General features: G+C 38.3%; 6 protein-coding genes across 11 annotated transcripts in view; 3 read left to right on the plus strand and 3 right to left on the minus strand.

Annotated features, from left to right (window-relative positions):
• Window positions 1-8,656, plus strand: part of LOC103709874 (mRNA cap guanine-N7 methyltransferase 1) — a 12,967-nt gene extending 4,311 nt beyond the window's left edge. The window contains exons 5-13 of the mRNA XM_039132266.1: window positions 1-77; window positions 796-852; window positions 1,142-1,280; window positions 4,252-4,316; window positions 4,438-4,488; window positions 6,334-6,396; window positions 7,849-7,972; window positions 8,052-8,113; window positions 8,205-8,656. The exon at window positions 1-77 is cut by the window's left edge and continues 25 nt beyond it. Coding sequence (XP_038988194.1) covers window positions 1-77; window positions 796-852; window positions 1,142-1,280; window positions 4,252-4,316; window positions 4,438-4,488; window positions 6,334-6,396; window positions 7,849-7,972; window positions 8,052-8,113; window positions 8,205-8,303 — 737 coding nt within the window. The 3' untranslated portion in view covers window positions 8,304-8,656. The remainder of the gene's footprint in view (window positions 78-795; window positions 853-1,141; window positions 1,281-4,251; window positions 4,317-4,437; window positions 4,489-6,333; window positions 6,397-7,848; window positions 7,973-8,051; window positions 8,114-8,204) is intronic.
• A 4,505-nt stretch (window positions 8,657-13,161) lies between these two features.
• LOC103709875 (xyloglucan endotransglucosylase/hydrolase protein 9-like) lies at window positions 13,162-15,588 on the plus strand. Of its 2 annotated transcripts, none has more exons than XM_026805732.2 (3): window positions 13,162-13,417; window positions 14,137-14,237; window positions 14,554-15,588. In XM_026805732.2, the coding sequence occupies exons 1-3, from the start codon at window positions 13,249-13,251 to the stop codon at window positions 15,166-15,168; spliced, it is 885 nt and encodes a 294-aa protein (XP_026661533.2). In that variant the 5' UTR covers window positions 13,162-13,248; the 3' UTR covers window positions 15,169-15,588. The 2 variants fall into 2 exon arrangements, with proteins under 2 accessions (XP_026661533.2, XP_038988195.1); XM_039132267.1 differs by lacking the exon at window positions 13,162-13,417 and adding an exon at window positions 13,458-13,771 and having other exon boundaries at window positions 13,929-14,237.
• Window positions 15,589-24,042: 8,454 nt separating this feature from the next.
• LOC103709876 lies at window positions 24,043-25,785 on the minus strand. Its single transcript, XM_026805734.2, has 2 exons — window positions 25,242-25,785; window positions 24,043-24,479 (listed from the first exon to the last, which is right to left on the minus strand). The coding sequence occupies exons 1-2, from the start codon at window positions 25,702-25,704 to the stop codon at window positions 24,436-24,438; spliced, it is 507 nt and encodes a 168-aa protein (XP_026661535.2). The 5' UTR covers window positions 25,705-25,785; the 3' UTR covers window positions 24,043-24,435.
• Window positions 24,154-33,274, minus strand: LOC108511406 (multiple organellar RNA editing factor 9, chloroplastic-like). 5 transcript variants are annotated; one of them, XM_017843495.3, is made up of 5 exons: window positions 32,789-33,274; window positions 30,417-30,514; window positions 30,251-30,316; window positions 30,002-30,178; window positions 24,154-24,479 (listed from the first exon to the last, which is right to left on the minus strand). In XM_017843495.3, the coding sequence occupies exons 1-4, from the start codon at window positions 33,178-33,180 to the stop codon at window positions 30,006-30,008; spliced, it is 729 nt and encodes a 242-aa protein (XP_017698984.2). In that variant the 5' UTR covers window positions 33,181-33,274; the 3' UTR covers window positions 24,154-24,479; window positions 30,002-30,005. The 5 variants fall into 5 exon arrangements, with proteins under 5 accessions (XP_017698984.2, XP_026661534.2, XP_017698983.2 ...); XM_026805733.2 differs by lacking the exon at window positions 24,154-24,479 and adding an exon at window positions 28,657-28,914; XM_017843494.3 differs by lacking the exon at window positions 24,154-24,479 and adding an exon at window positions 29,495-29,922.
• A 15,968-nt stretch (window positions 33,275-49,242) lies between these two features.
• LOC103709928 (transcription factor bHLH112) lies at window positions 49,243-51,773 on the plus strand. Its single transcript, XM_017843486.3, has 7 exons — window positions 49,243-49,601; window positions 49,713-50,262; window positions 50,368-50,481; window positions 50,586-50,651; window positions 50,764-50,829; window positions 50,914-50,964; window positions 51,095-51,773. Exons 1-7 carry the CDS (start codon window positions 49,270-49,272, stop codon window positions 51,242-51,244), a joined length of 1,329 nt encoding a protein of 442 aa, XP_017698975.3. The 5' UTR covers window positions 49,243-49,269; the 3' UTR covers window positions 51,245-51,773.
• A 2,737-nt stretch (window positions 51,774-54,510) lies between these two features.
• On the minus strand, window positions 54,511-58,745 carry LOC103709877 (NAD(P)H dehydrogenase (quinone) FQR1-like). The gene is made up of 4 exons (XM_008795402.4): window positions 58,590-58,745; window positions 56,767-56,860; window positions 55,648-55,910; window positions 54,511-55,003 (listed from the first exon to the last, which is right to left on the minus strand). The coding sequence occupies exons 1-4, from the start codon at window positions 58,610-58,612 to the stop codon at window positions 54,772-54,774; spliced, it is 612 nt and encodes a 203-aa protein (XP_008793624.2). The 5' UTR covers window positions 58,613-58,745; the 3' UTR covers window positions 54,511-54,771.
• Window positions 58,746-60,948: the final 2,203 nt, after the last annotated feature.

Here is a 60,948-nt window from a genome sequence, read left to right on the forward strand (position 1 = left end):
ATGGCGACCCAGACCAACAACAACGTAGGAAGAAGTTCAGTTTTCCTGCTCGCCTTATTTGTGCTGATTGTTATGAGGTAATGATGAATCTCTTTCATATTAGTGATCCTTGTGGGACTCAAGCTCTACATTCGTTGCCATATCAGCACTGGCACACTGCCTGAATGTTACTGCCACTTTTATTGTTCAAATCTTTTCCTAAAAATTCAAGAAAGATGTGTGTTTGATACAAAAGGAATGTGTTCTCTTGTTTACCAGGTTTTCTTTACAGTTCATGAGTTAATATATTATTGTCATTTGATTTTTTTTCTTTCACAGATCACAGTTGCTAAATGAAGAAAAAGTTTCAACAGTACATAGCTTAGCACTTAGCTTTATATTATTACTAGAATGTGACATGGTTGATGCATGTGAGAGGCCACACAGTCACACACTTGAGCTCAGTAAGAAAAGGGAGCAGCACTTGTTCTCTGCAAGAAAGAGAAAGGGAGTAGGGGCATTTTGGAAAGGACAAAAAAAGCACAGTTGAACTCAGAGGGTAGAGTAGCACCCCTGGAGTTATTCACAGAGATAATAAAATTGTACCAACCGTTTGAACTCTGATTTGGTAACTAATATTTTGGTATTATTACTCAGTCTATAAAGATCTACATTTTATTAATTTAATAATGCCACTCTGATTTACATAATAGAAACTAAGGCCAATGCATTATTATTTTCTTAGGGCAATGAATTTAATTTTATCCATAGGAAAAGAAAAGTCCATGCTGATTTGTAGTCCATGCTGGATTTCAGGCTCGCTTGGACAAGTATTTGCGTGATGATGCACCATATGATATATGCAGCTGTCAGGTGATCAATTTGTTATATCTAGAAAAATGTGCATCATGTTTATTTGAAAAAACTACTGGTGGGTGCATTAGTTTGTCAAACTCCAGACATGTTATCTCCGCATATTGATAGTTTACGATATCATTTGAAATGAAATTTGCCATCAGCCTCGTGCTATGCCTGATCAACTAATAAAAGGCTGTACTAGCTGTTTAATGGTGTTGTTATATTATGATTAATGGCTCTAGTATATTTGATAGATTATGATAATAATCTCTTTTTGGTTCCATTGGCTTCATAAATTTTGCAGTTTGCCTTACATTACTCATGGTCAACTGAAGCACGCGCAAGGCGAGCCTTGGCTACTGTCTCTGCCTTGCTTCGGCCTGGAGGCACCTTTATAGGGACAATGCCTGATGCAAATGTCATTATCAAAAGGCTTAGGGAAGGTATTCACCTTCTAATGGTTTTTTTGGTATTTTATGGTTACAAGTTTTGCAACTTTTCTGGATCTTTAATGATATATCTCAAATGGAATTATGGAAGAGCTATGTTATTAGGCACAACCTAGTTGATTAATCCATGTTAGTAGTATGATTCTAGTAGAATTGCTTAGTTATTAGCTCATCTCTATCTTTTTTTCCCCAAATGTTATTACGAATTAAAGTAGCATTTGTCATTAGAAAATCAATTCAATGATGTCATCCTTTTCAGACAGAAATCCTGTTACACCTATCTCTCTTGAGCTGAAGGTGCTATCAGGAAATCCTAAAAGACAGTCATGAATGGCATTCTATTGAGCAAATCTAAATGCTTTAATTGACCCTAGATAACAGGATATTCTGTTTAATTTCTTCAATTTTTGATTTGTTGAGGCATTGGAAAACAAAGTTGGTTGGTTTGGTTTATTTTTCTTCTGACTAAATCCTGAAGTCAAGGTATATGCTAAATAATGGTTGAGAAGTATTGATCCCCCATACAAAATATGTGTCAAAATTGAAACTTGCTTCAGGGTGATGAGACATAGGAGATGCATTGTGGGATTGTAAAAACTTTGCCATGCTAGAAACTAGTACTGTAAATAGGTGCAATTTTGTGCTAAGTATTATATTATACAAAGTATTATATATTTAGAAAATAAATTTTGGAACATAACAAATGAGGATTTGGACCTGATCTGACCTGGACTCCACAAGTCAGAATGTGTCAATGATTTAGGGTGTTGGAATCTCAAGCTGTAAAGGCTTATAATATATCATATCGACAAACCTGTAAAAAGTACAAAGTGAATTTCTAAAACATATTTAAAAAGCATTTGAAGAAAAGTATGATCATAATCATTATGTAACCCTTGACCAGATTAATTAGGTTCAGTTTTTGAATAATATAATTTGCTGATTGTTCCTGCAAAGGGGCTAAGGGCAACTTTGATTCTATCGCAAGCTTTTCAAATCTCTGCTTGCAATTTCTAATCATGTTAAATCAAGCTTTCCTCTCCTCTTTGTTGGTCCTTGTGAACATATTGTGGCACCTCGCTTTATTGGTGCCTCTTTGGATTTCCATTATACAGGCACATACCATCTTAATCAGTATCACCTTGTCGTCCTCAAATTGGTGCAACCCTATACCTCCTATATGCGTATTTCTTAATTTAGCATTTCTAGTTTTGCCACTCATCTAACCATGAATAAAATTGTCAAAGAAGTTACCTTTTTTATTCTAAAAGATTTTACTGTTATAACAATAAAATTTTCTATATTATTGATGACCTAAGTTTTGCTTGCCTTTCAAATAGATAGAAAGATGATGATTCCTAGAACCTTGATTTCTTGCTCTTGTCAAGAAACGTTAAGACATGCAGGCTCTCATGTGTATCTATGCAATAGTAGCACTGCACTGACCAAGCTGGTTTGCAGCCATAAAAAAGTTGAAGATATGAAAGAATACAGAGGAGAATTTTACAGCTAATTTATGCGGGAAAATCAACTAACTGGATTTTTTTTTAAGAAAAGGGAGGAGATTTAAGTAAATTTCATACATGAAGTTTCAATGGAAGAAAAATTGGTATGCAATGAAGGAAAACCATTAGAAATTCGTATTGGACAAATGAAGCATATGCATGATGAAACAGTGTCAAATCCATCGACTGCATGCAAAGATTTATAAGCTTTTAGCTTTGGCAGGCCTCCATCAGTATTTGCCTACCCACTTTAAAAGTATTTTGTTATTTTTAGAGGAACCAGATACATCCAGAATTAAACCCGTAGGGTACATTATTTCTGGATACTTCTGTCTATGCAATATGTTCTGTTTTTGTTTTTTTTTGTTTTTTTCTTGCAGGGAATGGAGGGTTTTTTTTTTTTTTTTGGGGGGGGGGGGGGTGGATTTTCTTTGATTGAAATCTTGGATGCTTACTGCCGTATTAAACCCACAAAGCAGCATATAAGGTATATGTTTACTAGAAAGGGGTTTCTAAAATGCACTTCTGCCAGGAGCCTTACTGAAATTTAAGTCCTTAGTCAAAAGAGTGAGCGCATACATACTTCAAAAGAGGATGCCTACGCATGCATCTGTTAGCGATAATTGATAAGATGCTGCTTTAGATAAAGTTAGGAGAGAGTGTGTCTATCTCAAAAAACTGAACTGTATCCATCCAAGGAGGCTAATATTTAAGAATCAATTGAGATACTTTTATCACAGTTACAGCTGAAGTTAGAAGCAACTTAGCAAGGATAGATGTTGTCACAAATGACATGACCTTGGTAGGCTATGAAGGGGATTCTTCAGGGGTGGGGGGGAGGCTTCTTGATTATTGGTAATTCTCAAGGTGCTAGCCATCTGAAGGTTTTAATTAGTTTCACTTCACATTGCTGCATATTAACTTGGAAAAAAAAAATTGCTATTGGATTTTGCTCACTGCCTTGTGGATGGATTTGTGATGCTCTCCATGATGAGAACTTAGAACATCTTGATATAGAGTTGGTCAGTCAGAAATTTTTTATCATAGTCGTAGAACATTGATGTCATAGTCATGAATATTCTTGACCCTGATGATTTTCTAATTTTTGTTTGAAACTATTTTTGGATGCAGATTTATTCTTGTTTGTCTTTACAAGAGTCATTCCCTTTGGCATGACTGTGATGACTCTGCTTGCATTTCTTGTCAAAGAAACTATTGTCTCATTTATTCTATTTGCAAGTACTTTTTATGACTTGACATATGACCAAGCATGTGTACAACTGACACAACATCACAACCTCTCTGAAGAAGACCTTTTACTGGTCTGGCTTTTATTTCTCTTTCTTGCTTTAGTGGTTCTTTTATAAAATGCTCTCTGTTACCTGTCACTAATCTATTATTTATGTCTGCTACCAAAAGTGAAATCTATTGTTTATGTTCTCTTGCTGGCTTTGTTGCAGCTGAAGGACTGGAATTTGGGAATAGTGTTTACTGGATTTGTTTCGATGAAGAATATGCTCAGAAGGTGAACTTTTTTTTTTGAAGTTTGCTGCTGATGGTTTTGCTAATACTACTCTGGTCTTTAATCTTTTATAATGGAGTTCTGATTTAGAATATTTTCCTTTCTTTGTTTTGGTATGGTTCAGAAATTTAAATCATCTAATCCTTTTGGCATCAAGTACAAGTTCCACTTAGAGGTAAAAGAACAGAGCTCTCTCTCTCTCTCTCTCTCTCTCCGCCCCCCTCCTCTGTGTGTAAGTATGCATGCACGTCGTGTGTGCAGGGAGGGGGGCGCAGGTGCATGCATGACAATTTTTTTGTTCATCTGCTTCATTAATCTTTTTCATGATTTATCAAGCTCTCTGAATTTGTGTTCTGTTATGTCTTCTATCATCAATGTTCTATGCCATACAAATGTGCTTTTTTGCATATACTTTGAACTTGTATATATACGAACTAGAGTAGATAAGCAGCTACTTTATTAGGACAGGAACCGACTTAAGAGGTTTAGTAAGTGGGCAAATTTTGTTTTTCAAATTAGCTCTCTTGAGATCTTAGTACGACTAGTTCTTAAACCTCTGGCATATATGTGTTGACATCTTAACTATCGGTACCATTCCTTGACATGACCCCTTCGTTTTTCATTTATTTTGTAATATTCCATGTTGCCTATGATACAGTGAGGAACATAATGTTGAGAGAAAGGAAGCTCATTATTGATATATGTCCTTTATTTGAATAATTTGGGCAGAGTTATTAAAAAAATCAATCTCCAACTCAACTGCCAGATGTTGGAAAAAAGAACCTATATCTACTCTAGTCATTTGTTGCTTCAAGCACATGCTTTAGAGTTTAACATTCAAATTCTTAGAAGTTTGAATTGAAGAGGGGAGAAAGGAAGGTTTGATGTTGGGAAATGCTTTAGTCTTTTATATAGATATGCTGATGGGTTTGCCTGCTGGCAAATTTTGTATTTTCAGTTGGGTAGTCAGCAAATCCCATCAAAAATTTTGGACCTTGACCTAGATATCCCCCTTTTGCATCTCTAATTTGATATAGTGTATACTTATGTTCTCAATTTTTAAATTGCCTAAGCAAATGCAGCAGCCTCAATGATAACTTTCTCAAACATTTGTCATTTTCTTTTAACATCAGTATAGCACATGATATTATATTTTGACTCATGTTTTATTTTACTCGGTAATTGCAATTTGTCACCTTTTGACAAATTGGTATCGCAGTACTATTCCAATTATGTACATTTTCCTTTTCTTCTTTCTTTCTTTTTTTTTTCTGGGGTAGGGGGGCATGCAGTTAAGTAACTTGATTGGACCAACAGCCAACACAGGCATACCTTGTAGAGAAATATTACATGCGACAGAGAATTATATATAAAACTATTTTTTGTCGTTAAAAACTGAACTTCAATAATTAGCTAGAAAGATCTGCAGTTAGTGGTTTCATGCAGATAAATGAAGTTTGTTGCCATATTTTGCCATCTCTTCTCTCTCCCCCCCAACCCCTTAATTCTCTGTTATTCATTTTGCACTATGCTAGAGCTTTTACAATTGCATGTTCTCAAGCTAGAGCATCATATTTTTATTGAAAAGTTTGTCGACCGACTTGGTTGAGTGTAAGTCTTTAGATTTGGTGGGTGTTTTTACATCTCACCTTTCCAGATACTTTGAGACTCTCTCCTATGTGATTAGGGATTGTGTGATATCCAGTGTCCTCGATTTTTCCTGTCTATACATTGCTGGCTTTGTCTACCCTACAAATCATATATGTTGCCTGCTCTGGCAGTTTTGTATTTTTAGCTTGCTTGAACATTGAATTTTCCTCTTAAGAATTTTATTGAACTGCTTTAATCTTGCAATCTGAAGTTTCCAATTTCCCAGTTGTTCATTTCTTTAAAGCAATGCTTGGATTGTACTTAAATTTTACACATTTCCATTTTTTAAATTTATAAGTCAAAATTTCCCCCTTTTTTTTCCAGTTTAACTGCATGGGACCATGATATGTCTAACCGGCTTTTTATGCAGGATGCCGTTGATTGTCCTGAGTGGATCGTCCCGTTCAATGTCTTTAAATCATTAGCAGAGGAGGTATGCATCATCCATATTTCTCAGTTATGATCTGTTGGTCTGTTGTTTATGTGGTGGTTGATAATTTATTCTCGATTGATTACTCTAGTTGATATTCAAATTTATCTGGCATATGCTATCATTTATTTTGCTCAGTGCATATGTTAGTTCCTTATTTGAAGTGTCTTGTGCAATTTATAATCTCTATATTATACAAAAATGGTCAGTAACACAGTCTGCCGTACTCTCACAACGTTGAATCAATTTTCTTGCATGTTGGTTGAAATAGCTTGTGAATTTTAACTTGTAGAAGGCATATCACCATTCACCTCCCACCACCAGCTAATCAGCGTCTTATGATTGCTGAGGTTTAGGCTGACCATATTGTATACCCTTGCCAGAGTTGGATTTTTTTTTTTGTTTTGTTTTTTTGGGGGTGGGGGTGGCAAAGCAGAGAGAGAGAGACAGAGAGGGAGGGTAACCAAGATCAAATAAACTATGATCATAACGGTCAGCCAAAACTATTGAAAACTAGTGCAGAAAAATGTTGAGGAAGATTTCCCTCAGAAAAAAAAATCATGATTTTCCAGGGACCCTGAGTTCAACAACCAGTTGGCTAGCTGGATTCCTTTGAAAAAAGATGTGTTGCTTTAAAAGTATCTAGGAAATTCTGGATCTTCCAAATGTCCTGCAAGAAAGGATTGTTTGATGGACAATTCAAACTTGGGCCTCTGATCCTGTTAGGGAGTCGCCTTCCAACCATGTCTCGCTAGCATGATGCACGAAGTAAACAGTTTGCAGTACCTCCCATGCCACCTGCATTTCAGCTGAAGGGATGGAGGAATTATCCAACAGATGAGAACCAGTAGATGCTAGCTGCCCATATTCTTCTCTTAGAATAAATCCAGTATCACCTTTTGTTCCTTTATTAAACTATGATTAGAAGAATGAATATAAAATATTTGCACGGTACTTGTTTCTATTGTTGATTGGTTTTGCATTTTTTTCGTCTGGAACTGCCAACTTCCTTCTCTGATTTCCCGCTTATTTATAGTTCTAATACTTGGAAACATGTCAGACAGAAGACGTTTTGCCAACCTTTTTTTTCCAATCTTGCATCAAAGTGCAGTGGGCCAACATAGAGAATATGTAGTAATGTGGTATGTATGGTATGTAGATAGTTATTCTGTGAAATTATGTTTAGATTTAGCACTTCAAATCTATGTGTTCTTAGCTTCAATATGCACAGGATCAGGGATTCATATTGTTATATTCATAGCATATAACACAATATCAAGTATCAACATATTTTATCATTTGTGGATCAGATCGCACATTTATTATCTTCAGTCATTTTAATCACCCACCTATGTTGCAAACATGTATTCCCACACAATCTGTTGAGTGAGTGATGTGGGTTCACCATGATAGATCCAGAAAGGTCGCTCAGTTTTCCATCTTTATGCTTTGCAGTATGATTTGGAGCTTGTTTTTGTGAAGAACTCCCATGAATTTGTAAACGAATACTTGAAAAAGCCTGAGTTTGCTGAGCTCATGCGTAGGCTTGGTGCATTGGGTGATGGAAACCAGGATCAAAGTGAGTTTTTTTCTGCACTTGACTGCAACATTAACTCAATTTCCTTCGGTTAGCTTGAACTAGGCATTGAATCGTGCAGGCACTCTATCACAAGATGAGTGGGATGTAGCATACCTGTATTTGGCATTCGTGTTGAGGAAGGTAACTCAACAAAGTTGTGTCCATTATATCACCTAACTAATTCAATCCATGGAACACGAAAATGATCTTTTAATGGTTTTTTTTAACTCAGCGAGGCCAACCACCTACTAGTAGGAGGAACAGCAGCATAAATAAAGGAAAGATGTACATATCAGACGATGACATTGAGTTCATCAGAAATGGTTCCTGAACCTGTTTTTCCTTATTTTCCAATCTGTTGGGGTCGCATGCAGTATAATGATTGCTGTATCCTCCATTCACATACTACAGAGAGTTGGAGCCTACAACACAGTACTTAAAAGGAGCTTCCTGACAGCTAATAATGCAAGCTAGCCAGAAACTTCACTGAACCTAACCTGGTTTAACAGCATTGTATTTTGTAATTCAACTTTTCCTCCTGAGATAAATTGATGATAAAGTTTCCTTGTTCTTAATGCATGGCTCATAATTAGATTTTATGTACCACAAGGGAAAATCAGAACATAATGATGAAGCTTTGAACTGGTAGTGTTGGCCAGTTCCTGTTTTTTTGTCCTTTTCATATTTCCTTTCCTCAGCAGTGATTAGAAAGTGTAGTTGAAATTTAATATTTGTTTCTCTTTGAATTTTTTCGAGTCTTTATGGGCTCTTTGAAATCAAGGACATGGGAATGAAGATAAGGTCACAAGCAAATCCTGAACTGTCGTGCCATATCATTTTTCTCAGTAGTTTTTGTTTTGTCTTTTTTTTTCCCCTCCTGTTTTGGCTAACAATTATTCTTCTAAATATTTAAGTCTGACTTGATTAAAACTTGTCCCAAATCTAGATTATGCGTAATTTTTAAGTCCTCAAGCTAGATTTTGTTTTCTAGAGGGAATGGATGTTGTTGTTACAGCCCGGATGGTACGGGTGTGAGAAAAGTCGGGCTCTTTTTATTGTAATATTAAACCAAAGCTCCTGCTTGGTCATTTCATATCTCTAGAAATCAGGTTTTGCTTCGAGAGATGAAGAAAAGTAAACCTTTTGCTAGTGAAAGTGTTATCATCATTATAAAAAAATGAGTGGTTCAATTAAATTGGAGAGTCATATTCCATGATACTTTTCACATACAATTGTCATCAGACCTTTGCCATCCATGATACTGTTCGTATGTGCTGCATATGTTAGACTTAATTAAAAGTTGTTACTTATTTCTACCTAGCCAAAGAAAGACAGATCTTAGAGTTAATTTTGTAGTAATGATTTGTGTGACGCTCTTTTCGTATGCAATTTATATGTAATGTGTGACTTTGGTTAAAGGTATATCGGTTGAAGTAGATGTTTTTTTTTTCTCGATAAAAGCTAAATGCCAAAAAAAGTAGCCATTCCTTTAAGTTTTTAAGGATTATCAAATATCAGCCTGTACTCTTACATTGCTGGCAATGGCTGATGGCTCCAAATAATATACAGGAGAAGATGTGATAGAGACTGGCAGCATCCAAAGAAAGAATAATTGGTGTCATCCAAAGAAAGGATAATTGGTGTCGTTTGATCTTGTTCAAGTTTTTTTTTTTTTTTTTTTAATATAGCAGCAACTCATATCATATATGAGTACATCCAAAAGAATCTAAAAAAAAAAAAGCCGAGGAAAAGATGAGAGAGAGCACACTCTGGACTCTTTCAGCAAAATTTTTCTATGTGGTGTGCTGCATGGAAGACAATTCAGTCAGCCGTACTGGATAGTTTTTTTTTTTTTAATTGAATGTGAATATGTTATGGATGAGATAAGAAGTCATTCAGTGAGATTAGTGGGTGACAGCTCCGGCTCCATAAATTTCTAGCATTCAAGCATCTCTTGTCCTAATGTCTCAACCTCGGAGACCGTAGGTTTCATCTAGGTCAATGTTTTTCTTGTTTATTTTTTCCCATCTCCCAAGAAAAGGTGCGTGTAGTTCAATTTTGACGTGCCTTTTTTAAAGAGTATCGATAAAGACATAACTAGTACTCCATGATTGAGGTCTCAGGGATTAAAAAATAATTATTCATCATCTGGTTTTGTGTGCATTGCCCGGTAAAGCAATCCCATTCTATTGCGTGTGGTCCCTTGTCTTAGGGAATGGCTTGATCAATATATTATAAACTAATATGCCAAATTTTCATGGGCAGGCGTTTTGGATCTTTAGGCCATATCAGGAGGGGACGGTTTGCTTCTGGCTAAACTTTTGAAAGAAGAAGGCCAAAGTTCACAAAATTCATTGAAGTTAAGAATTGCCATTAAGGTGAGAAAGTGATGGAACATTTTAATGCAATTGGGCCGATGCAACCCATTCGGCTAGTATGGACCCCAATTGACTAGAAAATTTCATGCTATTGATCCCTATGTCGGCACTTATTTTCGATACATCTCTTAATGTATAAAAGCTTTCTAATTATCGTTTTCTTGATCATAGAATACATACATAGAAAATCAAGGTTGAAATAGGGTAAAATGGGCATCGGCCATTAAGATTAGCAATATGATTCTGCTACTTCAAATGTACCTTAACCTTAGCAAAACAGGATAAAATGGGCATCATTGATCCTCTCATTCATGAATCCTAGTTGCTCATGAATGCAATACTCAAAATTATATGCCCCTGAAACTCATAGGATCATAATTATCGTATGATGCATGATTAGCTGAGAGGAGCCCAACTTATACAAAGGCCTTCAAAACATCGTGTCAATCATATACCTTAACTAGAAAAATAAGAAAATATAAAAAATATCTCATATTGCTGCTACTTTAGAAGTATTGAAAATTGATAGAAATTATTTTATGATCTTATAAAACGTTTATGCCAACTTTTTTTTTTCCCCTCCTAACGTAGATGATTCATACAGTCTTAGTATAAATATATTTAAAAAAATCGATCTATAGAATATTTTTAAAATAGTTGGCCACATATAAGATCATCCAATTAGCAGCTTCGTTGATTTTTTTTTCCGCCCAAAAGGCCACCTTGCCACGTATCATAATTTGAATGCCTCAAGGCGGGAGGGTCGCACTGTCTACGCCGTTACAGCGAATCCATTCAATGACGGCAGCCGCATCACCTTCGAGGACTCTTTTAGGAATCCGCCTCACGTGCACTCCAAGGCGTCGCGTTCCCCAAGCCGCCGCTGTTTCCACCTATTTTTTTATTATTATATCCCGCCTCCTTTTATGGCCTCGTCGTCGCCTGCTCGCTTTCCCCGAGCGCCCGCGCCCTGTCGGAGGGGGCGGACGCCAGGCTGGAATTCTATTCGGCTCAGAGGCTGGGATCAAGTCCGCCCACGAGGCAAGTGGGGTATATTAAAATAATGCACGTTTCCCGTTTGCTTTCTTGCCCCGGCAATCCGCAATCGGGTCGGAAAGCAATGTCCGCCCGTACGACTCATCCGCACCTCTCTCTAATCATCCCTCGCAAGTTTCTTGCAGACGGAAAACCTACCCCTCGTCCCTTTTCTTTTCAGAGCTTGTCTTTTTCCCCCTTGGATTACCCCTCCCTGTCGTTATTTAAAATTAGACGTCCGTTGTCACATTGAGGACCCCACTTTAACGATCCTAAATTTCAAACGGTCTCCTCTCACATTTTCAAATAATTTTTTTTACATGAATAACCTTTTAAACATTAAATTTTTATATAAATATTTTTTTAAATTAATATTTATATATATACTTTTGTAAAATATTTATTTTTTTTACTATCCTTTTGCATATTTACCAAACATTAATAATATTTGAACTGCATTAATCTCATTTACTCATATGGTAACACTGACTTAGCTTTACCTATATAGTAATGTTAGAAAAATAAGCCCATCAATATACAATATCTCGTATTATATATAAAACAAACTTCACTAGAATGATTGTCCAACTTCATATGAGCAGGCGTGATGCTCTACTCCAAGAAAAAATAGCGAAGCCAAAAGAAAAAGAGAAAAAAATAAATCGATAATAATATGTTAAAGGATATATAGAAAGTAATCCACTATAATTCTAAAAAAAACAATCTCTTTATCTACTACTAATAAATCCATCATCTTAACTATCTCTCTTTTAAAATACTACCAATATCAATAATATCAAAATTTTAAGAAACGCAGCAATCCAAAACTTTAATAGTTCCAGTGTAGCTGGAATAACTCACAAATGTTAACAAAATTTACTAAATTTACATCAAAATAGACTTTTTCCTCGATCTCTTAAAAGAATTAAACTTCTAAAATAAGCGAAAATATGAGTAATGTGATACTGTAAAAATGAGTATAGCATTACTGATAATTACTTATAATTTAAAATATCTTCATTCATATTTCTTCAGCTTACAAATCACCAGACAAATGCACAAAGTATAATCCAATATCATTACAGCAACGTTACTGTGGTCCCTGCAGCAAGCGCAAATATCTCACCCAGATGCTCCCACCAACCCAGTCGGTCCGTATCCAGGATATTTTGGATATATCCATGATATCTTCCCATCCAACGGCCACTAATGAACCTTTTCTCCATCTAGCTTCCTGGATAAATTTCTCCACACTCCCAAGGAAAAAAAGAAAAAAAAAACGACACAACTCGACGACGTAGAAAACGACCGCACACTGAAAACCCATCAATAGTTCTGGTGGTCCCCACATACTTAAAACCAGAAACCGGTCCCCATAACGGGTTCCAATTCGGAGCGGGGCCGTATAATTTGGGGCATTTAAGCCAGCTGTCTCGCGACGTCAGCGACTCACGCTTTTACTCTGAGTGCTGCCTCTCGCCAGCTCCCGGCGTCAGAGGGCACAGCTGGACTGGACGCGCGTCCTCCTACCATTGGCTGGACCGTCCGGACTCCTGCTTTGCCAGGGACCGCGACCTGCACGGCCGTACGTTGGTGCCCTCCGGGTCCGGTCCGGTCCAGCTAAGCCGCGGCGGGGAGCAACGGCTACTCGTACTACGTGGCAGGTGACGGGTCAGGGAGCAGGGATTTTTGTCCGACGGGGCAGATGGCGTTTGTCCCCATGGGGCTTCCGGCAGAAGCCAACGAGGGCGGGCTATAAAGGCGGGGCCGCAGGGCTCCGGAGCCCTGAGCGGAAGCAGGAACGGTGTCTCCGAAGAGCTCTCTCACGCTTTTTCCTGTCTTCTCTTTTCTCCTTGCCCTCGAATGGCGGATTTTAGGGGCGTTTTCCTTCTTGGTGTTGTGTTGTTCGTCGCCTGCTCGGTGACCGGAGTGAGGGGGACGAAGTTTGATGACGTGATCCAGGCGAGCTGGGCCTCGGACCATCTCATCTATGATGGAGAGCTTCTCAAGCTTAAGCTTGACAATTTCTCCGGTAACCGGAGTTCCACTGACTGTTTCCTTTTTCTTGTTGTTTTCTTCTGTCCTCCTCCTGTTTTTCTGGTTCTGTATCTCCCTCTTTTGCGTTACGTGGTCCTGTCTTCTGGTATTGGTGATGTGATCTCTTGTCATCGGAATCGTCACTTGTATTCTTATTATGTGAAATTTCTTCTGATTGTAATGGTTTGGCTACAATAATTTTTCCCATTTTGTTCTCTGCTTGTTCCCCCTTTTTTTTGCTGGATTTAGCGATGTATATTCCACTTTGGGTGAATATTTTGATTAATTTTTTGCCGCCCTTTTCTGCACTTTGATTTCGTCTGGTGGTTTCTTCTGTTTCTACTGATCTGCTTCCGCGTTTTCTCCCTTTAATATTGGCGTCGGTTATTCCAACTTTCCTATGATTTTAGCTACTCAAGTTTCCTTCGTTCAGATTCTCTCTATTTTGCTTCAGTTCGTCTCTGATCCTTTTGAACTCGTTCTGCGCGTTTTAACACCAATTATCAGCTAACTTTTGTCCTCTTTCTTCTGTAGTGTTTCAGTTCATGTTTTATTTCAAAAATCTTCTCATCGACCCGGTTCGTTTCCTCTGGGCTCTGTTTCGTCTCTGTCTTCGCTTCTCTCTCTGTTTTAGAATAGAGTACTCTTGCCATCGTTTTTGATCGCTCTCCTTCTCACCTCGTTCAGGATCATAGCTGTTGTTCATGGTTTCAGGTGCTGGATTCGCTTCTAAAAACAAGTATTTATATGGCAAGGCCACTGCCGAGGTCAAGCTGGTCGAAGGAGACTCCGCCGGAACCGTCACTGCCTTCTACGTAAGACTCCCTGGCCACGAACTCTTGAACGGAGACACACCATCTCCGTTTCTTTCTCGCAAAAACAACTTCAAATCTTCCGATCCACCTCGTTCGGAAAAATACCGTGACATGCTCAATTCCCCGTGATAACATCGAATAGTGATGTCGGTTAAAAAATTCTAAGCTCTGATGCAAATTTGAACCTATGATACCATTGTTTTTAAAATAAACCTGGAATACCTTTTCTTGGTTCTCCTCCAATACGAGCATTTATATTAATGGTAGAAATTTATAAATCAATTGATGATGATCATATTTATCTCTTACCGTCCAGATGGCATCAGACGGTGTGAACCACAACGAATTCGACTACGAGTTTCTGGGGAACACCACGGGGGAACCGTACCTGGTCCAGACGAATATATACGTGAACGGGATCGGCAACAAGGAGCAGCGGATGGATTTATGGTTCGACCCCACGGCCGACTTCCACGCGTACTCCATCCTCTGGAACCCCCGCCAGGTGGTCTTCCTCGTCGACGACACCCCGATCCGCGTCTACGCGAATCACGAGGAGAGCGGTGTCGTGTTCCCGCGGGACCAGCCAATGGGGGTCTACAGCTCCATCTGGAACGCCGACGATTGGGCCACCCAGGGGGGCCGGGTCAAGACGGACTGGTCCCACGCGCCGTTCGTGGCGACTTATCGTGAGGTGCGGATCGACGGATGCGGGTGGGGCGCCGGAGAGGAATTGGCGGCGGCGGTCAAGCGATGCAGCGAGAGCGAGTGGGGGAAGGAGGGCAGGTACTGGTGGAAGAAGAAGGACATGGAGGCGCTGAGCGTGCATCAGAGCCACCAGTTGTTGTGGGCCCGGGCCAAGCATCTGGTGTACGACTACTGCGCTGATACGGCCAGGTTCCCTGTACCACCGGCTGAATGCAAGGCATGATGGACGATGGATGATGATGGATGGTGGGTGATGGAGCGGAACTGCTGGTTCTTTTGGTTGGTTTTTTTTTTTGATGTTGTTTGCTGGTTAATTGTTTCATTTCTTAGGTTATTAGAGGGTGGTGGTGGTTTACACTGTTCTAAACCGGAAATAAAGCGGGTCGATGGGTCTGAACGTACGGTCTAATGAAATATCGGCACATCATGAATGTTTTTAAACTCGAATGGACGGTGATGATTTAACAGGTAGACCTTGGGGTGCTTCTTCTTGGCCCAGGTCGTGTACTAAAAGAAGCCCGCCCAACCCATGGGCCGGCCTTCGTTGAAGCTCAACCTGTGGGCTCGTTTGCGTCCACCCATCAACGCCTTCGAGGTCTCCTACGTTGAACCTTTCTCAGTAAAATAATATAGAGAGGGTTTTCCTCCATGATCATATTCTATTGGTTCCTATGTACTTCTTATCTTTCACCCACTCTAGAATTCTGTTAAAAGATAATAAGTACATAGGGAAGGCGAAGAGGAGAGATTGGACAAGCACCAATAAATATCCCGTGCCTCTCCTCCCTTGGTCTTTTGCAGCTTGTAGCTCATGAATTTCCCCTTGTCAATTTTGAGCACTTCATCACCACAATTGCCATGATCGACATTTTGTTTATAGCACAAAGCTGGCAGTGATGATGTCAAGGAGCACGAATGGTTTATGATAATATTTCTCCAAATGATTAAGGAGAAACATAGGAGAAAGCATACTACATATTCAAATATGTATATCTGATGGAGAAAGTATAGTGTGGCACCATAAATGTACCATCAGAGAAATTTCAGAAGGCACATGATTTATGTTTACTTCTTAACTTCTATTTTGAATCACAATAAGATGATTCCAGCAATACTTAAATATCTTTAGACAAGCCTAATCACTTTGGTCGAGAATTGATTAGTACAATTATCTACATATTGGAGGTTTTCAATTGAGATCATTAGCATAGTATAGCAGCAACTTATATGTATCATCAAAGAAGTCTAAAAAGGCACATGGTATGAATTAGTTTACTTCATAATTTTATTTTAAGGCAGAAAAGATGATTCGAGCAATATCCTCGGTATATGTTTAGTCTTAATATTGTCCAGTTTACATTTCAACCATATTTCTCAATAGCAAAGTAGAGTCCATAACCAGTTACATCCACTCTGGAGTGTAATCAACAAGCAACAGATCTACCAAAACCTAACTCGATCTACAGCTCAGGTACATAAATATTTGATGACCAAATCCAGGTGATATTAGCAATTTCTTGCCTTCCTCTCCACTTACAAAACCACTCACTTTTACTTTCTTTCTCATCCTCCACGTACCAAGGCTCTAAACTTTTCATCTATAACATTGTCCCAATTCAGCCACATGATTATTAGCTTTATTATCCTTCGAAAGATTTGGATACTAAATACTTTTCTTGTTCTCAGTCTTCTTTTTAGGTAATTAAACAAGATTTTCTCAATGGACATTAAGAAACATAGAAGGTTTAACCTTATAGACAGGCACAAGATGCACAATAGCTCAGTGGGGTGCAGAGATCTTGCCTCTAGGATCTTGAAAGCCCATGTCACCAGTCCAATAGACATCAGGTTACACATTTTCTGAGCATCATGCACTTGTGTTCATTTTGATTTTATTTTAATTAAAGAACACCTCCTATTGTTCCCTGATTCCATGAATCTTTGGAATAAAATAGCAGACTAGGCTAGCAATAAATACAGCCACATAGATCTTTGATCATCCAATTGCATGAGGCCATGGCTGTTGCTTGAAGTAAGGTGCATACTAGGAAAATTTTAATGTCCTAAAACAGATGGACCAATTGCCAGCAGCTGATAGTACATACACTGTTTCCCATTTGAAGGGCACTGACGAGATGACACATATTGATGATTAGAATAACAAATTTAAGTCATTATTATCATGCCGCTCGATATCTTTGATTTCAATAAAGAATGGGAATTAGGAGCATTATATTCTCTTTGTTGGTGTTTCACTTTAGTGAAGTGTTTTTTTAGGTTTTACATTTGAAATTACAATATTAATTGGTTACGAGTGATCCATTCCGATCATGATGCGCCTCCCATTTGCTTGGAGTGGGATGTATGAGCACTCTCCATTGGGCCACAAGAGCAGTCAGGCTTAAAATATACCCTCATTTTTTTTCGAATGAGATAGGGAGGCAGAAGGAACACATCAGGCATAATCAGGTCGGTCGGATCAAATACAGTTCGGATCGAATATAGGATAGATCAAAAAATTAGTAATTCAAATTTAATTTATTTAATAAATAAATTAAAAAGCTAATTTGAGTTTGATAATTTTATTGACTGGTTAATGTAATCCATCATCAATCAGTTGAATTAAGTTAAACTGATTTAAGGATTGCCGCAGGAAGGAATGCACTATTGTGATTGATTCGATGACACACTTCCTCAACCGTCCAATCAAATCGGACGTCCTCGGTTACATCACAAGGCTACAGGGGACGCGTCGGCGGATCATCGCCACCATCTGACGTTTCACCAACCTTTTGATCCGTTGCGACTGGAAAAACGCGTCCCAACGGTCGACCAACGCGTCGCTCTTGCAGCCCCCAGATGTCTAATTTGTCCTCAAAGGGCACTAGGACTTTCTTGGACTAAATTCTCCTCCTACTTTAACCTCTCCTGCCCACCAGCGTTTTGTTAACCCACTATCCTAAAAACTCATTTTATTTTTATTAATGCATGATTTTTTTTTTTGCTAGAACAGATAATTCATATAGTTCTAGTATGGAAACATGCAATAAGATCGAAAAACAACAAGTTTCAGAGCACTCTAGGCAACTTCCCTTCTTCAACTCATATCGCGTCTTCGGAGTGACTGATCACATACGAAGGTATCGGCTTCATTAATCTCTTTGAACACATGTTTAGCCTGAAAGACCACATCGCCACTAATTATAGTCCGAATGTTCCGAGGTAAAGGATGTTACCCTCTAGCGCCACCGATGCCACCCACAATACATAAATTCAAATAGAGGATGCGGATGCATAAAAGAACCAAATTCTATTGCAAATAAGTAATGTAGGATGTTGGTGTTAAGCACAAACAATTTAAAGAGGACGCTGTGTTTTGAACATTTGAGTATAAAAGTCTCTGAGAATTATAGAGTAGAAATAAATCCGAACCAGATCCGGATCAACTATAGGTTGAGTATGGTCCAAAAATAGCTACATTTAATTATTTAGATTCTGAGTCCAACTAAACTCGACTCATCCCATTGCATGGGATTGATTTTCAAGGACCCTAAGCATTTAGGACTCGAACCTAATTCATTTCCAATGGTTTAACCAACCGAGATTATGCTAATATTGTATAGGTTTGATGAGGATATGAAAGAAATTAAGCTTTCCAAATAATGGTTCATGCTCGACGCATTAGCCCGTTACTGATCGATACTCGATCCAATCTAAATCTAGATCTCACCTAATCTGGATCATATATCTCCATCAGTCCCGATCCGTACCTAATTATACTCAAATCTGATCTAACCTGATTATTAAATCGATATGTTAATTAAATCAAGCATTTGCGCGAAGTTTTCAAATTTCTCCCACCCGGAACCTTCTTTTACTTTCCAATGCGGCTTTCGGCGCTCTTACGTGATCGCACCGCGGGGAGAGTGGAATCCTCTTTATTTCCCCTCGCCAGAGTCCATAAAATTCCAGCAAGAATTTAGTTGTCCTCGCTTGTCGTGTTCTTTAGACAACCAGTACCAGTTGTCACTTCTCCTTTGCATGCCGAAAGATTCCATCACCCTTCCTTCTCGTGTTCACAAACGATGAAACAAATAAAAATAAATAAATACACTGACTCCACCTGCTCCCACTCGAAGCGCTCCCTTGTCCGCAGGAATTGATACCAAAATTAAAAAATCAAGAGAAAAAAAGAGAAAAAAAATCCTCCACTCCTCCAGCTCTATATAAATGGCCATGAAGCTCTTCTCACAGCCCACTTCAGCACGCCAAGCGTATACGTCCTCTTCTCCATCAATGGCTCGTTTGCTTCTCTTCTGCTTGGTTTCTCTTGATCTGGTCGCCAACTTAGTTCTGGCTCGGCTGATGCCTTTGGAGGCCAGAGTCGCTCTGGAGCTCGGCAGGTCCGGCGAGGCCGGTGCACCTTCCGGCGGAGTGACGACTCCAAACGGCGAGTGGAAGATCGCCAGCGGGCCGGAGCAGCACCTGAAGCACCACCGCCGTCCATTCGATAAATCAGTCGCCGGGGCGCATGTCATACTTGGGGGGCTCCTCGTCGCCATCCTCGCAGCAGCCGTCGCCTACATTTGGGTCACTAGAAAGAGAACTTCGTCGAACAAGTCATGACTTTGAATTCTTGGGTGCGACTCGAGGGGGTCGAACAACGGTGTAAAGATTTTCTTATTTATAGAGGAAATAGGATAGATGAAATATAGAGGAAATTAAAACTTTCTTATATGATATTGTTGATGGTGGTGTTCTCTTGTTCTTGATCTGAAGCATCGTCATATGAGATAGAATAGATTTTCTCTTCACTTCTATTGGTGTTTAAGTTGATGGCTATTAGAATTGCTTGAAGCTGCAGAAGCTTCAGCTGGATCGGCTCCCCCAAGTTGATAATTGATAGGACTTTCATCAGAAAGTTCTTTCTTTCTATGAGCAAGAAGCTGAACGAGTGCAAGAAGAGATGCAAAGACCGGTCCCTCTAAAATTTCTAGCATCTGCCAGAAATTTTAGAGCATGAGTTGGTCTAATTGGGTCTTGACTTGGGCTTACTAAAACTTTTTATGAGATTAAAAAGATCTCCAAAGTTTGTGGCACCATTTTGGGAGAAATGGTAGGAGATTAAAAAGGTATTAGCGGACTGACGATAGGGACTTAAATTACCCTTATATCACATGGCGTGTCCAAGCTATGCCCCTAGAGGAGACCTTCCAATTTAATTAGAACTAGTGGCCTCATGATATGTAAGGAGATGGCTCCACATTTAGTAGCTAAGATGAGGCCATCATGTGGTTTAGAAATAAATTATGTGTGATTGTATTGTTTAATGTTGGTCATGTCCCATGCTTAGCTATTACCCCACTTAGACTGGCCATCTTTAAGGTTGATGGACTAGCATGCTCGAAGACTCTTTGTAATGTGATTAAGTGAATCATGAATCATGCCATGGTTGTGATTAAGTGAGATTCCAATCAATCATTGTCATCACGCGATGCATGGACATTGTCATGCCAAGGTGGTAAATGAGCAATGTTGCGTACAATCGTAGTCATGAGACATGGACATTTTGTGATTGAAGACTGAATCTCGCTGGTTCAATTGAAAAGTAGAAAAATCTATTGGTAACTACGCTAATAGAGTCGAACATTTTTGTATTTTTTCTTTTATTTTAAAATAATTTTAAGTGCTACCAATTATTTTATAGGAATAATAGAAGATTTGTTATCCATCTCCAGAATTTGGAGAACCAGCTTGAAACATTTAGACACAAAATCTTCTCCAAGTATAAAATGCGATTGCAACCGATAGATCCTAGCCCTAATTTGGCCGAGCGGAGCTAGCTATCAAAATGAAGAAATAACCAACAGTTGAGCTTGGCTGAATCGAAAAACTACTAGTATGAGCTGTTTGGCCTCTCACAGTTAGTGCTATTACAATGACTAGGTTATAACTCTTCAACTGCGCCGAGATTCTAATTTCAAACCTCAGGGGTACTCTCTCCCATTGCGTTGCTTAGGTATTTTAATGGTGCTTCCACCCTTAATTGTTATAATGCTATCCAAATAATACGATTGTGTTAAACTAGGCCAAGCAATTTGGGGCTAGCTTGACAACATAGGTCTCAGAAGACTTGATTCTTGTAATGGCCTTATTGTGACTCCTTTATGTGTTTTCCCATCCCAATAACAAAGAGGTTTTGGATTGGCTTTTTCCTAGCAAACAATTATATTTGACCCTGGGCTTTGTTCGATGGTTTGCGGGAAGCACAACATCCAAATGACGGTGATTGTGGACTCCTAATTTTTCCTTTTATTTAACTTTTTTATCTCCTTCGCTTGGGATCCGAAAATGGTGTTTAGAAACAGAGTAATACTTAGGGGCTACCGTAAGATGCACATGAAAGGTTCTCCTGCCTTTTTTTTTAATATTCTTTTTTTAAGAGAAAGGAAGGGAGGTGCAGCCAACCTACGCAATGGTTATGTGGATCTCATTATTTGAGGATGAACCGTACCAAGAGTCTTTTAGTCACTCATCAATGAGATGTAAAGGTACTAAAGTCCCATTGAAAAAGCTTTTGGAGGACCAAAAAGTACTTTTTGCCCTTCCAAAAGTATTTTTAAATGAAATATAATTATTTGGTAAAAATTTCGGAAAGCTGTTTTAGCTTTTCCAAAAAGTGAACTTTTCGGAAAAGTACTTTTTTTGGACCAAAATATCTGTAATAAAATATAACAATTACCTAAAATTCCTTTTAATAATTGTTTAACCAATTTTATCACATAGCTAGAAAATTTGTTATATTATGAAAAATTAATTTACGCTAATAATTATAATATTTTGTACCTTTATTATTATATTATACTATAAATATAATATTATATTACATTATATCATAATACATTGATATGTTATGTTAAATAATTTAATATTATATTAAATTATTATGCTATAGTATACAATATTGTATTACTATATTATAATAATATTATATTATATTATAGTAATATAATACTATAATTATATTTATATATTAATACATATTATATTTTATTATGCCATGTTGTATAATACTATGTAATGTTTTTTATGGTCATTTTGTTATACCAAAAGTACTTTCTTAGTTTGTTTATCAAATACATATTAAAAAGAGGCACAACATTTTAAAAATTTAGCTACCAAACAGCAAACAACTTCTTATAAAAGCTCTACTTCGTAGAGCTCTACTTGCAAAAGCTCTACCGCCAACAGCTCTCTTAAATGGGGTTGAATTTTCGTTGTTGTACTAATTTTTTTTTTTTTTTCCTACTGGATAGAGATCCTAGTCCTCATGGTGGCAGCCATAGGTCTTCTACCGGATCAAATAATGCTCGGAATGCTTGTGGGAGCCTTAATAAATACTAAACTTATCAGTTCTCATGAAGGTCCCAGGTCCAAAATTGGTGCAACCGTTATGATACTATTTCTTCTTGAGCCAAGCACAAAGGGCCAGGGAATGCAATCAATTGCAATTTGTTAGCAGCATTGGCTTTGGAGTTCCGGAAATCAGCATCGATAGAGCTCTTACAGTGAGCGTCGTGGAAGGCAGAAGCATTGATGTATCTAGAAAAAGAATACTAGCACTTAGAAATCAAGACGTGATGTGATATGTCTATTTTGGTGTTTGTTCGATTGAAAAATAGAATTAAAAAGAAGAAGAAAAGGATTGCAGGCAGGACCTTACAAGTCACAGCAATACATCTTCCTCGACTCTAATACTACATTTAAATCTTGTTAAGGTAAGGCCGGTAATATTAATTCCTTATACCTTAACTTTATTTTTGAGACATTTTTCTGCTTCTCTGTATTAAAATGTGAATCTATATGGTTATTGTGAAAAGAACAAAATATATCTTGGTGCAGCATATCTTTATGAATGCATTTATTGGGTTCGTGGAAAAAAAAGGAGTAAAAAATATAGTCGCCAGAAAAAAAATAATTTAGTTGAAATTTTTAAAAAAAGAGAGATTAAAAAAAAAAGTAGCTTCCCTATAAAAATAAAATTTTTATATTTTATAAGAAAAAAAACTTATATGGAATGTTGAAAAGTCCAATACCCACTTATTGAAAATTAAGATATATTTTTTTTTAGCTTTCCAAAGTAATTTTAAGCTTTTAGATGGAATGGAGTAAGATTTTTTTTTTTTTTTAAATTGAGGGCATAATAAGTATTTTAACCCAACATGGAATGTGTTACTTTTCTATGGCCAGTCAAATATGCAAAAATTATTTTACTAAGCATCAACTTTTTAAAAACACTATTCTAGTGAGAAAATTTTTTTATGTGAACCAAACGAGTCCTTAGTAATTCTTATATTATTGGCAGAGGAGATCTACTAGGTATCTTGTATTTTTGAGGACTCCATACACTAATATGTTTTGCCCTTTTTTCTTGAGCTCACTCTTTTTCCATTGGGGCATTTGAATACTAGCAAGATTTAGTGATTTATATTAATGTTTCTCCTCACTTTTATACTCTTTCACTTTTGATAAGCTTTATCAGATTGTTTTCCAACCGTGAACATAGGCCATAAAACGATCACATATATCTTTATCTTGTATTCTCAATTTGCTCTGTTAACTCAGGATATAGTTTCTTAGTATCACATGAACTTATATCTCTTGCACCAACACTAAGAGGCTTTAAGCAGGCACCTTAATTAGTTCCATTATTAAAGAGACAAATATTACAATAATCTTAGAGGTTTGGCAACACCCTTTCCTTTCGCTCCTTTTTTTTATAATTTTTTTCTTGGACAAGTAGAAGCCTGCCTAAATACAGTAGTTGGTGACAACATGGAGAAATCAGAGAGAGCGTTCATCGAGAAATGTTGTATAATAGAGAAATAAACATTATCATCCCTAATAATGCACTTATTTATACCAGAAATATTATTGGTTCGTAGCCATGAGACAGATAAGTTCCTTGCAAAACCATATACATAAAGATCTCCTGATGGTTGAACGAAAACCCCCTAAAGAAGATAGCAACAGTAATTAACTGTATCCAGTAAAGAGTTAAATGTTTGTGAAGTAATAATTAAAAAATCTATCAATGTTAGAAAGTTACTCTTTCCATTCCATGCAGTTCAGATGCCAAGATCTTCAAAAATTTTGGCTAAGAAACATAGTCCAAGATAAAGGAAAGAGTTGCAACAAACCTACAAAATTTCAAGTCTAGGATGCTACAACATCTCATTATTTTACCCAACTCTCAAAGTTCTACAAAGGTGAAGAGAAGACCATTCTAGTATCCATATACTGGTAATAAAAGTAGGATCTGCAAGCAGAGGAAACAAGAGGGAGTAACTAAAGCGGCTGCAATGTATCACAATGTCACCAATGCTTCCATAGTAAGGTAGAAGAGAGGAGAAGGGAAGAAAGAAAGCAAGATAAAATGTTTTCTTGATGGAGAAAACAAGATAGAATGTGAAGCATCTCCTTTTCCAGCTTATCTTTCCTCCTCGAGTCCTTTCTCATGCCTGCCACGAAATCCTGCAAAGGAGTCACATGTTTCATTTGGTTAGAATGGAAAGACAAGAATCACTTGGAGAAATACCAAGAAGACATTTTCTTTTCAGCAGTAAGTTAAAAAGTTCCAAGCATAACTAATCAGTAAAAAAAAAGTAACGTGTCACAATGAGACAGCAATTATAACATAGCACCAAGAAATACCCTTAAATTATTTGGAACTAAGTCACTAGTAAACAAAGCACATTAGTACAATGGCTAGAAGTGAAAGGCCAGTGTTTGATATAAAATACTGAAATTAAGGCGAAATAACTCATTCAGCTTGATGCCACTCAAGTGATCCACCTGAGTTACACCTAGAAATCAAGAAAGTAAGGGAACCTTCAATAGAGACGAAACGCACATAAAAAGCAGCTGCAGCAGAGGACTTTAACGTGAAACACATTAAGTTCATTTTAAAGGAGGAATACAGCATAAAAATGAGTACCTACAATCTGAACCAAACAACAGCAAAACCTAAAACGCATCAAGACCAATCCATACCCATAAATATACCCAACCCTAAGTAACTAAGTAAACTAGAAGCTCAACAATTCACACCATTCTCCAACTCTTTAGAACCACACTACTCACAAGTGAAATCCCAATCCAACTAAGGCTTCAAATCATCATAATTCAATGCAAATCAAAGCATACCAGCGAGAAAGATTCAATTTTGATTCATAAAAACCTATCTTTTCCCAAAATCAATAACAGACCCAAAAACAAGATCGCATGCATCATCACCTTCTCCGATGCCGGGAACGAGCTCCCCTTCCGTCCCCGGCTGGCACTGGGGAGGGTACTCGAAGAGGGAGAGAGAGAGCTGCTTGTGGGCGACGCCGATGTCGAAGAAGATGACTCCCGAGGAGGGATCGGCGACGACGATCTCACGGACGGGGAGCCAGAGGAAGAGCTCCTCCTGGGCGACGCCGACGACGCCGTGGAGGCCGCCGTAGCTAAGGTTGCCGCGCACCACCCGGTCGAAGAAGACGAGGCTGTCGAACCGGGCGTAGCAGGGGTAGTCGAGTCGGACCTCCAGAAGACCCGAGGCGGGGTCGAGCGAGAAGGACTCCACCGATCGGGGGAGGAGCCCCGGAGGGAGGCCGTGGGCGCGGAGCAGGTCTTGAACGGAGGCCGCGGAGGCCAAGAAGAGGAAAAGGTGGACGAGGGGGAGAAGGCCTAGAAGAAGAAGGGCTTGGGAAGCCATGGTGAGGAGAGAGCGAAAGAGAGAGAGAAATGGGGGTTGGCTTGCGTGAAAAGGTGGGGTTTTGCGATTTGGACAACCCAGAAAGAGAGAGTGCGTCTTTTTAGCGAGCGGAAAGGACGGATGAGCTGCAGTGGAAGCAGAAGAATTACTTTGGAATAAAACTAAGAGGGAGAGATAGTGTTTTAGGGTAGAAGCAGAATTACTTTGGAATAAAATTAGCAAATAAAGACATGATAAGCAAAAAAAAGTTTAAATTTTAAATGCTCCTAAACCAACCTTTTGACTTCAGTATAAAGCAATGGTGTGGGGTCAGGTTGGGACAAAATAAAAAGAGAAAGGCAAGAATATTTCTATTGCTTATTCCAGTTTACCTTGCAACCAAAGAGACCACAGTGGATGCATGAAAGGACTCATTTGATATAAAAATTTTATTTTCATAGAAAATTACTTCCCTATATCTTTTCTTTAAAAACTCCAATCAAAAATAAAGTATATTTTTATTTTTTTATTTACTAAACTTTTTCTCTTTTCTCTACAAACTAAATGAGTCTGAAGGGAAAGCAAAGCATGGCTAGCTAATTATAAGTAAGTGATTTCTAAATTATGTTTGTTTTAATAGGTGAAATCAAATTATTATGAATTCTATGTATACTAGTGATTCTTATTTCTAAAATGTTAATATACTTTTCTTTTATTTCTTCTAATACTTTAAAAATTTATTTATCTTGCATATTATTGAACAATTAATTTGGAAAATCTTTCTATTTACTAAAAATTGACATTATATATATATATATATATATATATATATATATATATATATAAACACTAATAAGAACTAATGTTTTGATCATGCCCCAGTGAATCAATTATTAAAAAGTTAACGTTTAAGTATGAAATTTAAGCCGAGCGACCAGAGAAGTCAAGATCTTTATAATTCGATTTCTATAACGATAAATCATGTTTGGCTAAATTTTTTATTATATTTGGATTGCAACGCTCATGCTCCCGTTTATAAGGCTGGGCAACGCTTGTACCGGTATTTGCGTATGCCCTTCTGAGTGTTTCATGTGACCCTTCAGCGTCACTGTTTCAGATGATACCGTACGACTAATTAATAGTATGAATGAGAGCCAAAGTCATATTCTCACATGCTGCCAGTTCTGGGCATCAAGGGATGGTAAAAGTGAAGGAGTCGCCAACTTTTCCTTGGTGGGATTTAGAGGATACTTTGCTGTGCGTGAGCTCCAAGGCTTCTCCATTTATGGGCTCCTCATCGTCAAAGTCCAGCTTAGATACATTTAAATTTTGATAGCATAGGAGCTTTCTACAGTAAATATTTAATAAAAAATTTCTGTCACGACCCAGGGCCTCACCCAAAAAGACTAATCGGAAGGTATTATTTGAATTCTTTGATCCTATATAAGTATTCAAGATCTATACAGCAAATAACTGATGCGGAACTAAACATACGTTCTCACACACTCTTAAGCCATGACGTCCTCATCAGGTTAACGATTCAAATGCATTCAAATTTAATCACAAGCAACACGATTGGCCCGTAGTCAGCTTCAATAGATCTGTAGTGCAGTGTCCCCTAATCCACATAGGTTATAGGTTGGGTCTACTCTGATACTATTTGTCATAATTCAGAATTTCGCCCAAAAAGACTAGCCGGAAGATCTTATTTAGATTTCTTGATCCTATATAAATACCCAAAATTTACTTGGTAAATAATCGATCTAGGACTAAACACATGCCCACACGGATCCTCACATGAAGGATATATCCTTCTACATTTGGAATGCGCAAATAATTTATAATATGATGGAATAAAAAAGCAAAAGGACCATCTAAATCCAGTGATCTTGATGAATCACTTTTGTTGTGGGAATAAAGGAGCCTGGACTTAGTCCCGCATCGACTAAATAGTGAAGAGGTATGTTCCTTAAATGGAGGGGGGGCAACTCTTTTCTCTTCAGAGGCGCCTTTTGTGGAGCAAAACCATGCGGAGAATCCCCTTCTTCAAGGAGGTTATTTTTCAGAACGGACAATACCTCTGAGGAGAAGCAGTCACTTCCGCTGTTACAGCTCGGTGGGGACGAGGTCGGATGGCGGAAAATCCCCCCGTGGCGCTGGATGCGCGGGCCGGAGCTCGACCTCTTTTGACCTCATCACTGGTAGCCCATACAGGTCCCCTTGACCCCGGCACAACCCTCTCTGCTGGAGGGGCTATGTTGTGGAAATAAAGAAGCCTGGACTTAGTCCCACATCGACTAAATAGCAGAAAGGTCAATTTCTTAAATGAAGAGGGGGAATTCCTTTCTCTTCAAAGGTGCCTTTTGTGGAGTAAACTTAAAAGTTTGAAGTGATCCTCAACCAAAAAGAAAAATGACATATTTTTGAAAAAATAAAAAATATTAGTTAAACAATATCTCTTTTTTCCTCTCCTTGCATAAGTTGCATTTGTGTTTCCAAGGGTTTCTCACATGGAAAAAATATAGCAGAAGTGTGTGAGATCAACGAAGACTATAAAAAAATACTAGAAAGCCAGTAAATATGGATGGATGATTCAAACAAAGCTCAATGGTAATGCCTTGTTGTTGGGTGATGATTCTATGTTCAAAATAAGGATTTCTCGAGATTTATGCATAAAGAAATCCTCTATAATTTGAATCAATTATTGTGACTAATATTTATTATGAGACATAAACACAGGTTCAAACATAATAGTGATGATGATGATGATGCAAATAAAATGCCAAGATGGTAATTTTGGAACAAGTGAGGTCCATATTGGTGTGCAAGAAACAAGGATGGAGGCTTGGAGGAGTGCATAAATGGGCAGAATTTGTTAATGGTTGAACTAAAGACAAGCTAAGATGATTGTGGATTGAAGAACCATGAATGAGAATATGTTCATAGATATTTTTCCAATATTAGTGTTTGACTACATTTTACGTTGTGTTGGTGACCCAAGGTCAACGAGAAAAACAATCCCACTACTTAAGCATCAGCACTGCAGGGCAACCACACTTTCATTTGTTGTTTGCTTCGGTTCATAGCTCAAAGTAGTCAGTCCAAGGATTCCCTTTAAGAGCACCATGAGATCTAGAATAACCATTTCTCCTCTATTGGCTTAGATTTCAGAGTTTCACTGATGATGTGTCTTTGAATAACAATGATTAAATCCTCGGTAACTTTCTGTAACTACAAAAGTTAAAATATAAATTATGAAACCAAAAATTATTTATACCTAGAGAAAAATTCAAGAGGCAATGCAAATCATGTTAAAATTATTAGAAGGGAAAAATTATTTTAGAAAAAAAATTTCATGAATGAAAAAAAAAATAGACCCAAGGGGCATGAAAGGGGATACCTAAGGGAGTCTATAGTATGCCTCTTTTTGCCTGAGAACCGGACGAGGCAAAACAAAGAGACAACACCATGCACTTCTGCTGGCAATGAGCATCTTTCTTTCCATCCAGAATACATCACAAATCATGGTAGACATAGGCATTTATAATTAAAATTATATATCTGAATCGTGAAAGAAAAATTTAAACAAAAAGATTCTTTTGTAGTAAAGATTCTTTTGCAGGCTGTCTACCATCACAAATCATGGTAGACATAGGCATTTATATCTTTAAGCTGATATGATTCCATGCCAATCTCCTGATAACAGAAAGATTAATAACCAAACTAGCAAATTACCAATATTTTACTCCAAATCCAGAAGAAAACCCATCAGCAGAACAGGTGGTAGCAACATAGCATGACTAGACTGAGATCGGTGAGCTAAATTACTAAAAAGAACAAACTTCCGCCAACAGAATCATTAGGGAGATGTCCCAGTGTATTGGTTAGATCATATATCTGTAATTTCACATGTTTTACTTGACACAACAATAGACTGAAAATACTTACTCATAACAACTTTCTTCATTCACATGTTTTACTTGACACAACAATAGACTGAAAATACTTACTCATAACAACTTTCTTCCTTCCCAGTGTATTGGTTAGATCATATATTGTAATTTCCGTACTAATGCCTAGAACGAATGCAAACACCTGCAAAACATTTCGACTATTATACCACTTCAACTTGTTACTATTACTGCAACTAATGTTTCATGCATAAAAGTTGCACATATGTTGCCACAAGCTGTATGAGTTGATTAAGTGCCACTGACTTTTCCATCACAATAACATTTACTGCATAAGACGGAAGACCTCATGATTCCATTATGCCTGCAAGTACAATGAACAACATAGTAGGTGATGTGGAGTTTACCCCATCAAGAAGCTGATTCAGGCTGAGGAGTTTCTTGTCTTGGTCTTCTACGTTCTGCTGGGGGGCCATCCCTCCGTCTTTCATACCTTCTGCTCTCATATTTTGATCCACTCCTTTGCTTTGGTTGATAAGTAGGGTATTTACATGGAATTATCTCCCCATTTATATATTTATCACCTGACCCGCCAAAAAAAGAAGTTAATCACAAGCACATCAATAACATATATTCTTTCTTTATCTTGAACTAACCTCCATAATCTTTGTTTTTTACATCTATATAGGAATCTGGCAGAACCCAAAGAACGCCCGGCAATCCTGCATATCATGAGAAAAGGATTTAGCAAATTCCGCTAGAAAATGATAGAGAAGGAAAGAAAATAATGATGAATTTCTTACAGAAAAAGAAAAAACTTACCCTTGAATTTTTCCGATGTTTCTTCAGATACAGTACATTGAAAGCCCGTATAAGTAGTAGTGCTAAAAGCATACATGTTCTTCTTGGCTTCTTCCATGCTGCAAAAGTGTCGGGAGGGTAGAGGAACTACATTAAACAATAAAAAGAAGAGAGAACAAATTCCAATGACATGCTTCCCTCCATTAATTTTTCAAAAGTGACCAATAAATCCACATATTGCAATGAGTCACTCAATCAATAACTTTAATCACATAATCTCCTAATGTGCACAAATCACATTAGGCACATAAATAAAAAAACATGTTTGATCATGCACAAAACAAAAATAGGAAACTCAAAGAAAGGCCATCATCAATCTATCATTCACAGCTTTTACATGGTTCAATTGTAGATTATAGAGAATCTTTGATAGCCTCATTACCTCTTTGAATATTTTTTAAATTTTTTTTTTTCCAACCTGGATTATAATCATGATCATTGCAATAAGCATATAATAGTTAGCACAGGTCATATTTTATTATGTCCCAACGTTGTGTACTTATTAACCAAATGATAAAAGCCTTTTTTATCAGAATGAGTGTATCTCCTTCTAAGCACTACAGACCTCTAAAGGAGAAACAGTTAATGTACTTACATGCCTGCTTGGAGATAAAATTATTAATAAACCTAAACTGAACATAGAAACCAATTCTAAAGTCTCGATCACAAAATAGTATGTCATACTCAGCTGCATACACACTCTCGTATTAAGTAGGAAAGCAAACAACTTTAAGATGGACTTATCCACATACTAAAATTGCCGAACATGATTTTCCAACAGTTCATCCATCTAATTTTTAAGAATCTTCAGCACATTATAATGCATAATGGAAATTACAAGACAAGAGAGACCTTTTAACTAATGAATCTGGAGACATAAGATTGACTTCATGGATAATTGGTTCCATAGAAACCATATTAGGGGGACAAAGGGAGAAAATTTGAAGGCAATATACCATGAAGAAAGAACCAGCTAATCAAATTCAAGCTTATCATCCGATAAGCTTGGAAATGTTCTAAAGGTTTATGTACTATTCTGGAATTGGAATGACAGCCTTTTGACTTATATTGGTTCCATTTATCATATAATTATTTTCATGTGGTCCATCACAATATGGACATAAACTTTAATTTTTTGGTTTCATGTGAACACATACTATCTGTTCATGGATGATAATGTCTCCTTGAAAAAGAAAAAAAGGAATTAACATGATCAATTTCTTTAAATAAGTGTTAGCCTTCAATGTCGTACTGTATGACATAGTACATTTCCACACCTTGTTTCTACTAGCAAAAGCCTTTAGCCTTTATTTCCCGTGGAATGGGATGCCAATGCGGACTATAATTTATAATTCTATCCACATAAAATATTTCTATGCACATGGACTATTCAGGAAGTGCCAATTGTAATAGAGGGAAATGAAATTTGATAACAAAGATAAAACAGAAATATACTACATCTTTTAACTGATAACTGAGACAGTTAAGGGTAGCCAGTGCATAGCACTTGGACATTAGTAACAAATTTTGTTTAACTAATATTCTAAAATTGAGTCCTCAAATGTGTTACCACACTAGTAAACAAATAAGACCTTCACAATGAAATCACAAAACTATAGTAACGTATATGACACTAAAAGAAACAGATTTATCTCGGTATGTTGGACGATGAAGTGATTGGTTTTGTCACTAAAACCAATTTTTAGTGTGAATGAACAAAAGGCCTAAATTTCCCGATGTGAGATGCAACAAGACTTCATGCCTCGTGATAACTTGCTCAAATCGGCGAGGAGCACCCATATTATGCACTTTCAAAAGCAAACATTCCAAACATAAAAGAATATATAGGTATCCAGAACACTGTGAATGATAGAAAATTAGACACATGATCAGGTCAACCAAGCACAATCAAGTAGATGTTTAATTAATATCTGGCAAAGCAGATGTTAACTCCAGAGTGTCCGATACCAACAAATATTTTATGAATGACTTACTCTCATTCTTGTATCTTGGTTGGTCTTTAGCTAGCAATTTTCCAGCCAAAACAAATAACTCCAACTATACCAAGCTTCTAAAAACATACCGCCTTATACCCAGCTATAGTGCATGAAAAAATTGTTAGGTTCTCATAAACTTAAACCCTATTTATTTAAATTTACATTCCTAATTCTAACCACATTCCCATATTTCTCCAGATATAAGAAGAAGACGTTTTTCCAATAACACAAATCAATTAGAATGAAAAGAAGGATTTAATACATCAAACAGTACCATAAGACCCTAGAAATCTCCGAAACCCCAGACAAGAAGCGAAACCCAGATGGGGTTTTTACCTTCCAAGAACGGTGGCAAGGGTGTTCAGATAGGTCTCGATCATCTGCTCCCGGGTGGGCGCCGGATCCTTGGGGAACTCCATGACGACGAGCCAGTGGTTGTAATCGCATCCGGGGAGAAGGATCGTCTCCCGCGGCTCGCTGCTGCTGCTCCTCCTCGAGGAGTAGTCCCCATCCACCGCCATCGCCCGGACCACCGCCGCGGCACGATTCCCCGGCCGGGCGGCGCGGCGGTGGCGGGAGGAGAGAGGGGCCGAGGGCTTGGAGCGCAGTGGGGAGGCGAGGGCGGGGCGCGGGAGCATCGAGGTGAGGCGTAGAGGGGTAGGGTTGGGAGAATGGGAGGAGAGGAGGGTTTTGGGGCCGAGAAGAGAGGAGGAGCTCAGCGCCGCCATTGGAGCAACTCAGAGAGAGAGAGAGAGCGAGCGAGCGAGATAAGGTTAGGCGATATTTTTGAGAAACGGGGAAATATTTTGACTGGGGTTCAGGGTTTTAGATGGGGGCTGGATGAGCTCAAAGCTCACTCATCCAACATCTTTATCCTTTTATTTATCAAATCGAAAATTCATAAGGATCAAATCGAAAATTTCCATCCACCATTCACCCCTTTTCTTGCTTACTCCATTGCAGGATGTGGTAGGTAGCAGTTTAAGTGTTCATATATTCTCTTTGGTGGAAATTGAGCTATACAAGTTTAGCTACAAAATAGCCTAACTTTCATGACATTGGCATTAAAAAATGAGCAAGTAATTCAAGTAGGTTCAAATAAGCTATATGGCCAATTTTCACCTTAGACCTTGGAAATTTAGGCATATTTTACTCGGCCTAGTTTTCTAGGCCGAATCTTCTTCGATAGTTTCAAGTAGGTAATTCTATCCAATTAGGTTAGGTATGCCCAGATCTTAATGTCTAGTTAATTACTAAGCTGAACACATGTTAGCTCAAATTAACTTAGCCTAACCTAGAAAAATATTATACCATATGCTTTTATAGATCCATCATCCATTTAAATTTAGGTTTTCTGCCCTTTTATATGATAGAAAGGCAAGTCATCCTTCACCAACTCGCTTCTCTCATATCCATCTCGTTCCTTCCACCCTCTCTTCTAGTTTAAGCTCCGTCACCAGCCTTATTTTAGCATGTTGTTTTCAATTATCAAATTTTTAAAATTCTGATACAATCAGAAAGATGGAAGTAATTCTTTCAACCTGCTTAGCTTGAATATCTTAAGAAGATTTGGTGAAATAGGGTATAAGCCTTCTTTTCTTTTATTGGTGATCGATCAACTAAGATAAATAGCCTCTATTTATAATAGTGAAGCCCACTTTTATATTATTCAAATCGGATTTTTCTTCTAATTCGAACAGGACTTAGCTTTCCTAAAATAGATTTGACTAATAAAAATAAATACGAAAAGCTAAAATCCTACGGGAAATAAATCTCAATTCTTATGTCGGCCTTACTTTCAGTTTCTTTGCTTAATTCTTCCTATCTGGGAGTTATGCTTAAACAAATATTTTTTCAAAAAAAAAAAGTTTGACTTGCTCATTTTTAGATCCAAAAGATGAGATTTAGACCTGATCATTAGGTTCATTGCACCTTTTTAGGTGTACCACCATGTTATAGAGCTTAAAAAATTACTTACATGAGAAAAGGTCATTGATCTATCTCAATTGGGCATCACGTAACTAAGTTATAGTTTCTAAAAGTTTGGTATACAATTCAGCTTTTTGGTATAACGAATTTCGCTCGTGAACACTATTTAGTCTATCCGCAGTGACCAAAATGATCTATATCGAATCTGATAATCCTTCTGGATTATCTGCTCTCTTCTTCATTGGAGCCACTTGACTAAGTTTTCTGACATGGGAAGGGAAAAACAAGTATATTCTTAAAAATCATTAGTTAGAGTTGAAATCCATCCATGTCAAATTGAATTGGCGAAGAATATATTCCAAAATCTCAATGTATTGAATCATTTTTGCATTGTGTTGTCTAAGGTTCAAATTTCCTATGTTCATGTGGATCAATGGATAAGCTAAGTTTTTGTTTGATCAATGTTGACCAATTGGGGAATGGGGCTTTGGAATATTGAATCCATATTGACTTGAGCAATCAAGCTTCCTGTCCACTTTTCATACTTGTCGGGAACAGAGATGAGAGATTCTAGAACTAGGCAATGCGTAGGAAGAGAATGAGAGATTGAATAAGCTGTCCTCTTCCTTGGCTGGGATAGACAAGCTACAGCTATAGATAGATCGGCAAGGAAAGATGTTCTAGGACACAGATGGCAATAGAGATCTTTCTATATGACCTATGAAATGTTTCATTTTGGTATCTGTGCTTGTAAGCTACACTGCATGATCAAAACTCTTATGTTTCATATTTGCATTTTAACAATACAGCTTCTAAAACTAATGTTTTTGGAGAAGAAGCTATACAAAATATAATAGGGGAAAAAAAGAAATGCATGAAGAGTGTGCAACAACAATTACAATCAATAGCTTAAATTATGATGTGCATGCACAGGGATGAAAGATGAAAACTATTGTTGGATTACAACTGTTTAATATGCTATTACCTCTTTAGTCTTAACTATAGTTTGCTATCGAACTACAATAGCTCACTCGGTGCAAGATTATTAAGTATTTATAATTTTAAACATAATTGCCTGTTTTTTTTTTAAACAAAATTTGAAAACAAAAGCAGGGCTTCAGAATGGCTTGAGTGGACTAGGTATAAAAAGGTAAGATTTTTGGGTCTAAGAATGGCTAGGAGCTTGCATTAGAGTCAATCAGGAGAGGATCTTATTATCTCCTACCATAGCTGGGCTCTGTGAGGTTAACCTGTTTGATCTCATACCTTGAAGATTATTTCAATTATTTCGATCAGACTTCTAGGCTTTTAAAGTACCATAATCTATCTCTCAAAAGGAGCTTGAATAGTTGAAGATTTTATGGCATGACCAGTCGTTGGTTGCCCTGATGAACAGTCCAATATGGTTGTGAGTGGGCTTCGAGACCAAACTGTAATTAACCAGATGGGCTGGTGGGCTCAGATTTTAGTACCTTGTTTGGGCCTGGCCTCATGAAGCCCAACTTTATTTTTTCAAATTTATTGAATATTTGATACTCATGAGAGTAGGTCACCCACCATTCCATCAAAAACAAAAGGAATACCAAACCAGACTCTAATCAATACCTTTTTTTTTTCTTGAGAGAGAGAGAGAGAGAGAGAGAGAGAGAGAGAGAGAGAGAGAGAGAAGACTCTAATCTATACTACTGGATTCACTCAGATGACTTTGGTGTTGAAGTCTTCTCAAGACAAAGTACTAGTTAGGTTAGGTATATGCAGTTTATCTTGAAAAGAGAATGACAGTCCCAGTCAAACCTCAATACGTCAATGGCATTTCAACTGCTCGAGAGCTTGACCAAGAAGCCCAGAAGGCTCTAGCCAACCTAAACTACATACGACGTCATCCATAGCTTTCACCAGATTGACCAAATATATTACTTTTTGTTAATCCAATCAGCAGACCATAATCTGATAGAGATCCTTGGAGCATCAGATGATCAACTGCCCAATTGGTAACTGATCATAGGGTACCTAAAAAGTAGGTGAAGATTTTAAGTGGACAAGGTACCGAGTCCAAGAGCAGTTGCAACCTTCCTTTGGATTATATAGGATTTTGGTTCTTGGAGCTTAACTAATACTGTGTCTTCTTATGAAGCTACTGAGTTCATGCTGATTTTTCCCTTGGATCAATGTAGCTGTCTCCTCTTGGTCGCAAAAAGAATAGAGTTTGGTGGTCTAAACCCTTCAAGAGTCCTTCAGTGAATTCTGGATTGCATTGGTTTGTACTAATTATGCGGCGCATGGTTCGGTTGGATATCCCTGTCCCTGGGCAAGATGTTCGAGGGCTATCTTAACTCAAATGATAGTTATAAAAAATATGAAGGCATTATTGATGTGCCCAAGTTCTAGCATCAATAATGAATAGAGATTTAATAGCAACTTGATTCAAGCAGGTAAGCTGATTAATAATGTTGGTTAAACTTGCTCAACTCTCAAACTGGTCGAGCAGATTAGTTTTATTAGTTAAATAAGTTCAGCTTGTGAACTGTTCATGGTGGTTGAATTGCTCGAGTTTATCGAATTATTTATATTAGTATGATCAAAGGAGTCAAAAAGGTCAATAGGTTTGATTAATCACTTTAAACCAATTCAATTTCTTTTCATATGATGGCCACTCTTCTAACAATAAAAAATCAAGAATAGAAGCCTGGTCATCCCTTTGTCAGCAGAGTTGCAGTTGTTCTGAAGAGAAAAAGTATGCGGTTATATTAAGAACTGATGGAATATCATATCTGTACTGTGTAAGGACACGTGCGGGCATGTGTTTAGTCCCATATTGGTTATTCACCGAGAAGATCTTGGGTACTTATATAGGACTAAGAAATCCAAAAAATATCTTCCGGCTAGCCATTTTGGTTGAGGTTCTGGATTGTTACATAGTGCCAATGATGAGACCTTTTTGGCTTGATATTATTAAGACATTTTCTGATAGTCTGATGGATTTATGTACTAGTTGGAGGTTAAGTAAAGTTAGTATTAAATGATGGCAAGGCAAGGACACTCTAGTTCTCATTATTTACTTGAGCAGGAGCTTCAGGATTTCTTTTTGCCCCTAAAAACTAGCAAGCATGTCAGCAGCTAATTGAGACTATTCGGTTCTTGGCAGAAGACCGAGTGGTCAATAGCATCAAAAAGAACTTGCTTCTTGTGTTTAAGGTGCTGATTTGAAGTAGAATGTCCGATCCTCTTACTAAGAAAAATCTCTTAGGGCCAGGATAGCAGTTCTGTTTTAATTTTTAGTTCTTATTCTTTCTGTTGCTTGGTGTGTGGTCTCTTGCAAGCAACCACCTTCGTAATTAAGGTTTTCATTATCTTAATGAAGCTGGTTGGGCCTCCCTAAAAGAAATAAATGAATGAACATCTCTTCCAAACTGAAGAGAGATTTTTCTAGTGAGCGAGGCTCACATTAGTCACCAGAATTTATTAGAAAACTTGAAGGGAAAGAGTTCACATCATCAAGAATTACATCATAGAGGAAACAAGACTGTGCAAGAATATTCAGGATTAGGTGCATGTAAACCCTCAGTGCTGAATATTGTATAAGATTTCAAAAGAAGGCTGCTTCAACTTGGGTAAAGGCGAGAGGGAGACTAAGAAAAGTAGTATCCATTGCAGTCCAGATGAGAGGAAGGAGTTTGCCAGCAATGTAAGCCTCAAAGAGGAGCTGCAAGATAGGAAATAGCCTGTTGGGCAGAGGCAGCAAAGAATTTAATCTTCTCCTAGAGCCTACAGAAGCCTGGAAGTTCCTTCTGCCCACATAGCAAGGACCAGTCATTTAGAAGATGAATAACTGTAAAGACAATAGAATGAGGATTAGAAGTAGTTCCCAAATGATTCGGGCATTCCTTTCCTGCCAGCAGCGCCATATAGTGGCTGATATAACCATAAACACTGCATTTTGTAGGTCTTTTGGAATAAAAATGGTATCTCCATCTAGTACAAAGTTCCTAAGGATCACCCTCAAGAATGGGTGCCAAGAGGGAAGAGCAGAAAAGATTCCAGAAAGTGGTAGTGTAACAACCCAAGATCTCACCTAAAATAGCTAGATTTATCCAGCGAATAATTAGTGTGGGACTAAACACATGCCTGCACGAGTCCTCGCATACTTCTTCCGTTTAAGCCCCGATGTCCTTGTTGGGGTTCAAATCTAATCATAAGTACCACGATCGACTCGTGGTTAGCCTCAATGGATCCGTGCTACAGTGTCCCCTATTCCACATAGATTATGGGCCAGGTTTACTCTGATACTATTTATAACACCACAAGACCTTATCCAAAAGAGCTAGTTGGAAGGTATTATTTGGGTTCCTTGATCCTGTATAAGTACCTAAGATCTACTCAGCAAATAACCGATGTGGGACCAAACACATATCCGTACGAGTCCTCACAATTATAAACATATGCTTAATAGATTCAACCGGATCATCGCACAAGGGGGAAGGGGCTTCCACCCAAGTAGATATCAATTTTATTTTTGGGGATTTTCTCTTATGCTGAGTGTATTGTGAAGACAAAACCAGAGGCAACACTTCAACTTTGAGGGGATTTGATTTTCCACAGAAAATTGACTAGTTCCCATTAATTTGATGCCCCTAGTATTAAGGAAGAGATGGAGAGAGGAAGCAGTGAAGTCACCCGAAGGAGTCGATTGCCAATGGGTGCTGTCTAAGTTGTTTCGAAGCCTAAAACTGTTCAAAACATCAACAGGAGATAAATGAGAGCTGACTCCGATATTCCAAGAGTTAGACCTGCTAGAATAAAATTTGGTCATGGTTCCGGATTTCAAGCGGTAGGCCTGAAAGAGCTTAGAAAAAGTAACACAAAGAGGGGCATTAAGGTTTCCAAAAGGGCACATTTAATCCATTGCCAACTTCAGCCTTAATTCTATTGCAAAAAGGTGGAAGGCAATTGATTACATCCTTCCAAATATTGGGGCATCTGCGTTTAGGTTACCAAGAAACTGGAGAGAACATGCAGTGGAAAATTTGTGTATTCTCCTTAAAATAAACATGCAGGGAATGTTTCTTTACACAGCACTTCAGCTACCCCTTCGTGGGTGGCTTGAGATGGCATTTCATATTCTCTTACCTATAAAGAATTATAGACCAGCCTCCAACTATGGCAAAACATTCTACCATAAGGTGTCCTACCAGGGGTATATAGACTTACCCCTCTCTTCTTTTTCAAGGCAGTGGGAAGTAGTTTATTAGGGTTTCCATAATGCTAATCCCCAGCTTAAACTATGTTATCAATTATTACTCTCCTTTGATTCTCGAGTACTCAAAACAATCCAAAGCTTTTTAAGCAACAAGGCATCCAAGGTCTAGTTTTCCCACTCCCCCATTATTTGGAATCCCATTTGGGCTCTTGGAGAATATATAAGACCATAAAATGATTCTACATTCATCTTTATTAAAGGAATAAAGGAAATATCACTGCATTCAAATGTGAGTCTTGATGAGGATCTCATTGTATATTTTGTTTGTTGCAGTCTTGTGGGCAAAGCAATCCTATAGTTGCTTGAGTACTAAAAGACATTGAGATGTATGGGGACACATAGGTATGAATAAGGTATCTTCTTTCGATGGTAATGATGGTACTGAAGAAATCAAATGTGAGGAGTAGGTCCAACCCATCCTTCACTTCCTTTCACCATTATGAGAGGTACCCATGGCCTCCTCAAATAATTTCATGGATCAATGGGTTTTCTAACATCTTCTGTTTGTTAACAAAATTTGGATCCCCACACCAAAAATTCCTTACTTTACGATGCCTCCTGCATCAAAGGGTCCATCAAGTGACCCAATGAAGGACAAAATCATGTCATCCAGCATTAGAGAATGTCAAGTTATAAAAACTGGTGTTTTCGAAGAAAACAAGCGTAATCAATGGACTAATCATACCCAGCATAACTTCAATTTGGAAAACTAGATGATGTGCTACTGTTTTGTGAAGAGAAGAACTGTTATTGACATTCAAATTAGAGGAGCATACAAATTTCATGGTTCTTGGATACTTATACAGAACTAATGAACTCCAAAAATACCTTCTGATTAGTCTTTCTGGGGTGAGGCCCTGGGTTATTATAGTAGCTACCACAAAAATTTCTTATATACAATCAGGGATTCCATAAGGTGATGTAGAGCTGGCACAATGAAGGACCAGACATCATGTCAGTAAATATCCTAAAGAAATTGAGAAAAATACATGAATGATTTGATGCCCTTTTTTTGAGAGAATGCAATTTAATAAATTCTGAATAAAGTTAATTAAGCTTGAATATATGAATTTGCTAGAAAATATTTCCATTTTGGATGAAAAAAGGTTACTATTGTTTTCATGAAAAATATTTTCTTTGCATTTTGATAAACCATTATAATCGTGGACTAAAATGAATGGTCATATTGAGCTCATAGCTGTTCACACATGGGTAACAGATACACAAAATATAGATTGACGCAATGGGTATATAGCACACAGATAATGTTCTTGTAGCAGTCATGAAGGAATGGGTATATGGTACTACAAAATCTGAACTAGATTGTTTCTTCAAATTAAATGAATAAATAACTAATGAATGTGTCTTATAACTCTGACAATGAAAATAAAATGAATTTTTTTTTTGCAAAATTCTCTTTAGAGATCAATCAAACACTTTTTACCATATTACTTCAATTTGGGAATTCTGTATTTAATATGTGTTATCACATTACTCATGAGGTAAAAGAAAGCCGTGATTATTATTTAGACCAGATGTGTATTTTGACGTCGGATAGATTTGGAGGATGCGGGTCCATCCTCAAGTGGTTTTTTTATCTGGAAAGCGGTCTAGGACTATCTGCTGATCAGGAGCTTGCTAGCTGGAATGGGGTTAGGGTCCCCTCGGAGTGTGTAGATTGCTCGGAGGCAATGGAGTCTATCAGTCATGTTCTACTAGGTTGCCCACGGGCCGCATAGATATGGAGAAGGGTCTCGATTCCACTACCGAGGTCGATTGAATCAGCTGAGGACCTGATATAGCACGTGAGGGCAACTATGCGGTCATCAGACACTGTTGGATGGGGTATTGCTTGTGTCTACGTGGCCTATCACATTTGATTTGACAAGAACGATATAGTCTTCGAGAACAGAAGGGTACCACTGAGGAATATTGTGGAAAGGGCTATCTATCAAGCTTCCGAAGTCACTGAGGCTATAGTGGCGGTTTCATCTGGGTTGGCTAGAAAAATCTGAGGAATATACTCTCCCATCTTGCTATTACAACGTCCAGGTCTATCCTTGTATCTTGGGAGCCCCCTCTCCTGGCCATCTTAAGATGAACTTTGATTTTAGCTCGCTTGGTGGTGGTGATGGAGCTGGAGTTGCGTTCGTGATCAGAGATCAGAACTCCAAATTGGTTGCTGTTGGGGGACGCCGCTCTTTCGAGGTTTTAGTCCTGGGGGCGGAGCTCCAGGCAGCGTGGGAGGGAGTCTTTTATGCGAGACAAATGCTAGGGGCTAGGCGCATCACTTTTGAGGGTGACTCGGCTGTGGTGGTAGAGTGGATTCTACAGGAGGAGCAGAGGGGAGCAGAGCATCAGCTTCTCGGAGACATCCGATGGTTGGCTGGGGGTTCTGTTTCCTTCTAAGCAGTACATGTGTACCGTGAGGCAAATACGGCGGCTGACTGGGTAGCTTCTTATGCTGCCCAGCATTTCGGTGGTTTTCTTTGGACTCCGGAGTCGGGCATTCTTTCCGCTTTGGATAGTCTACTTTCTCTTAACAATTCAGGCTATGTTCATGCAAAATTAGTGTGAACAGCCGATGTACTAAAAAAAAAAACAAAAACAAACAAACAGTTCTGGTCCACTAGTCAGCATCCCTTAACAAGGAAAAGTAAGACTCAGGTGTGATGGTGGATCATAGGTGTTTGGATGACCGGAAATGATATATTGGAGAATAGCATAGGAATTATATTCTTATATGTGGAATTGGAGTTGGTCCTTTATAAATTTACATCTGGATCAATAGGATAGCCACACATTTACTGCCTCTTTTTCTTATTTTCATCTAGAAGGACAAGCAATTTAAAGAACCAAACAAGATTGGTTAGTATAAAATTCTCAATATGATGGAATATTTGTGAAAATTGAAGCCAAAATAAGGGCAATAACGAATGCACACTTTCATGTTCCTAGAGATTGCATGAGGGCCAACAATGGCCTGTTGTTTTAACTCAAGTGCATGAATCCATTAAAACCTCAGCTGTAGGAGAAAAGTCTTATAGTTGGGGCATATGGCAGATTTTTATCGGCTGAACAGCTCTGGATATCATCCAATAATTCGTTGGAGCGATTAAATTTTTTTTAAAGGGAAATAAATTTTCCTCATAAACTTTTGGCCTGTCAATTGGAGAAAATACTCCAGATGTAGGAATTTCTTTCAAATTAGGTTGTACAAGATTCATTTCCCTGTGTCAAGCTTTTTTTTTCCTTTGAGTTGTACCCTGTCACAGCCCTTGGTTGCATGTGTGGCATGCAACTATTCACTAATGATTGCAGAATTTCATGTTCTTAAGGTGGGTGGATAATAGCATCTTCAGGTTTGAAACTTAGCACAAAGTTTCAACTCCAAAGAGAAAAGAAAAATAAAGTAGATCATAATCTAGAGGATGCATCTGGAACAAGTAATTTCAGGCACTGTCAAAGGTTATGAAAAGAAAAGTGAGTGCTACCAGAGAGCTTGCATGCATCAAGCTCCTCAGCCTCCTCTGAAAGAATTTAATTAAGAGTTGGTGAGTTGAGAAGCATGCTTCAGACCTCTCCTACTTTAGTCTTAGTATATGCTATCCAATCTTTTTTAGCATGTAGTTTTGCTGCCATCATTCAATTTGCCCAACTTTTCCATCTACCAAAGTAAGAGAATGGGTTGACACACCCACTATAAACAAATTAGTGGAAGACTTTCTTTATTCGAATACATCCTAGGGGTTTGGGTTGGACCTTTCGTGCAAACAAACGATTGATCTTCTTTTGCGACATCAACTGTTGGATCACGCCTCTTATAGATCTCCAAGCACTCCGAACTAGCTTTTTCATCTGCCTGCCTAGATCTCGTAGCAGCTATTGCGCAATCCAATGGTACACATCGTGAAAAAGGTGAATTATTCTTTCGTGCCAAAGATACAACCTGAACCCACACCCTAGATGGAACCCTCAACCTCATAAATGTTACAGCTTAAACGATATTTTCACAACTCAAGAATGTTTGTTCAACTCTCTCTCACACACACACACACCCTCTCTCTCTCTATGCATACATGTGCACAGATGTGTATGTTTGAGCATACACTAGTAACAACATTGCTTATTAAAGAAGCCTTCTAGGGAATCAAAGTGGGCATCCATCTTTGTTTAATAATCTTATCCATCTTTCTTTGTAAGAACAATCCATCTAATAACAAATTTATTCAGTCAAAAGTCAGGAAGTTATTCTTAAGCAACCCACATAGTTCTGGTGCGGTCAACAAGTGCATAATTGTTTTTTAACCAGAATTTAAATAGTTAGTGGAAGAAAGTCGAATGACTCCATAATTCAACTTATTGGAGTCATTTTATTCATCTCAATTTTTGGAAAAAAATAGCTTTCATCCGTGTACTTTCACCTACATAACCGCATCATATTCGCAGCTATTCCAATTTATTCTTTGACCATACAAACATCTAGACTTCTCTCGAAAATATATAGAAAACTTTATTCAAATTTAGCTTATTCACAGATCAAATATGACCATCTCTTTGTATGTATCTCGTTTGACATGCCTCATTGGAAGATCCACCAAGAATGACAAGTAATCCACAAACACCAGCCTGAAGCATGCAAACATGGATGATGGTGACAATTTCCAAAACCACGTTTTGACTTGGGGAAAGCCGCTGTTTGATTAAAACAACCTACTCAAATTTGGATGCGTCAACCCCTATATCTATATCTATATATATATTCTGAATCTTTTCCCCACACGGGTGATACTTATGGGAGTGGGGCCAAACTCCTCTCTTTTAATTCACCACACGTGTGGTTCTATTTGATTTGGAGACCACCTTATTGTATTCACAATGCCTTGTTGTATGCTCTTTCCACCACCTATTTCCAATATTTAAACGGTGCTCATTTCTCATCTTATCTCATAGTGACATCATTATTACATGCCTCCATGCGACCATACTATATATCTAGCTTTGGGTGTTAAAACTACCATTTGATGATGATCTAATTGAAAATGGAAGAAAATTGTCAGTAGTTTAGCTCTAATATATTCGTTGCAACGATTTTATCTAGATGATAGTATGATTTGCTGTCATGGTATGCTCATAATGAAAGTACCTTGCTTTAATACCTTAATGAAGTGGATTTCTTAATTCACGGTACTAACCTAAGCAATGTATCAATTAAGTAAACTAAAAGCAATTTATTGAACCATGATGAAGTCCACTCATAGACACATTTTTAGATTTAGAGTTGTCCCCCTCTGAAAAACAAAAAAAAAACAGAAATATCTGAAGAAATACACTCTTGCTAAAATTGCAGTCTCTTCAATCAACTACTACGTGCTATGTTATGTGATAACAGCTATTTATCCTTTCAAAATTTTGATGATTCCCCCTTTTCCAACTCCTGTCATATGTCGATTTGGTTATCATAACCTCTTGGAAAACCTTCCAATCATGTTTTCTATATGAACATATTGTACTCCTTGTAATTAATGGCTCTGAAATTTGAAAATTCATGTAGTTTCCTCATATGAAGATTTTTGCTGTAAACACTTCTAAACTAAGCTTTGTGACAACAAAATTCCCAAAACTGAAGGAGTCTACTAATTTAGTTGCTACATACAAGAAGGCCAAAGTTTGAAGGTGCTAAATGCTACAGCTTGTTCGACAAGATCATGGTTACATATACATACATACACACACACACACACACACACACACACACACATATATATATATATATATGATCAAAATTTAGTTTGAAAACACCTGGACAATTTTGGAAGAAAAAATGGGAGTTTTCACTTGATTCATATTTCACTAGTTTTGATGCCTTTTTTCGTTCCCTTTCAAAATTGTCTAGATGTTCTGCATGCTTTCTTTTAGAGATGAGCAGTTACTATCATTGCTATTCTCTCCACCATGATTGATTTCTTAAACTCTTAGCATTCTCGTTTATGTTATTTCTCATTACTTGTTCCCAACCACTAACACTAGCAGAAGTTGTTATTGAAAAGGGACACATCGGCATTGTTTTTAACATGCTTTATTAATCATCTTGCGGTCATTTTTGGGGTACGATGACACATCACTTTCTGAAATTCATGATCTTAATGTTTTAACATTCAGAAAATTTGGAAGTGGCAGACACACACACAATGAGAGAGAGACAGAGAGAGAGAAAGAGAATGGGAAGACAAAGGCAAAAGGCGAACCAGGTTGCAGCAAAGGTCAAACATTCTATTAAATGGGCTCGTGTGGACCAGCTCGTGGTAACATCACATACATTAGCCAAACTTTAGGTATGACTGAATGGGATTTTGTTGTGTTCGAGTCTAATAAAGCTTCTCACTCATCAGACTTGGTGTTTCTGGCAGAATAATTCACCCCTGAAGAGTCAGCCCAACACGTGTGAAATGAAACAATGTCTTGTAACTTGTCAGCAGTGAAGTCAACAAGAGAATCTTAGGTGCAACTTTGATAAGAGCATCATGCTAGGTTGTGCTCCCATCGTAATTCTCCAACAAAAAAAGTTAGGAGCACCATGGTGCTACCTCTTGCTGACCTAGCAGTACTGTTGCACAACACTGTTTATATATATATATATATATATATATATATATATATATATATATATATATATATATATATAGAGAGAGAGAGAGAGAGAGAGAGAGAGAGAGAGAGAGAGATTATTTCTTTCAAAAATTAATAACAGATCGAGATATTATTAGCATATATTGTCTACCTACTTACATCAAACCACTCGTGGTTAGTCAACCTGAAATTCTAGGTTTCACAATACAAAACTTGGGGATGCTCTCTTTGTGCACCCTAAAGATGGTTGGGCCTATCAATACTGGTTTAGCAATTGAATGGCGAACTTTTTCTTGTATTTTAACACTTCCCCCTAGTTATGCTGATTAACTCGTGCTGATGGAAATAGAATTTTCCATGTGCACGAAAGACATGCATCCTGAATAACTCATTCCTATAAGATGTACTACATTCTTATGAAAAGTTAGGAGTTGAAATCTTAGTAGTATATCAAGGTAGCATGGCTTATGGGATAAGGAAAAAGATTAAGTGGTGGAAATTATATCTTCGATACCTTATAGGGCTTATAGCCATTAGACAACTTAATACATGCCTAAATATGCTAATAGAAAATTGTAGGCATGCAAAATTGAGAATTAAATTAAATAAAAAGGGTATATAGAAGGAAAAACCATTGTTTCTTATGTAACAATACCAGATCTCATTCAAAAGGTTAGGCAGAAATTAAAATTTGGGGTTATTGACCTTGCTTAAGTATCCAAAACCTTCTTAATATACCATATCTGGCATTATCTGCATGCCTGAACTCAGACACTTCCCTCTCTCCCTCTTTGTTTAAGCCCCTTCATCCTTAGCAAGAAAAGATCCAATAAAAAAGAAACACTAGGCGCAGCTCATGGTTAGCTTGCTACAATGTCCTTTTGCCATATATGGGTCGTGGATCAGATTGTAGTATTTTATAATAATTGAGGACCTCACCCAAAAAGCGACACCTAGAAATTATTATTCAAGATCTTTGATCTGCTTAAGTATCCAAGACCTTCCTAATGCATAATTGATATGGGACTGAGTACACGACTAAACATGTCTCACATCTTATATGCTAGATGCCCTAGCCATAGTACAATTTAATTAGTGTATGTTCAATTGAACTCTTCTTAGATCAAGTTATTAGTTGTCGTGCATCATTTTGCTTCTATTGATGATAACAACATCTTAAGAGGGCTATTAAGAGAGATAAAAAGAAATATTTTTTTCATAACATGCAAACTATAAAACATTAGGGTTTTGATTGTAGCAAAAACTAGTGCACTTAATTAGTTTTTAGTTACTATAGTTTGTCCATTGCTGATATCATGATTAACATGCTTCAAACCTATCCTCAGGTTGATCTCTCAAGAAAAATGTATTAAAAATGTATTAAAGGAATTCACAAGGTTGTTTTTAGATTTTGTCAAGCACGAGTTTTCCACCATAGGGCTCTAAGATCAGAATGTTGCAACTAAGATTCCCTATTGCTACATTGGAGTCAACCTCAAGCCAAAACAGTAAAGGTTACATAGTACTTGGATCTATTTCCAAGTTAGGATTATTTGTTTTTTTCTTGAGAGAATTTTTAAGATCTTCTTGAAACGTGTCATCGAAGATAAGCATTGACTAATTTGGTAGACGGGGAAAGAACTGGAAGATTAGACAAAACCGGTCAAAGTTTTGTCGGTACGTGCGAGCCACGCTAGGCGCAGAGTTAAGCTCTCCGTATTTGACTCAGTGGGGGCGGCCGAGCCGCAGCACGCGTGCAAGTCACGTGGGTCCCAGGTTTGACTTACGACTCCCGGGTCACAAGCGTGACGTCAGCGTGTCCTCTCGGCCTCGCGAGGAATCGGTTCAAAGAGTTTTTGATAATGCCACGCCTACTTTTGATAGATGCACCCTCATCCTGGTTCCCTTGGGGAAATAAAGAAAGTACCAAGTGGGGTGCTAAGTGGCAACAAGGGGAAGAAAATTAAAGAAAAGCGGTTGGTGGAGGGAGTCGCCGGTCGTGCCGAGGGCTTCCAAATAATAATTCAAACTTGGACTTGGAGAATACGCTTCCAAGTTTTAGCATCAAGAATATTACTTTGCCCTCAGCCTTCTCTTTTTCTTTTTTTTTCTTCTTCTTCTTTTTGCTCCAGAAAAGAAGGAGGGAGGAGAGACTAACCCCATCCGCATAGCAGCCCCCACTGAGGCTCCATTCCACCAGAAAATATTTCATACGGATAGAAAGTTTCACAAACTTTTCCCAACCCGTGGATTGTCCTACATATGAGTAAGTCACCCCAGCACCACCCAGTACCAGAAGACCAGTAGCGCTTCCAACGAGCAAGACAAATTGAAGGCATCCAGTCCCCACATTTAATCGACGCCCGTGCGTTTCGAACCTAGGTCACTTCGTTAGAAACAAAGATCCGTTCCAGCTGTGTTACCACCTCGATGGTTGCCCTTAGCCTTTGGCTTGTGTCTCGCATCACCTATGGACAAATCCTTACAAATAGTTCTCAATGAGGAGAAAAATGTGTGGACAAAAAAAATAAGTATTTCCACCAAGCAACTACACTAAGGATAACTATCTCCGAAATTCAGTATATATATAAAGTGATCATGTATTCTTGAAAGAAAATAATAATTATTTATATAAAGAAAAGCATGTTTTTAAATTTTGTTACAGATGGTAAATGAGTTAGTGGATATCTTAAACCTAATTGCTCTCTTGTAATACTTACAATGCATTTTCTTCTTGTCATGCAAGCATGTAAATGGAGGCAGAATTGGCTGAACTTTAGGGGCAAGGTAGACAAAGAGGGGAAGAAAACTGGGGATGATAAGTGGAAGAAATGATGTTTGCCCATGGCAATGTAGGTCTTATTAAAAGAAATTAAAAGTATATATAGGTCTAATCAAGTCTTAAACCGGAACCCAACAGTTTATATAAGGCTAAGCACCACTAACCGCAAAAAAGACGCCACAACACGAGAGAGAGAGAGAGAGAGAGAGAGAGAGAGAGATGGCAGAGGAATTCCAGACAGGGATCTGTAATAGTGGTAGCTGGTGGAGCACCGGAAGGACCGGCGGGTTCGACGGCCCGGTGATGTCCACATCAGTCTCATGCTCGACGGAGTTCACCTGGGCCGCCGGCGCCGACGACATGGTGCAGGCCAAGTCGAGGTCCTACGACGAGTCCCCAGGTTCAGTCTCCAACAGCTCTATAACCTTCCAAGACACGCATAAACCCCAAGCCTCCGATCAATTGGTCGCCAACCCCATCATGGATTCCACGCTACAAGTATCGGATTTTGGCCTCTCCTCCCCATTAATCTGTTCGAATCAACCTTTCTTGTAAGTATTCCCTTCATCTCTTTTTTCTTTTGATCACACATCATTTCATATCGCAGTTTGTGGACTTCTTTTGTCGGCCAAATCTGTATCTTATGATATAATTTGATGTAGAATGGCTGGTGAAAGAGCTGAGAACAATTTACATGCCTTGCTCCAAGAGGACATGAGCTCAGGATCCTATCTTCGAAACGAGCCGGTGATGGAATCCAATCAAATTCATATGAATGTTGAGAGTTCCTCGCTGAACCTAATAGAGGACTTGAAACAAGGGCTAATGCAAGGCCAACATCACTGGAGCTCCAGTGCTAATAGCTGCCCACTCTTTCCGGCATCATTTGGATTACCTCCGGCACTGCTACAAGGCCTCTTCGAACCCGAAACAAGACCTCGGCAGTCTTTTAACAATCAGACGATGAACTCTCCGATGAGTTATCATGGGGTTTTGTACGAGTCGTCACAATCTCAGGTAGCCAAATTGCCCCAGTTCGATAAGGCCTTGCCTGTGAAGCAGCAACTCCATTTATCCAACAACACTCCCTTCTGGAATCCCTCGGCCACTGCTACAACTGAAACAAGCTTGGGCCTTTACTCTTCGACACCCACTGGCTTAGCCCTACATGCCCTGGAGGGAGAAACAAATCGCAGCAATCTTTTGGTGCAGGTCAGTATTGCCATCAGACCCTTTGAAGGAAGGGCAATTTTTTATCTTCTCGTTCGGATGATTAGACTTTTGTGGTCTAAATTTCGTTGTCTTCATTATACGTAGTCTAATTCAGAAGGAGCAGGCGAATCCCGCTCGAATACGATGAAGAAAAGTAGCAATGAGCCGGCACTCAAGAAGCCCAGGATGGAGACACCGTCGCCATTGCCAACTTTTAAGGTATGATCGGATTCTTTCGAGATCTCAATCAATGGATATTTGATGTTCTCTCTTTTCTTTACCATGCGACCTTTAATGAGAGCTTTAAAGTATTATTCTACCAGGTCAGGAAAGAGAAGCTAGGGGACAGAGTCACAGCATTACAGCAACTGGTGTCACCTTTTGGAAAGGTGAAGGCTTTTGATTTCCCTTTGCTCCCAAGAATAGAGCTCGAAGTTTTCCTTTAGGTTCTTATACAAGCATGGCTCCTACCTTTATAACTGAATCCCACTCCTTTTCCAGACCGATACTGCATCAGTTCTCCACGAGGCCATCGAGTACATCAAGTTTCTTCACGAACAAGTTGGTGTAAGTCCCACCCTGAACACCTTCTCGTAAAGCAAAAAAACTTTATACTAACTCTATTCTCTAATACATCTTACACCATTGCAGGTTCTCAGTGCTCCATATTTGAAAAATGGCCATCAAATGCAGCACTCGCAGGTAATATAAGCGTTCCATTTAATGAATAAATATTGTGCCAATTAACTTTGTTATCTTTTCAATGGGTGTATGAATTATCTCGAGTTTATGCTCAAAAAACGAACCATCCTGAACTGGGTTTTCTATGCAGAATTTCGACGAAACAAATGATGGAGAAGGACCACAGATAGACCTTACAAGCCGAGGGCTTTGTCTTGTTCCGATATCGAGCACTTTTGCAGTGGCTAGCGAGACCCCAGTTGATTTCTGGACTCCAACATTTGGAGGAACTTATAGGTAATATGTTGAGGTGGAAGAAAAGAATATTTTCTTCTCCAAATAGCGTGCCGCTAACACAAAAAAAAGGTAGGGAATGACAGATTGGGAGAAGAAGAATATATAACCTATAACTCCATATGATGATCCTTAGTAGTGCAGTTCAAAAGAGGAAGGAAAGCAAGAGGAAATGGCCCATTAGACACAAGGTATATATGTTGGGAAAGCTCCATGGAGAATGGTACAAGGCTGGACATAGATTAGAGAACTTTGGAAGGGAATAATTCAGTGTTGTATTATATTTAGATGTGGGTTAGGGAATTGGAACGGGTGCTAAATGTGGCAGGGAATGTGGGATTAATTTAGATAGTGGGGATATTATTGTTAGTTATTGAATTTAGAACAAGAGAGTGGACAAACGTGAAGTGGCCGGGTCTTGTTCCAGTTTGGTGCGCGTATGTTGTATGAACTATAAAGGCTGGTACTACCTCCCCTTTTTAACAAAAGATAATGATATGATAAGAAGGAATAATTGAGTTCAGAGTAGAAACAAATCTGTCGACTCTCTCTCTCTCTCTCTCTCTCTCTCTCTCCCCCCCCCCCCCCCCCCCCCTTCTTGAATAGTTAAACATGGAAGGGTGGGGAATGCTTTTCTCTCCATTGCATGATGACATTGCCAAGCATTAGATGTATCTCTCAACATATCTTCCCTGACTTTATGTTTCCTTTGTTCAATGTGATCTTCAGTGTTGTATCAAAAGATAAAAAGAAAGAGAGATCTTCAATTTCTGCAGTGTCCCTTCAGGATATGGGGGACTAGGAAACTCTTTGAAATTTTACATTGGAGAGCTTAAATATACTTAAACCTTAGTTTATGCAGTGTCCTGGTTTTGTAACTAATAGATTTTTGTTGGATTGCTGATGGGTACGAATGTAAAGTGCGCAATATAGAGAAAAAATAGTTTCTTCTGGCTTAGCCAAGGAAATATAAACCTAAAGTTTTGGTTCCCAGGTATGTTCTAATAAGTATACAACAAGATTGCTAATTACATTTGTAAATAATTAAAGTAATTTGAGAAAATAATATATGATTGAAATAAATATGAAAACTAAATAATGAAAGAAAATTAGAGAGAGGTGCTTGGAATGAGGCACGTAGGAACATTGTTCTAAGAATGAACTCGCTCTCTTGTGCATGTATTCGGAAAGCTTGCGGCTCAGTTTAAGCCTCCTGTTATGAGCACGATCGTATGAAAGTTTGATCGAACAACTTCCTTCTATTGCCCAAAATTGGAAAGGAAATATAGGGAAAAAGTTGACAGAGGAGGAAAAAAACAGCAAGGCTCTGGAAAGAGAATAAAAGCAGCAAAACTCGCATGGAGACCTGTTTGTGTTGCTTGAAAACTTGGACCTGGGCCTTTTTATAGGCTCAGTCCATGTAACCCCTTAGAAAGGCCCACAATGGATGTTGACTATAAAAGCTAGCCATGCGTGCATTCACATCACACGTCATGAAATACTTCAATAAACGTGAGTTTGCTTGTATGCAAAGATCCAATATAGGATTAATAAATGAGTTGTTTGAAAATTTTAAACCTTTTTAAGATGATTTTCTAACAAAAGATCCATTAACTTTGAAGAACAAAATATTGAATACTTCAGCTTTTATCTTGGCATTACTAACTAGCTGTTTTTTCCCAATTTCTTTGTTTTTTTTCTGATTGAATTTCTTTGGGTATTATCAACTAATAAGCTAATAATGTGTTTCGGTGGTGATGTTGGAGCATATTAATGTTGTCTAAAGGTCATACAATGGAACTAATATCAAGAGAAGGATACCTATATATGTATAGATATATGTATACATACATGCATTCATGTAGTTATGTATATATGTATATAAAAGAGAGGTTTGGACTACCATCTAGTCAACCCTCCCAGTACATCGAATTTCAACTCAAATCCTATCAGTCTTGGTTGGATGATGGGAATCCCATATTATCTCTAAAATATTTATATAGCAAAAATTATGTAATTTGGAGATCCTCTAGTTTATGTATCAAGTGATACAAATTATACATTATTCTATGTTATCTAAACTGTTCACTTTTGAGCAATTGATACATTGGCTAAACATCTTTAAATCATGTCTTTTTGGTAAATCATATATGACTTTTTGGTATACTGAGGGGCCTTGGAAGTTGGAACACTCCCATATCTCTCCAACTTGGTATTGAGACGCATTGCAGAGGTCCATCCACTCCCTAGAATGAAAAAAAAATTCCTTTGAGACGTTATCTTTCAAGTGTTGTAGCTAATAAAGTTTTTTTTTTTTTTTAATGTAGACAAAATGGTATCAGGAGATATAATTTTTGACGAACTTGAAGGGACCAAGTGAGGAGGATGGGAGTAGCATGTTGAGGCACAGGGAGAGTTGAGTTGTTTGTAGAAGCCCAAGAGCAGAGCTGTGTTTAGTTTGAATATATCATTTCTTACCAGGATGGTGAAACCCTAATAGAGGTAGGTGGCAATGGGTTCGGGACAAAGAACTCTCAAACCATACGAGGTCCCACTTATAATCAGGCTGGAAATCATAAACCCCTACCCGATCCACTCATTTTATATAAACTCATGCCCGCCTACCAATTCATTAAAGTTTTCATTCATTGATTATAATATATAACTAAGAAATAGAGAAAATTATGATATTCGAATATCACAAACAACAAATTAGATTGAATTTAAAATAAATTATGAGAATCATATAAAATTAGAAATTTAGGATATATCCACTAGTTAACAAATTAAAGCTAAAACTAGTTAAAGTACAACTAGATATCCTAGAATCCCATAGACCAGACATTCCATCACTCACTATAATTTTTTTTCCTTTTAAAGTGAACCAACTATACGAAAAAAAATAAATAGAGACTGCTGACTCTATTAGTTCTCAAAGGAAGCCACCCATTCATAATCAGGTTAATATCAGGATCAACTCAAAACGAGTCTGATTACGAAAAACCCCATCCATACTCATTTATATCCAGTGGGTTCGTGCTAGTTGGCAGGTTCAAGTCAGATTTTGCCACCCCTAACTCTAATAAGATCAGATGTCCATTAGTTGATAAGATTAAAAGAATCTTGTATACATTGCTAAAACTAAAGGTCGTTTAACAAGACATGTGAAAACTCATCTTTTTCCTCATCGCTTTTCACTCTGAACATTATCCAAAATCAAGTAATAGCAAACTAAGCAACCAGTGCTTATCAAAAATAAAAAGTTCAGACTTGTTCAACTGGAATAAACATTCACAGCCATACAATCTAAATTCAATATCATAAAGTTTCTTCATCCCCAAGAACCTTGAGGCAATGCTTGGGACAGCAATTAATAAACCTTCAAGTTACCAAGTAAAGACACCACCTCATGCCAATCAGATATTTTATTTATGAAAAGCCAATTTACCCAGGAACAAACAACAGGCTATAACAATCAACAAAACCACTACATAATTCCGTGACCCAATGATTATCCTGCAATAAAGGCACAAATCAAGAGGAACTTTTGAACTTCTTGGCAATGCCAGCGAAGTACTTCCCCTGGTGGAAAGCTTGCTCCAGTTCGAGCTCGGATGGGAATCTGGAACCATCCCCGGCAAATGTGCCTGCTCCATATGGGCTTCCACCTTTCACCTTCTCCATCTCAAACATCCCAGCACCGAAGGTGTACCCAATCGGCACAAAGATCATTCCGTGGTGAACAAGCTGGGTTATGGCTGTCAAACTGCAGGAAGATGAAATAAATCCTTAATCGAACAAACTTATACTAACTGGATAAAAGAAAGAGCTCATGACATTGTAAGAGATATCATAAATGATGAGGAATATTATAGAGGTAAAAATTATATACGCTCAGGACAATAGCTCCATTCTATCTACACAGTGTCAACACTGAGCCGGCAAAGATTCAGAATGGCTTTGCAACCAGGCGATGTTATATCAAATAGAGAGTTCTACACAAAGAGTTCGTGCATACCAAAAAGGGCAAGGATAACACTGAAGAATTTAAGGAACACTCTAGGATTATACGATCTTGAATAGCAAAAGTTGATATGGAAGAGCACAACTAAGAAATGTCGCTACGATGATAATCTTATATAGAATGAACTGTGAACAGTATTAATCTTTAGATATAATTTGTTGGATGTTTCGAGAGTTTAATGACTTCTCAAGAACCACTATCTTATGTTTTGTTTTTATGTAAGATAATTTTCTTATGTCGCATTCTGTAAAACATTGTCATCTACATTTTATAACCTAGCCATCCTCGAATTCTTAAAATTCATAAGAATCATGCTGTGTTGGGCATGTCTCCAGTAGTTCATAGAGTTTTAATGCAATGTAAGCAATTGAAGGTTTGGAGCTTACGGAGTGGTCTCTTGACCGCCGCCTTGGGATCCAGTGCTATAGAAGATTCCTGCAGGCTTCCCTGCAAGCTGCTGGGCTCTCCAGAGCCCTCCAGTCGCATCAAGAAAAGCTTTAAATTGTGCTGCCATCATACCAAATCTTGTTGGGAATCCAAAGATAATCCCATCAGCCTCAGCAAGCTCGTTTGGTGTGATTGTAGGCACATCACTTTTAGGGGGTGCACCCATCTTTCCAAGCACCTCATCTGGGAGTGTCTCAGGAACCTGTTTGGTCAAAATAGATCATTATTATGACTAAGCCGAAGTAACGTTTGTTGATACACTGTAGAAACCTGATAGCAGGGTTTAGTAGCTATGCACTTTTCCTAACAAGACAAGCATGTGTTTCATTGACATACAATAAATCATATGTACTTTTGAGTTCATGCATGAGGGACAGAACTTCTAATCAAAACAAGGCATCAATTGACATGCCTGAAGTACCGTATGCACGTCTTTAGAAAATGGACGTTGCAACTTAGTAGATTGATACTTAAAATGAATACCATGCCAAGACAATGTCAAAAATGGACTCAAGAAAATATGAACAAAATATACAGGATGCAGTAACCAAAGATCTCACCTGAAGTGGTGCTAGTGAAAATTCACTTTAGTGACACAACTTCCACAGCTGAATAAGAAACACTTGCTAATTGCAAATGAACATCAAATAGAGAAAAAGGAAAAGCTTAAAACCACATAATAGTTTAGTTATCTGGCTTCAGAATGGCCTTTTAATTTAATTGAAGAATAGTTCTTATACAGAGTTTGCAAAACATGGTGTTCTAGAAATCTTTCAGAAAAATAGTAAAGGCTCATCAATGTTATTCGATAGCAACCTATCTTACACCAACAATTTTTGTTTAATCATTTCATATTAAATGATAAATGTTTCATTACTTGATATAACGCAAAGCCAAATTGCGAAATTATGCTTTGAGAGCCAAAGCATTTTCATTAGTTCCATAACTAACAGTTCAAAGAGATACCAAATATATTATTCTTGAAAGAAAATGGTTATCCAAAATTCTAACAGCATAAAAGCATTTAAAATAGATAATGACGAACTCATGAGCAAGACCTGCCACATCTCAGCTTCTACTCCTTCAACAGTTGAAGCACCCTTTTTAATCTCTTCTGCTAGCTTCTCAACATGTCCATACATGGAGTAGTACCTGCAAAAAACAAATATAGAATTAATCTTCGTCATGTACAGTTTATTTCTGCATACACACAAAGATCAGTATGTCACATAGAAAAATATATAAAAATCTCTGTTCTAACATTGAACTAATGAGCAATCGCTCATTGATCATGAACACCAATATCATTTAAATAACAGAAGAACACTTTAAAAGACCCAGTTCTTTCATTGTTAACAGCAACTTCAAATAAAAATTTCATTAATAGAAAATTTAGGTGGCATGAATCACATAAGATATTCATTACATTAAAAGTATAGTTACATCTGGGATATATTAATAAGTTAGGCAGAAGAATTTTGAGGCTGGAACAATCATCAATTTGATGGATAACTAAGGTACAACAAATATCAGGGAGATGGGTGGGGACAACTGGACATGAAGTCAAATGAACTGATTGTTGAATCCCCAGAGTGTTAAATCACATTAAGAAATTAGTGCTGGCCCAACAGGTCAAAGAACTAATACGTATACACACGGTACACAAACACATAGAGAGGGAGGGAGTGTATTGTCCAGCAAGAGGAAGAGTAAACATTAATATGGTTGCACCCAGGTCAAATACAAGTTGATGAGAGTACAAGACAAAATGAAAACAAAAAACAAAAGAGATCCACTTCTATTTGCCTCACTAGCAGATATCCTTGATATCATTTCTTCAGTATCTTAGATGGTGCTTACATCAATGGCCCACACTATGTAGACTTGATAATATACTATCACGGTTGAAGAGTGAATTGCATTAACAGAGACTGGGATAATTTTCAAACAGCGTGCTACTTGATTTTTAGTGAAAACTAATCTAAAATGTATTAAATTTAGACCCAAATGCACAAATGGCACCCTACCTGCATCAGTTGGCAACACATTAACTAAAGCAAAAAAATGTCTTCAAGAATATAACTCAGATTTTTCATAGTCTAATGCTAAGTTCAAAGTAAGACATGTAGATAAAAAAAGGATCAGTAATCCGTATCAACATTGGCATAATAGCTGGATTTTTTCTTCTCTTTTCTTTTTGAACGCAAGAGAGGAAAAAGGCACTCAGAATGTGAAAGAGTTCAAACTTAATGGTAAAAAACATAAACAAGAAACAGTTTAAATCAAAGCCACATAAACCAAATAAATTATCGAGAGCTCAAACCTAGCATCAAACAGAAGGCCACATAAACCGAATGGATATGAAGATAAATACTAAAAGCTCGATGCACAAAAAGAGCACATTTTGTTTTAGGGCAATATAGAGCAGCTGCACATATCAACTGAAATAGAGAAAAATCGCATCTAAAAAAAACAGATCAAACAGCATGCCAAGAAAATATCAAATATTCACGCGATTTTGTATCACACTAGAGAAATTCATAAAAATAACGAAGTTTCAAGTAGCAAATGAAAAACCCAGAAAAAGAACAGTCCGGAAAAGGGGGAAAAAAGAAATCAAGATCACGAATAAAACCACCAATCAAGAAGCTCAGAAAGCAAAATACCATTGAAACCGAGATCAATGACACCGAATCCCCCCACCCACACACACACACACACAAAAACCATTCCCATCTACGAACTCCACCAAATGCCGCACAAAAATTGGAAAATTATGCAAAATATAACAAAAAAAATAGAGTTAAAACGGATGATTAGATCCAATGAATGTAGAACAGAGAGAGACAAAGAGAGGGAGGATGGAATCAGTAATGCTTACACTATGTAAATCTTAGTCGCCATTAATGAAGGCTCGGTAGCTCTCGGCTTTGGATCGCTCGAACGAGGGAAACCCACAGATCTTTATTTCTGAGAAAAGAGTGGGCTGAGGTCCCCTATTTATTCACCGAGCGGCAAAGGAGCCAGCGACGACGACCTCTCTATTAGTTATGTTTTAATCCATTTTTAGAAATGCGTTTAACTCTGCAATAATTTAGTCATTAGAGGTAATTTAATCAGCGTTTAGTGGCGTGAGCTGGCTTTCTTACGCGGCCGAGTCATTCGCATCAGCACCCTCGAGATGACTCATGCTTCGATATTCGTGCTAGAGGCACATCGCCGCGTCTTCGTTTACATATGGCCGTTCGATCGATAGACCTTGTCGTCCACCTTCTGTGCGCACGTGATCAGCGACGTTGATTTACTGAATAGATAGATGGGAATAGGTTTACAGGTGGAGGTGAGTTTACGTGCGGTGTTCGGACCTCGTTATGTGAATAAATATGGGGAATAGTTTGGACCGATTGGCAAATTTGAGCCGTTGATCTACCTCACGTGCTTGATCGTAGGATCCAGTTGTCGTCTATGACTTCCCTTCGAACGCCCTCCAAGTTCCGCGGAGCGCGGCGTTGAACCACCGATTCGACGGCCGGAGATTTTGATACGAACAAGCCACGACGAGAGCGGCTTAGTTGAAAAAAAAAATACCCCTAGAAATGGTCTTATTTACGGTTGTGTCAGTAGAGCCACGAAATGCCACGGAAGCATGACGACACCTAAGGCCGCGGTAAAATGAGCCGCCAGAGTACTTTTATTTTTGGTGGTGTACGTTGAGGTGTGCGGGCTCCAACCCCAGCGTGAGAAGTCCATGGAGTATTGCGATTGGATGTCTAATTTGATCGCATCGTACTCTCAGATCAGACCTCCTGGGTGTCGGACCAATGAACCAGGGGACCAGATTAGATGGTCAAAGACAAGGATCTTTTAAAGCTAAAAGCACCCAACCATTGGGGAAGCTTGAATGGGAACCAAAAGAATGGGTGGGACTGGTGGAATAATAGCCTTTCATGAAAAAGAGAATGGAAATGGTGACATGCTGTGTCCTAAATGGTAGCAAAGATGACTTTAGTGACAGCTTTGCAAGATTATATTACCACCAGATCAGGGGATGGTTTGTTTAGATATTAAAATAAATTGGTCATCTCTGATTTAGGCAAGTATTTATAGGGTGTGGAAGAAGGCTTTGACACCTGGTAAGCCTACATCTTGTTTAGATGCTCCAGATCTATGCATAGTTTAATTCGTATCTGAACATGACTGGATCAAGCTTCACAAGAGCTTAAAATAGACTCTATGCACTGCCCTAAGTGGTTGCATCATCTTCAACTATTTTAGACAAGGTAAGGGCATACAATTCACCTGGAGCGTAGGATTTTTTTTTTTTTCATGAGGGCTTATGCAAGATTGTATTTGGTTCTTTATCGGCTATACACTGAATAGATTTTAGGTACTTATATTAGGTTGACGAACCAAAATAACATCTTTTATTTTAATTTTTTTTGGGTGAGTTCTGGATTATTACAAATAGTATCAAAATAGATCTAGCCCATGGTCCATATGTGTAATGTCCGGGCCCACAACCTACTAGGCCCAATAAGAAATGGGCCCAGTTAAGGGTTTGGGCCCAAATTTCACTGTGGGCAGTGCTGTTATAATGTTTAAAAAAAAAAAAACGAAGGGATAAGACCGACAGGGAAGGGTGACCCTCACCCCCGCTGGCAGCCGATGCCTGCGCACCGGAGACAGGGGGGCGGCGGCCAGTCCCGGAGAGGGGAGGAATGGAGCGGATGGGACCTCTCAGAGGGGGGTCTCATCCTCTAAACAATTGTTTAAGCCTCTGCCGGCAACCCTAAGTCACAGAACCCCAAGAACACTGAATGAGAGAGAGAGCCGAAGCCCTGGAGCCGAAGGCGAAGGAGCCCTGAAGCTCCAAGAGGAAGGAGGGACTACCAGGGGGAAGAACTGCCCAACGGTAACCAGCAAAAAGCCAGGTAAGCCCCCTGCCTTCTCTCCCCCTGTTTTGTGCAAGACAACAAAGAAACAAAGAAAGAAGGGAGGAAGGGGACTGCTGGCAGACCAAGGGAGCGGCCGCGGGCATCCCGCAGTGCCGCCGGCTTCTCCCGGCATCTCTTCCCCGTGGGAGAAGAGAAGGCCGCCGCAGGCGCGGCTGTGGACGCCGCGAGCTCGGCCGTGGCACCGCCGACTGCGGCTCGGCCCTCCCAAACCCCCCTTCTTCCTTCACAGGGGAAGAATGAAGAGAGGAAGAGAGAGGGTTTGGGAGTGAGAGAGAGAATATGGGG

The sequence above is a fragment of the Phoenix dactylifera genome, chromosome 12 (genome assembly GCF_009389715.1).
Source record: "Phoenix dactylifera cultivar Barhee BC4 chromosome 12, palm_55x_up_171113_PBpolish2nd_filt_p, whole genome shotgun sequence".
Lineage (NCBI taxonomy): Eukaryota > Viridiplantae > Streptophyta > Magnoliopsida > Arecales > Arecaceae > Phoenix > Phoenix dactylifera.

Bases quoted from the DNA above. Each gene is read 5' to 3' on its own strand.
- LOC103709875 (XM_026805732.2), top strand. From the start codon at position 13,249: ATGGCGGATTTTAGGGGCGTTTTCCTTCTTGGTGTTGTGTTGTTCGTC. The intron at 13,418-14,136 runs GTAACCGGAGTT...TCATGGTTTCAG, and splicing joins TAAGCTTGACAATTTCTCCG to GTGCTGGATTCGCTTCTAAA. The intron at 14,238-14,553 runs GTAAGACTCCCT...CTTACCGTCCAG, and splicing joins GAACCGTCACTGCCTTCTAC to ATGGCATCAGACGGTGTGAA.
- LOC103709928 (XM_017843486.3), top strand. From the start codon at position 49,270: ATGGCAGAGGAATTCCAGACAGGGATCTGTAATAGTGGTAGCTGGTGG. The intron at 49,602-49,712 runs GTAAGTATTCCC...AATTTGATGTAG, and splicing joins TGTTCGAATCAACCTTTCTT to AATGGCTGGTGAAAGAGCTG. The intron at 50,965-51,094 runs GTAATATAAGCG...TTTTCTATGCAG, and splicing joins ATCAAATGCAGCACTCGCAG to AATTTCGACGAAACAAATGA.
- LOC108511406 (XM_017843495.3), bottom strand. From the start codon at position 33,180: ATGGCGGCGCTGAGCTCCTCCTCTCTTCTCGGCCCCAAAACCCTCCTC. The intron at 30,515-32,788 runs GTAAAAACCCCA...ACACTTTTGCAG, and splicing joins CTTGCCACCGTTCTTGGAAG to CATGGAAGAAGCCAAGAAGA. The intron at 30,317-30,416 runs GTAAGTTTTTTC...CATGATATGCAG, and splicing joins AACATCGGAAAAATTCAAGG to GATTGCCGGGCGTTCTTTGG.
- LOC103709876 (XM_026805734.2), bottom strand. From the start codon at position 25,704: ATGGCTTCCCAAGCCCTTCTTCTTCTAGGCCTTCTCCCCCTCGTCCAC. The intron at 24,480-25,241 runs GTGATGATGCAT...ACTCCTTTGCAG, and splicing joins CGTTCCCGGCATCGGAGAAG to GATTTCGTGGCAGGCATGAG.
- LOC103709877 (XM_008795402.4), bottom strand. From the start codon at position 58,612: ATGGCGACTAAGATTTACATAGT. The intron at 55,911-56,766 runs GTCTTGCTCATG...TTGACCAAACAG, and splicing joins TAGAAGCTGAGATGTGGCAG to GTTCCTGAGACACTCCCAGA. The intron at 55,004-55,647 runs GTAAGCTCCAAA...ATCTTCCTGCAG, and splicing joins GGCGGTCAAGAGACCACTCC to TTTGACAGCCATAACCCAGC.